This window comes from Manihot esculenta, chromosome 8 (genome assembly GCF_001659605.2).
Source record: "Manihot esculenta cultivar AM560-2 chromosome 8, M.esculenta_v8, whole genome shotgun sequence".
NCBI classification, from domain to species: domain Eukaryota; kingdom Viridiplantae; phylum Streptophyta; class Magnoliopsida; order Malpighiales; family Euphorbiaceae; genus Manihot; species Manihot esculenta.
Genome location: NC_035168.2, coordinates 27,668,026 through 27,740,114, shown reverse-complemented (window position 1 = coordinate 27,740,114; position 72,089 = coordinate 27,668,026). Strand labels below are relative to the sequence as shown.

Below are 72,089 nucleotides of genomic sequence, written 5' to 3'. Positions count from 1 at the left end.
AACTATGCAATGCAACATCTTCGTGGATACTAATGCAATCAACCTATGGCATAATCATGATGCATGAGATATGCTAAAACATTCCATTAGTCAATTAAAAGAGTTAAGTTTAGTTCCACTCACCTCTGGCTAACTGGACTGACTGACTGAGCAGGCTCTGAAAACGCTGGAGCAGTACTCACTGCTGTTCTCTCTGGTTCCTCTGATCTGTACCTATACAGATGAACGCAAATGAGGGACCAAACAAGCTTCTGAATACCTCTATGACACTCCCCAAGCATCCCCTGAAACTCACTCTAAACCTCATGCAACGCATGCAAAAGAAAGCTGGACAGAACACTTTCGGCGGCAGGTTCGGCGGCCAAAAGTCCTTTCCAGAGACGAAACTCAAGCACCTTCGGCGGCCGAATCTCAAGCTTCGGCGGCCGAACCCTTTCGGGGGCAAGTTTCGGGGACCAAAACACATTCCAGAGACGAAAGTCTCTAACCTTCGGCGGCACCTTCGGCGGCCGAAGTCCCCAAACAGAGCCGAACATGCAAAAACACTCAGGGGCAAGCTGTGGCAGCCAAAGCCACCATGCAAGAGGTTCGGCGGCCGAATGAACCTTCGGCTGCCGAACCTGAGTTCATCCAGAACTCAGCCCGACGGCAAACCAAGCTCCTCCTTCTTTTCAACATCTCCAAACATGCATACTTCACCTATTCCACACACATATACGCAAGTATATGTTCACAGGGCTCCAAAACTATCTAATAACCCCAAACAACAAATCAAACATAACACAGAAACATGTATACATGCATAAATTAGCAAAACCACTACTTCTCACTTACACATGCATCTCTCTCCCTTAACTTCCATAAAACCTTCAGAAAACACCTAAACAGGTTCAAGAGCATTACTTACCTCCTGTAACAAGAAGATGAACACTCTGAACTAAGGAAAACGGACCAACTCTCCTCAAACTCTCAAACTCTCATAAACTTAGCTTTTTGCTTCAACACTTTCAAACTCTTGTGAACACAAGCTAACTAGTGCATGAGCTGCTAATACAGATGAGTCATGAGAGACGTGCAGGCCAAGAATCTGAGGCCAACATCTGTCAAAATACATGACTCAGCTGGCTGGCCACCTCAGCTTCGGCTACCCAATCGCATGCAAACCCATGCAACATTCGGGGGCTGAACTTGCACTTTGAAAGCCGAACCTGGAGCACTTTCGGCGGCCGAACTTACCTTCGGCGGCCGAACTTGGCTCATCTGCCTTGGGTCATTTCAGCTCAAAACTTAAGTCCATTTGACGTTAACACACATCATAACACGTAGTAAAACATAAATCCTACCCTCCTTAAGCATTCCGACACCCCGGATTCCACCGGACGACAGGAATTCCAATGCCGGATTCTAGCCGGGTATTACAAAAGGAATCTGAGTACTCCCCTGGGGTGTGGTGTGCATGGCATGATCACTTAGGCAGAATGAGTGACGAACAGATGTTCGTCTGGGAACTCTTCTTTGACTGGACATGGTGCAGAGCTAGAGGGAAGTCGGCTGAAGTGGTCTGCCACAGGATTCTCTTTGCCCTTCTTGTCTCTTATCTCTAGGTCAAATTCTTGTAGAAGTAGGATCCACCTAATGAGCCTTGGTTTCGCTTCTTTTTTCTTGATCAAATATCGCAAGGCTGCATGGTCAGAATAGACAATGACTTTGGTTCCCAATAGATATGGTCTGAACTTCTCCAAAGCAAATACAACTGCCAAGATTTCTTTTTCAGTTGTTGTGTAGTTGCTTTGTGCAGCATCTAGTGTGCGAGAGGCATAGTAAATAACATGGGGTGAGTTTCCCACACGTTGCCCCAAGACTGCTCCTACTGCATAATTGCTTGCATCACACATGATTTCAAATGGCAAGTTCCAGTCAGGTCCCTGAATAATTGGGGCAGTCACAAGCAATTCTTTAATTAAATCAAATGCCTTTTTACAATCTGCATCAAAATCAAATGTTACATCCTGTTGGAGCAATCTGCATAATGGCAAAGTAATTTTTGAGAAATCTTTGATGAATCTTCTATAGAATCCTGCATGGCCAAGGAATGATCGGATGTCTCTAACGTTTGTGGGATAAGGCAGATTTTTGATGGTATCCACCTTAGCTTTGTCCACTTCAATGCCCTTAGCTGAAACAACATGACCTAAGACCATACCTTGATTAACCATAAAATGACATTTTTCATAATTAAGCACAAGGTTAGACTCAATGTATCTTTGTAAGATCTTTTCCAAGTTAGCAAGGCATTCATCAAAGGAGTTACCATGTACTGTGAAGTCATCCATGAATACTTCAATGGTCTTACCCACATAGTCAGAGAATATGCTAATCATGCATCGCTGAAAGGTGGCAGGTGCATTGCATAATCCAAATGGCATTCTTCTGAAGGCAAAAGTGCCAAAAGGACAAGTGAAGGTGGTCTTCTCTTGGTCTTCTGAAGCAACTGGAATTTTAAAAACCTGAATAACCATCAAGAGAACAATAATGAGACTTACCTGCAAGCCTTTCGAGCATCTGATCGATGAATGGAAGTGGGAAGTGGTCTTTCCTTATTGCAGAGTTTAGCTTTCTATAGTCCATGCACACTCTCCATCCATTCTGAACTCTTGTGGGGACAAGTTCTCCTTCAGCATTCGAAACAATGGTAATTCCAGTTTTCTTTGGAACTACATGTACAGGGCTCACCCATTTACTATCAGAGATTGGGTATATGATGCCTGCATCAAGGAGTTTGACTATCTCTTTTTTCACTACCTCCATCATAGGTGGATTTAGTCTTCTTTGAGCATCTCTGACTGGCTTGCATTCATCCTCCATGTGAATTCTATGCATGCAGGTGGAGGGAGAAATACCTTTGATGTCATCAATGGTCCATCCTATGGCTCCTTTGTGTTTCTGTAGTACCTTCAAGAGGCTTGTTTCTTCTTGTTGGCTTAATTCATTGGACACTATTACTGGTAGTGTCTTGTCAGCTCCCAAGTACATGTATTTCAGATGGTCTGGGAGAGGCTTTAGATCAGAAGGTTGTTGCAAAGATCGATTAGAGGAGCTTGCTTACGATGGAGACTGCTGTGAGAGGTTCGGCGGCCGAAAAGTGTCTGAGTTCGGCGGTCGAAGGTCTTCAGTTTGCGGAGTGAGCTGTGGCGATGGGTTCGGCTTCTGAAAATCGCTTGGTTTCGGCGGCCGAAAGATGTTCAGCAACCGAAGGATGTCTTCCTTTTGCGCAATGTGTTCCTAAAGTGGTGCAACAGAATGCGATAATTGATGGTCAATAGGGTTCGGCGGCCGAAAGTGGGCTATGTTCGGCGGCCGAATATCTTCTGTCTGTGCAACCTCTATTTGCTGAATGTTGTAGATGGTTTCTTTCAGTTTCAGGTTTTCAGTCCTGCAAAGATCATCATCCAAAATACAATCTTGATTCTCATTAAACACATCTTGGCTCAAACAATCAATAATATCAAGACCATAAACTGGGGACATATCATGTGGGTATTTCATGGCATCATAGACATTGTACTTAATGACTTCCCCTTTAAATTTCATGGTAAGAGTACCATCATGCACATCGATTTTAGTTCTAGCAGTACTCAAGAAAGGACGCCCAAGAAGAATGTCAGAACTGGTATTGCAACTATCCTCCTTAGTATCAATCACATAAAAATCAGCAGGGAAGACAAGTTCATCTACTTGGACTAAGACATCTTCTAGAACACCTATGGGGTATACCACAGATCTATCAGCTAATTGTATCACAACTCTTGTTTCTTTTAGTGCACATGCATTCAGGGATCTATAGATGGAGAGAGGCATGACATTGATGGATGCACCAAGATCACACATGACTTTCTTGATTCCCACATTTCCAATCTTGCAAGAGATAGCAAACATACCTTTGTCTTTGCATTTAGTAGGGAGTTCTCTTTTGATAACAGCAGTAACTACCTCACCTACACTTACTTTTTCTCTTTCAGCAAGCTTTCTTCTATTGGTACACAACTCTTTAAGAAATTTTGCGTACCTCGGAATTTGCTTGACAGCATCTAGCAGTGGTATGTTGATTTCCACTTTTCTGAAAGTCTCAAGAATCTCCTTTTCTTCTTTTTCTTTTTGTGTTCTTTCAAATCTTTTAGGAAAAGGAGGTGGAATCTGAAAAATTACTTTCGGATCATCCTTGTGCACGGGAGGTGTCTCAAATCGCGCAGGAGTGGCTTCCGGGATGGGTCTTTGCGCAATGTGCTCTTCTACAGTTGGTTCTTGCGCATAGATCTCCCTTTCAGATTGCGTAGGAGGTGTTATTTCATCATTCTTGGCCTCTTCAAGCTCTCTTCCACTTCTTAAAGTGATGGCACTAACATTTTGTTTGGGATTTGCTTCAGTTTGGGATGGCAACTTTCCTTGAGCTTCCAACCTGTTTATGGAGGTGGCCATTTGTCCCATCTGTTGTTGCATCATTTGCATAGTTTTCATTACCTCATTAAGAACATTTTGAGGTGCTGGTTGAGCTTGACTTCTTTGGTAGTTCTGATGGTTGTTAGCTCTCCCATAGCTGAAATTGGGATGGTCTCTCCAGCCTGGATTGTATGTGTTGGAATATGGATCATGTCTAGGCTGGTTGTTGTACCCTCCAATTGCATTGACTTGCTGGGAATCTTCTTGGAGTGTAGGACATTGATCAGTTGAGTGTCCTACATAAGAGCAGATCCCACATGGCCTAGGTGGCTGGACTACTTGCATCTGTTGAACAACATCTATGACAATATTTTTCATAACAGATGTTAGTTCAGAGATAGTAGGAAAACTTACCTCATTGGCCCTTTGTAGTTGCTTCTCTTCTCCATACTGCCTAGATGAGGCTGCAAGGGTAGATATCAACTCTTTCATCTCCCTTGGTGTCTTATCTGCAATGGATCCTCCACAAGCTATATTTATGAGTTTCCTTTCTGATGGGATCAATCCTCCATAGAAGAACTGTATGAGAGATCTGTCTAACATATCATGTTGTGGACAACCTGTACATAGTCTTTCAAACCTTTCCCAATAATCATATAAGTCCTCATTCTGTTTCTGTCTTATGCTAGTGATTTCTCTTATTATGCCAATTGATTTAGATGGTGGGAAGTATTTGTCCAAGAAGGTTTGGACTATATCATCCCAAGAAGTTATAGATCCAGGTGGCAAATAAAATAACCAATCCTTAGCATAGTCATCTAATGAAAAGGGAAAGCTCTTAATTTAACATGATCTTCAGAGATCCCTTGAGGTCTCATGGATTAACAAACAATAGTGAATTCTTTCAAGTGCTTATGTGGATTTTCATTTTCTCTACCTCTAAATTTAGGAAGAAGGTGTATCAAACCTGTCTTAAGTTCAAAGGGAACTGTAAGAGGCGGATATGTAATGCAAAGAGGTGCTTGATCACCTATAGGTGTTGCTAGCTCTCTCATGGTTCTTTCCCTTTGTGCTTGGGGCCTAATTGCTGGATTTTCTTGGACTATTTGGCCCTGGACAGCATGTCCATCATGGTCAGCAGCTGGTGCTTAGGGTTCTGCCATAGGTGCGAAATTAGGTTGCTGGAGTGAAGGACTTTCGGCGGCCGAATGTAGGGATGGTTCGGCGGCCGAATGTTGCGCAGAGTGCTCTACGGCTTGCTTTCCAAGTCTTTTGAGAGTGCGTTCAATTTCTGGATCAAAGGGCAGAGTGTCCCTATGCTCAGATCTGGTCATGAAAAGAAAAAAAAATAAACAAGTTAAGTCAACTCCCCGGCAACGGCGCTAATTTTTGACTGTGCGGTTGTCGAAGCCGGTCAAAAATAACCTTCTTGGTTATCAACAATTTACAACTGCAGATAGTGGTGAAGGATCGAATCCACAGAGAATTGATTACCTATTTATTTTTCTCAATCAAGACCAAAAGAACTAATTGAAAACACAATTGAAAGCAAGTAATTGAAAACTGAATGAAAGGAAAGTGCAATAAAGTAAAAAGGGGGGTTTTGAGATGATTTGATTAACAACTATTGAAAGCAATTAAAACAGCAAGTAATTAAAATAAAGGAAGAAATCAATATGAGAAAAGTCTAGTTGAAGATATGGATCCACTTTGGTTGTTTGGGTTGATCATTAAAACTTAGGTTTTCTTGATTCATTCAATAGATTAGTTATGGGAGTGGAAAACGCTTCTCACCACCATGTCTCTCCTTATGATTAAATCAATTAGGGAACGTCCTCTAATCAATTACTAATTAACAAATTGCCAAGGAACGTCCTTAGGCCATAGGCATCAAAACAATTGTCAATTGCATAAAGAATGAGAGAGATCCAATCCTAGCTACTCAAACGCATGAGATGTTGCTAGATCATGCAATTCCTTAGTTTTTATACCAAGTGTTCTTAGGTCAGAATATTTCCAACAATTACGGACTAACAAATATTCCAACCAACAATCAATTAACTTTGCAATCAAGAATCAAGTTGTAATACCCGGCTAGACTCCGGTATCGGAATTCCTACCGTCCGGTGGAATCTCGGGTGTCGGAAACCTCTAGAAGGGTAAAACCATGTTTTCATGAAATGTTTTAATATTTTTGATGATTTTAAGTAAAGAGGAAATGAGTTTTTAGAATAAAAACACCCTTGGAGGAAACTCAGGTTCGGCCGCCGAACATGCATGCTTTTCGGGTGAGCCTTAGGCCCCCGAAGGCATAAGTGAGGGAAGCCCAGAACATGGCATGCATGCGGAGGCACGTTCGGCTCCCAAATGTGGCCTGGCCAGCCACTATAAAAGAGCCCCTTAGTCGAAATGGGCGAGCTTTCTCCCCATTTTCGGCCAAGGTGAGCCCTTCCGCCATTCCTCACCATTCTTGAGTTCTTTCCTTCAAATCTTTCAAGATTCTCACAAGTTTTTACGTTGTTTTGAAGATTTTCGAGTTTAAAGCAAGTTTTGGAGCTTTGAGGTTCAAGAACTCAAAATCTCCCACCTCCAAGTTTAGGACGTCTCTCCCTCGATCTTCAAGAGGTAAGAGCCGATCTTAAGCCCATTTCATGTTTAAAGTAAGTTTTATGCAAGATCTATGGGGTAGAATGCATGTTTAGCTCATAGTTAGGTTTTTGAGTTAATGTTATGTTTTGAACAATGTATGTTGGATTTGTGTTGTTGTTGTGTGTTGTAGTTGGGGTTTAAGTTAGTTTGAAGCCCCTAGGAGCCAATGTATGTATATTTGCATGTTTTGGTTGAGCTAAATGCATGATTGGAGGTTTTGGAGGCAAATGTGCTTGAAGGAGCCAAGTTTCTGCCCTTTGGCAGAAACCAGGTTCGGCAGCCGAAGGAACTTTCAGCCGCCGAACATGGCTGGGGAGGCAGGCCTTTCGGCTGCCGAAGTTGCCCCCGAAAAGAGACTTTCGTCTCTGTCTGGGACTTTCGGCCGCCGAAGGTGCCGCCGAACCTGCACTGTTCTGCCTTCCTTTGCATGTTTTTACATGATTGTTTTGAGGTGTTTTTAGGGGTTTTTGGGGGATGTTTTTAGAGTTATGTTCTAGTTGTTTGGTCCCTCATTTGAGTCCACTTGTGTAGGTTCGGACCCGAGGAACCGAGGACCCCAGCAGTGAGTCAGCTGCTTCAGTCAGTGTCAGAGCTAGCCAGAGGTGAGTGGAATGACTCTTATGCTTTTAAATAAATAAATAAATCAGTTTTGAGCATGTTCATGCATCACGGATGCCATGTGATATTCTAGGATGCTTGCATTAGAAATCACGAATATGTTGCATTGCATAATATGTTGTTGATGTGGATGAATGTTGAATGATCCATTAGCCCTCATATGTTATGACATGATGATATGATATGGAAGTCCAGGTGTGGCCTGCACTACGCCCCTGGCACTATGTAAGAGAAAGACCGGATGTGGCCTGCACTATGCCCCCGGCATCATGGATTATGTATGTTATGTTATGTTATGTATAAGAGAAAGACCAGGTGTGGCCTGCACTACGCCCCTGGCGTGATTGGATTATGTAGAGGGCTAAATGGTGACAAGTTCATCCTTGATATGATTAGTTGTGATGTGATGCATTTCATGTTATCATATGTTTTAAATGCTTTACTATTCTGCTCACTGGGCTCTAGTAGCTCACCCCTCTCCCAAATTCCCCAGGATTGCAGGTACGGGTTAGACAGAGAAGTCAAGAAGAGTAATGAAGTCTTATGTATGTAATAGTTAGAAAGTGGACATGACAGATTGTATAATGATGTATAGATATGTAATGTAATGATATTGAGGTTAGAAGTGTGCTTGACCATAGTTTAATGTAATCCCTTTTGAAACATGATCTTAATGTTATTAATGTCCATGTTTAGCCAACTCAACTCTTGTTATGCCACCCATTGGGGGCTTTGATGAGATCCCACAGAGGGGTCAAGTTTATGATTATGTATATGTTCAGTGCATGCACAGGTTGAGTTTGGTGGATGATAGAATGTATGAAAGAAAAGTTTTAAATTTTTATGTATAATTGTTGATCATGTATGGGATTAAACAGGTTTACAGGTTGCATGTCAGGCTTGCTACGGGTCCCGGCGGCCTTAAGCCGATCTGGATCCTAGCGCCGGTAGCGGTCCGATTTTCGGGTCGTTACAGAATGGTATCAGAGCCCTAGGTTCATATGGTCGGACCTAGAGTGTCGGGCTCATAGATGTTATAGAAGGTCAAGCACAATAGGAAAGGTCATGTCCATTAGGATAGGATGTGGAGTCCTGTCTTACATGATGATGTGAAATGCCATGATTATATGCATGTGCATTAATGATATGCTATGATGTGTGATGCGGGTTCATGTGTGCCCACATGAACCATATGATGCTAATGTTTATGTGATGTGTACTGTTTTCAGAAAACAGGATGAGAGGAACTTGTCGATCAGCAAGATTGACTGGAGTACCCCCTGAGGATGAGGGCACGAGCGCCCGTCCTCCAGCATTGCCTAGGGCAATGTCTAGTAGGTCTAGCAGAGAAAGAGCAGTAAGAGACCCTAGAAGGTCTTTGGATCTGGGTAGTGTAACAGCCCGGACGTGAACCCCGGCACTGTTACCGTTCACACCCAGGGCTATCCCTCGCCTGGCCTCTTGCCACCTCGGGCTTTCCACTGGCGTATGAACAGCTCTTAACATCACTTCACCCTCACGGGTTCCGGGCAGGATTTGTCCCCTTGGGTTCTCGACGTCGCATCCTTCCCCAAGTGGATTTGGCCCAAATTTCCCTTAGGAAATTAGGTCGCCTCCCCCATTACTCGAACCCTTGACCTCCCACTTTAAGGGAATAGTCTGGTGAGAGTGAGTACCAATTGTGCTCACCAGACTATTCCCTTAAAGTGGGAGGTCAAGGGTTCGAGTAGTGGGGGAGGCGACCTAATTTCCTAAGGGAAATTTGGGCCAAATCCACTTGGGGAAGGATGCGACGTCGAGAACCCAAGGGGACAAATCCTGCCCGGAACCCGTGAGGGTGAAGGGATGTTAAGAGCTGTTCATACGCCAGTGGAAAGCCCGAGGTGGCAAGAGGCCAGGCGAGGGATAGCCCTGGGTGTGAACGGTAACAGTGCCGGGGTTCACGTCCGGGCTGTTATAGGTAGAAGCAGATCAGTCAGAGGAACAGTTCAGGGAGGAGCGTCAGAGGACATGGGGGATGATATGGATGTAGAGCAGAGGAGGGATGGCAGTCTGGGAGTCAGTATGTCAGAAGAAGGAATGGGAGAATCCCAAGGAGGCACTCAGGCCTCGGGATTTGTTCAGCCACCTTACTACCCACCCTTCTCACAAAACGCTGGGTATTCGATGGGAGGCACATCGGACTACCACAGCTTTAGCCCTTATCCCACACAGATGCCATACCCACCTTATTATCCACCATATTCACAATACCCAATGTATCCACCCCCACCTTACTATCCAAATCCAGCAAACCCTACCCCAGGGGATGCTGCACCTCCTCCTCCTCCAACAGAAACAGCAGCCCCAGCTACCCAACCTCCTAGACCTAGCTCAGCCAGTGGGAGCAACGTCAAGATGACTGACTACATGAAGTTGGGTGCTCCCCAGTATGAAAAAGGGGATGACCCGTTTGTGTATCTGGAGAGGGTCAAGGTGATCACAGATGAGATTGGGGCTGATGATAGTAGAGCCATTCAGATGGTTGGGTTCACACTTAAGTGCAAGAAGGCACGAGAATGGTTCAAGAATTATGTGAACCCGAAAGTGGATAGCATGTCTTGGGAGGAGTTTGCAAATGAGTTTGCAGGATAGGCTTTCCCAGATAGTTCAAGGGAGCTGAAGATGATAGAGTTTGAGCAGTTGAGGCAGACTGATGAGATGGGTGTAGAGGAGTTCACAGACAGATTTTTGGAGCTGTTGCCATTTGCAGGGCAAAGCCTTGACTCAGACCAGAAAAGGTCAAGGAGGTATATCATGAAACTCCACTCCAGATATTCCTCCTTGATCCAGTCAGCAGATAGGGAGAGCTTCCATGCCATAGTGGATATGGCCCGGAAAATGGAGGCCAGTGCCATCGTTTAGGGGACAGTTAAACAGTCAGTGGCACAGCCTTCTGGTTCTAAGACCCCAGGCTCTTCTTCAATGAGTGCAGCAACTTCAGGTAGCAAGAAGTGGGACAGAGGTCCCAGGAAGTCTAAGAAGAACAAGTTCTAGAACAAGGTTAAGTCCAGTCTGGGACTAGGGAGTGGCTCAAGCTCTGGTGCGGATAATGCAATTTGTGCAAGGTGTGGTAAGCCACACAGAGGAGTATGTCGGTTTGGGACGACGGCCTGTTACAGATGTGGTCAGGAGGGGCATATGTCTCGAGAATGTCCAAGAGCAGCCCCGATGGCACAGTCCCAGCAGACAGCTTCAGGTAGTGTAGCGCAGCCAGCAGCTCCAGCCGCGACTCAGGCCAGTGGCAGAGGTAGAGGGAGAGGGGCAGCCTCTTCTTCAGCGGGTTTCAGAGGTGAAGGTCCATCAGCTCCAACACGGATCTTCACAATGACACAACAGGAGGCAGATGCATCTAACACCGTGGTGGCAGGTAATTTAGTCATTGGTTGTTCAGATGTGTATGCCTTGATGGACCCGGGCGCATCTCATTCTTTTATTGCACCGAGAGCCATCCAGAGGGTAGGGTTGATGATCTCTGAGTTAGAGTGTCCTCTCTGGGTCAGTGGACCCAAGTGTGATCCATCAGTGGCAGAGTCAGTCTGCCAGTGTAGTCCTGTTTTTGTTGAGGGGAGATGCTTGTCCGTCGACCTTGTGGTTCTAGACTTGACAGATTTTGACGTCATTCTAGGGATGGACTGGTTATCTACCCATGGTGCTACCTTGGACTGCAGGGACAAGGTAGTCAGGTTCAGAGGTCAGGATGGGTCAGAGGTTGTCTTCAGAGGAGACAGGAGGGGTACACCTAGAGGTCTGATATCAGCTCTTCAGGCTCGTAGGTTGCTTAGGAGGGGATGTCAGGGGTATTTGGCTCATGTGAGAGAGCTTAGCAGTCAGGTTAGAGAGCCCGCCTCGGTGCTAGTGGTTAGAGAGTTTCTAGACGTCTTCCCATACGAGTTGCCAGGTTTACCACCTGCTAGGGAGATAGAGTTCGAGAAAGAATTGATGCCTGGAACCCGACCGATCTCTATCCCTCCCTACAGGATGGCTCCAGCCGAGTTGAAGGAATTGAAAGAACAGTTGCAAGAGCTGGTAGACAAGGGCTTCATCCGACCGAGTACCTCACCCTGGGGTGCTCCAGTTTTGTTTGTCAGAAAGAAGGATGGATCCCTTAGACTTTGTATCGACTACAGGCAGTTGAACAAAGTCACTACCAAGAACAAGTACCCTTTGCCAAGGATCGACGATCTATTCGACCAGCTAGCAGGAGCGGGTTGTTTCTCCAAAATAGATCTGAGATCTGGGTATCATCAGCTGAGGATCAGAGATGAGGATGTGCCAAAGACGGCTTTCAGGACCAGATATGGGCATTTTGAGTTCCTTGTAATGCCGTTCGGGTTAACTAACGCCCCTGCAGCATTCATGGACCTCATGAACAGAGTGTTTAGCCAGTACCTGGATCACTTTGTTATCGTCTTCATAGATGATATCTTAGTGTATTCCAGGAATGCAGAGGAGCATGCCCATCATCTGAGGTTGGTTCTGCAGACCTTGAGGGAACATGGCTTATACGCCAAGTTCTCCAAGTGTGAGTTCTGGCTGAGGAGCATTTCCTTCTTGGGGCATGTAGTGTCAGAAAATGGAATAGAGGTGGACCCCAAGAAGACAGAAACTGTGGCTAACTGGCCTAGACCCACTTCAGCGACAGAGATCAGGAGTTTCTTGGGTTTGGCAGGTTACTACAGGAGGTTCGTTCAGGACTTCTCGAAAATAGCAGCTCCTCTGACCAGACTAACCAGGAAGAATCAGAAGTTTCTGTGGACCGACCAGTGCGAAGAGAGTTTCGAAGAGCTTAAGAAGAGGTTGACTTCAGCACCAGTTTTAGCTCTGCCATCTAGTGATGAGGACTTTACAGTCTTTTGTGATGCGTCCCGTGTGGGACTGGGTTGTGTACTGATGCAGAATGAGAGGGTGATTGCTTATGCTTCTAGGCAGCTAAAGAAGCATGAGTTGAATTACCCCACACATGACCTTGAGATGGCAGCAGTAATCTTTGCACTCAAGATGTGGAGGCACTACCTCTATGGGGTAAAATGTGAGATCTTCACAGATCATAAAAGCCTGCAGTACATCCTGAGTCAAAGAGACTTGAACTTGAGACAGAGGAGATGCGTAGAGCTGCTGAGTGACTATGATTGCAAGATTCAGTATCATCTGGGTAAGGCGAATGTCGTGGCAGACGCCCTAAGCCGAAAGTCACTAGGCAGTCTATCCCACATCACGGCAGAGAGGAGACCAGTGCTGAAGGAGTTTTACAAGCTCATTGATGAAGGTCTACAGTTGGAGTTGTCTGGTACCGGTGCTTTAGTGGCCCAGATGAGAGTGACACCTGTGTTTCTGGAGCAAGTGGCTCAGAAACAGCATGAGGACCCAGAGTTAGTGAAGATTGCCAGGACTGTTCAGTCAGGCAAGGACAGTGAGTTCAGATTTGACAGTAAGGGGATCCTCCGCTATGGGAGTCGATTGTGTGTACCAGATGACATAGGGCTAAAAGGAGACATTATGAGAGAGGCTCATAATGCAAGATACAGCGTTCACCCCGGAGCCACCAAGATGTATCAAGATTTGAAGAAAGTTTATTGGTGGCCAGCGATGAAGAAAGAAGTGGCACAGTTCGTGTCAGCCTGCGAAGTGTGTCAGAGGGTGAAGCTGGAACATCAGAAGCCGACTGGAATGCTTAACCCGCTACCTATTCCAGAGTGGAAATGGGAGAATATAGCTATGGACTTCGTAGTGGGGTTACCGGCGGCGTCCAACAGATTGGACTCCATATGGGTGATTGTGGACAGACTCACCAAATCTGCTCACTTCATCCCTGTCAGGAGTGGCTACTCTATGGACAAATTGGCGCAGGTATATGTGGATGAGATCGTCAGGCTGCATGGGGTTTCGATTTCGATAGTGTCGAATAGAGGGCCCCAGTTCACCTCCAGGTTTTGGCGGAGTCTGCAGAATGCCATGGGTACTAGATTGGATTTCAGTACTGCCTTCCACCCCCAGACGGACGGACAGTCCGAAAGGACCATCCAGACTATCGAGGATATGCTTAGAATGTGTGTGCTGGACTTTGGCGGTTCTTGGAGGCAGCATCTACCTTTGGTGGAGTTTGCCTACAATAACAGCCATCATGCTAGCATCGGGATGGCTCCATATGAAGCTTTATATGGGAGGAAGTGCAGGTCACCTGTTTGCTGGGAGGAAGTTGGAGAAAAGGCCTTGGCAGGGCCTGAGCTAGTAGAGATCACCAGCAGGGTGGTACCCATAATCAGAGAGAGAATCAAGACTGCTGCAAGCAGACAGAAGAGTTATGCAGACATCCGTAGAAGACAGGTAGAGTTTCAGGAGGGGGATCTGGTATTGCTCAAGGTGTCTCCAATGAAAGGAGTGGTTCGCTTTGGGAAGAAAGGTAAACTAGCCCCACGATACATCGGACCCTTCGAAATCTTGCAGAAGATTGGGAATGTGTCGTACAAGCTAGATTTGCCTGCTTCAATGGCAAGAATCCATCCGGTTTTCCATGTTTCAATGTTGAGGAAATTTGTGTCAGATCCGGGCAAGGTTCTTAGTGAGCCTGATGTGGAGGTCCAAGAGGATCTCACCTATGTTGAGCAACCAGTGCGGATCATAGACACCCAGATCAGAAAGCTAAGAAACAAGGAAATCCCGATGGTGAAAGTCCTATGGAACCACCACAATTTGGAAGAATGCACTTGGGAGACACGGGAGTCCATGCTCCAGCAATACCCTTATCTTTTCTAAGGTTAGTTTCTTATTTGTTTCATGTGTTTTATGTGTATGATGTGTGTATGCCATGCTATGTGTTACTTGAGGAACATTCGGGGACGAATGTTCATAAGGGGGGGAGAATGTAATACCCGGCTAGACTCCGGTATCGGAATTCCTACCGTCCGGTGGAATCTCGGGTGTCGGAAACCTCTAGAAGGGTAAAACCATGTTTTCATGAAATGTTTTAATGTTTTTGATGATTTCAAGTAAAGAGGAAATGAGTTTTTAGAATAAAAACACCCTCGGAGGAAACTCAGGTTCGGCCGCCGAAACTCAAAGTTCGGCCGCCGAACATGCATGCTTTTCGGGTGAGCCTTAGGCCCCCGAAGGCATAAGTGAGGGAAACCCAGGTTCGGCCCCCGAACCTCAAGTTCGGCCGCCGAACATGGCATGCATGCGGGGGCACGTTCGGCTCCCGAATGTGGCCTGGCCAGCCACTATAAAAGAGCCCCTTAGCCGAAATGGGCGAGCTTTCTCCCCATTTTCGGCCAAGGTGAGCCCTTCCGCCATTTCTCACCATTCTTGAGTTCTTTCCTTCAAATCTTTCAAGATTCTCACAAGTTTTTACGTTGTTTTGAAGATTTTCGAGTTTAAAGCAAGTTTTGGAGCTTTGAGGTTCAAGAACTCAAAATCTCCCACCTCCGAGTTTAGGACGTCTCTCCCTCGATCTTCAAGAGGTAAGAGCCGATCTTAAACCCATTTCATGTTTAAAGTAAGTTTTATGCAAGATCTATGGGGTAGAATGCATGTTTAGCTCATAGTTAGGTTTTTGAGTTAATGTTATGTTTTGAACAATGTATGTTGGATTTGTGTTGTTGTTGTGTGTTGTAGTTGGGGTTTAAGTTAGTTTGAAGCCCCTAGGAGCCAATGTATGTATATTTGCATGTTTTGGTTGAGCTAAATGCATGATTGGAGGTTTTGGAGGCAAATGTGCTTGAAGGAGCCAAGTTTCTGCCCTTTGGCATAAACCAGGTTCGGCAGCCGAAGGAACTTTCGGCCGCCGAACATGGCTGGGGAGGCAGGCCTTTCGGCTGCCGAAGTTGCCCCCGAAAAGAGACTTTCGTCTCTGTCTGGGACTTTCGGCCGCCGAAGGTGCAGCCGAACCTGCTTGGGTTTCGGCTCTGGAGGGACTTTCGGCCGCCGAAGGTGCCGCCGAACCTGTCCTGTTCTGCCTTCCTTTGCATGTTTTTACATGATTATTTTGAGGTGTTTTAGGGGGTTTTTGGGGGATGTTTTTAGAGTTATGTTCTAGTTGTTTGGTCCCTCATTTGAGTCCACCTGTGTAGGTTCGGACCCGAGGAACCGAGGACCCCAGCAGTGAGGCAGCTGCTTCAGTCAGTGTCAGAGCTAGCCAGAGGTGAGTGGAATGACTCTTATGCTTTTAAATAAATAAATAAATCAGTTTTGAGCATGTTCATGCATCACGGATGCCATGTGATATTCTAGGATGCTTGCATTAGAAATCACGAATATGTTGCATTGCATAATATGTTGTTGATGTGGATGAATGTTGAATGATCCATTAGCCCTCATATGTTATGACATGATGATATGATATGGAAGTCCAGGTGTGGCCTGCACTACGCCCCTGGCACTATGTAAGAGAAAGACCGGATGTGGCCTGCACTACGCCCCCGGCATCATGGATTATGTATGTTATGTTATGTTATGTATAAGAGAAAGACCAGGTGTGGCCTGCACTACGCCCCTGGCGTGATTGGATTATGTAGAGGGCTAAATGGTGACAAGTTCATCCTTGATATGATTAGTTGTGATGTGATGCATTTCATGTTATCATATGTTTTAAATGCTTTACTATTCTGCTCACTGGGCTCTAGTAGCTCACCCCTCTCCCAAATTCCCCAGGTTTGCAGGTACGGGTTAGACAGAGAAGTCAAGAAGAGTAATGAAGTCTTATGTATGTAATAGTTAGAAAGTGGACATGACAGATTGTATAATGATGTATACATATGTAATGTAATGATATTGAGGTTAGAAGTGTGCTTGACCATAGTTTAATGTAATCCCTTTTGAAACATGATCTTAATGTTATTGATGTCCATGTTTAGCCAACTCAACTCTTGTTATGCCACCCATTGGGGGCTTTGATGAGATCCCACAGAGGGGTCAAGTTTATGATTATGTATATGTTCAGTGCATGCACAGGTTGAGTTTGGTGGATGATAGAATGTATGAAAGAAAAGTTTTAAATTTTTATGTATAATTGTTGATCATGTATGGGATTAAACAGGTTTACAGGTTGCATGTCAGGCTTGCTACGGGTCCCGGCGGCCTTAAGCCGATCTGGATCCTAGCGCCGGTAGCGGTCTGATTTTCGGGTCGTTACACAAGTGGCCAATTTGATCAAAACAACAAAGCAATCTTAGAATTAAGCACAATTGCATGAATATTGAATAAATCAAAAGCAAACACTTTATGTTCAGATCTCATAACCCTTTAAACAACCTTAGTTTCAACCAAACTTCAACTAGAATTGAGGTTTCAGCCACTCATGGCTGAACCAAAATAGAAAATAAAAGAAAGAAAGCAAAAAGATGAAGAACTAAAGAGAATAACTCTTGGAGAAGCCTTGGAGAAGTTGTATGTAACAAAATCTGCCTCTTCTTGCCTTCATATGATGTTTAAATATGTCTTGAGAGGCTGCCTAGGGTTTCATGCATCTTTAGAGAGATTGCCCAAAGTGCCCTTGGTCCAATATGTGCATGTGAAGGCAAGAGAAGGGGCTTTTGGTCTTTTAATTGCTCAAGGTGTGTTCAAGAAGCCTTTCCCACATTATTCATGCAGTAAAGAGGAAGGTGGAGCATTGATTTGAATATTGAATGTGCATGACACTAAGTGGAAAACATGTGATCTTCAAGATTTGGCTCATTGAATGAGAAGGAGGCTGTTCTGGGGCACTTTCGGCCGCCTAAGGTAAGTTTCGGAGGTAGGACTTTCGACTCTGGACGCAAGGTTCAGCCGCCGAAGGAGCTGCCGAAAATAGGTGACTTTCACCTCTGGAGTGAAGGTTCGGCCGCCGAAGGTGCCGCCGAAGGTGACTGGCAGTTTTGGCTTCCGAAAGTGCTTCTGAAGGGGGTTGAGTTTCGCCTCTGGATTGAAGGTTCGGCCGCCGAAGGTGCTGCCGAAGGTGGCTTTTCCAGATTTGGCACTTTTTAGCATTTTTAAGAGCATTTTCTCCAAATTGTCTCTTCACACCTAATATCTGCAAAACATTATTAAAACCCCAAAATTAGGTAGAATTGGTGTAAATAAACATCAATAAGATCATGAAAATATGGACTAAAATATGCTCTATCAGAACTACTTATAATAACTCCGTTCCAGTAAATATTAGCATATACAAGAACTGCCATTTCTGATAATAAATAAAATGAACATGTAAATTCATATATTTATATGATTGTTAATCAAAAGTTTTAACTTTTTAAAATTAAAGTAATTAAAATTAGCCGCAATAAATAAGATACATATATTTAAATAGAAATTTATAATTTTCTATGTAATTACCTTTTAGATGATGAATCACTATAAATTTTTCAACGGGTCGATTAATGAAATGAAATCTTTCAGTTTCTATAAATAAAAAAATTAATATTAAATATTTATTTTTATTAACTGAACTTAGTAAAAAAATATAAAATTAATTTAAATTATATTTAAAAATATATATATATATATATATGAAACTTACTAGCATTCTTTTTTAATTACAGTTGAGTCGAAGCAACTGGATTTAAGTAATTTTCTCTTAAAATCTTTTGCAAAATTTCTTCTCCTCTTATAAAAATCTCTCATACTCTATAAACACACAAAATTTCTAATGAACTGTTAGAAGAAAATTTTCCAAATCTGTTTTTTGTGTTGCAATTTATAGAGAAGCCGTGATTTTATAATGTTGGAATTGGACGGTTTGGAACTAGTTCGGCACTGTTAGTGTCAAATTAGCTATTGGACATGTTTGACACTTGTAGTAGCGGACAAATATTAGAAGGCATGTTCGACATCTTAGGTGCCGAACATACCATGTATACATCACATAAGCTCCCCCGTGCACTGATGTGGCACATGAGCTAGTTGTTCGACACTCAAAGTGTTGAACAACTGGTGTGTTCGACACCCATGGTGCCAAACTTGCTTGTTCGATAGTACGAATGTCAAACAACCAGGTTTGATATATTAAATCTGAAAATTAATTTGGAAATTGCATGATTTGAGATATATTTTTTTACAATTTGAATGATTTAAGAAAAAAAGCTTTTACATTTGTGTGATCATAATAGTAAAATATTTTAGGCAATTTAATACCACTTTTGTCACTACTCAAATAAATAAAACGTGTTCATTTAGGCTGCATATAAGTGGAACGTTCATTAAAGTGAAGGGTGAAAGTTTTTACAACTAACTATTCAAACGCATGAGATGTTGCTAGATCATACAATTTCTCAGTTGTTACACCAAGTGCTCTTATATTTGAACAATTCAAGCAATTACGGACTTAAAATTATCCAAACTAACAATTAATTACCTTGCAATCAAGAATCAAGTGGCCAATTTGATCAAAACAACAAAGTAATAATAGATTCAAGTATCAAATTGTATGAATATTGAACAAATCAAAGACAAACAGTTTATGTTCAGATCTCACAATCCATTAAACAACTTTAGTTTCAACCAATCTTCAACTAGATTAAAAGGTTTCAGCCACTCATGGCTGAACCAAAACCAAAAATAAAAGAAAATAAGAAAGGTAGAAGAAGAAGAATGGAGGTCGTCGGCCTTGTCTTGCAATCCGAGAAGAAGGAGATGTTCAAGAGTGGAAGAAGTGTTATTTGGCTGGTTAAGAGCTTCTTAAATAGGATTAGAGGCTGACCTTGCTGCCCTAGAGGTACTTACTGCCCAAGTTGTGTCTGAAAAGGAAAGAATTGCGTTGCAAATTATTCAAAAGGAAAGAGGCGCGCGGCATGCACTGCAGAAGGAAGGTGGCGCGCGCGGATGCTCTTCAGAGGGAAAGTGAGGTGCGCGGTCATGAATGTGCAGAAGTGGAAAGATATCTGTTCAGTCTTTCCTTTTTAGGTGGAGCCTTCGTTTGAATTTTGAATGCTGAATGCAGAAGAGGCAAGTGCGTCTTCTTGAAGTCTTGCTGCCTAAATAGGAAGATATGACTACTGCAGTATGTGCACATCTTTGGACAAGGGAAGAAAGATCTGCAATTTGAATTTCAAATAATCTTCTAACTGAGCTTTCCTTATTTGCTTTTGCTTCTGCACTTTCCTTATTTGAAAGCTTTCCTTTTTTGGCGCTTTCCATATTTGACACTTTTTGGCAGTTTTAAGAGCATTTTCTCCAGATTGTCTCTTTACACCTAATATCTACAAAACATGATTAAAACCATAAAATTAAGCAGAAAAGATGTGAATAAACATCAAGAACATAATGATAAAATGGACTAAAATATGCTCTATCACCCAACTTAATACATCTCTAGCCTCTAAGCCTAAGAAAAAAAAAATAGACAGCCAACTAAAGCCCATCCTAAGAAACCCTAAAGGCTTAACCTGAAAAACTCAAATTTGACTCGAAAAAGATCTAATGAAGCAAGTAGCAATGCCTTTTCTTCACTGAGTATGCTAACTGCCTGAAACTGAGCAACTTGAAGGCCGAAGAGCTCATGTAAATAGTTACTATTGTTGGCTTTTGTCAACACACTGAAGCCAGGAGTCAGAAGTACGAAGCTAAAGGCGAATTGATTGCAAATCCAAATGAATGATTAGGCTCTAAATCTGAGACATGCAAACACCAGGAGAATCCATTCTAACCATCTCCATCCATATCAAGAGCAACTTACACAAATTCAAGGCGCCAACCAAGATGGAAGGATTCACTCTTCGGCAACTCACTTGTGCCTTCTTAGACAATCTCCACCGCGACCACCAAGCCATCCTTCATTGGTCTGGAAAAACTCAAATCTAGGAAGTGGATCTGGAAGCCACTAGATTGCATGCAACAAACTCAACAAGAAGAAACACAAAACCCAACAAGCAGATCAATAGATACCCCCTCTATTTTCCTCATATCTACCAAGAATCAAGCAAAAAACAACAAAGGAAAAAAAAAAAAAAGCCTAAAAACTACCACCCAGAAGTGGGGAGGGAACCCACTCTCTGGGTGAAAAAGAGGAGGTATCTCCCCCTACCTAGAAGGAGCAAGGGAAAATCGACAAGTAACAATTAAAGAAAAATTGACTCCCATATGAAAAGAACTCTACAAAGAAAAGCTCTCTCTAGATAACACTAGAAAGAGAGAAGATCGAAGCAATTTTAGTGTCATTTCATTACAAGGACATGAGCAATAAAGTAATATAAGCTTAAAATGGAAAACTTTACAGCATAGAGAAGGTTGAGTTTGTAATTTTGTAATTTCGAAATCAATTGAAATTGCACAATGCTGTGTGAAACCATACTTTATATAATAGGATATTAATTTTGACATATTAATTTATTATAAAAGAATACTTTTTTGTTTCTGAAAGAGAAAATTAATATTTAATCTCTATGATATAGGAAAACTCATTAATTAATTGTTTAGTTTTAAAAATATATTCAAACGTCCTTAAGTTTTAAAAAGTGCATATAGTCCCTCCATTAATGTTAATCATTAAGTGTAATAATTTTTTTTTAAATATTTTCAATATGTAGAGACTAATTAATAGATAATTTAAAAGAACTTATGAACCAACTAATAAAATTTTTCATACTATAGAACTAAATAATAAAACATTTAACGGTTAGACTTAACAGAAAAAAACTAATTGATTTTTTTTTAAAATCTCAAAAAGGTTTTAATATATATTTGAAAATTAAAGAATTAATTAATTAGTTTTCTAATAGCACATATGATAAATGGTATATGTTTTTTTTAAAATGGTATATATTCCTTTTTTAAAAGAAGTAAAGTTTGTGTTTCAATTTAAAAAAAAATGATTTTGACTATTCAATCAAACAGTGATTTTTTTTTTACTTTTTTAAAAATAATAATAATAATAATTTTTATTAAACCATCAAAGAAAAATTTAATATTTTAGGTCCATATTAACGCATATAAGACTCTCCATACAATTCAATTGAAAATTCAAAATGCAATTAAATAAAAAACCTGAAGTGACAGCCTCCATTATAAGAACTCCACTGTAAGAATTTAATAAATTGTAATCGAAATTTATAAATGAATACAAATTTATTTGTATGGTAAGCGATTTACAAATGAATATTGAAAAAATATTTTTTTAAAAAGAAATTTTACATTAATTTTATCAATTTAATTTTATAAATCAATTATACATCTATTTATAAATATATTTATATCCATTTAATTTTATAAATAAATTTTATATTTATTTACAAATTTATTTATATTTATTTAATTTTATAAATAAATTATATATTTATATGTAATTTTTTTTGTTCATTTAATTTTATTAACGAATTATATATATATTTATGTTTATTTAATTTTTCAAATGAGTTATATATCGGTCTATGATATAATTTGTCTTCATTAATTTTATAAATAGATTATATATCTATTTGTAAATTAAATTATATCTATTTAATTTTATAAATAAATTATATATATGCTTATAAATTCATTCATATTTATTTAATTTTATAAATAAATTATATATCTATTTATAAATATATTTTCTGTCATTTAATTTTACCAACGATGAATAATTTTAAATTTTAAAATTTTCAATTATACAATTGACTGTTATTCTGTTAATTTTTTTTGGCCATTATAAAAGTGAAATATATGAATTTTACTTAACCTTTACATAAAAAAACACACAAAAAAAAAAAAACAAAAAACAAAAAACAAAAATTACATTACAAACGGTGTTAAATTTACACTGTTTATAAATTTATCCAAACGGTGTCGTCCGGCTCTCCCTCTCCATTGCCTTTCCATTCAACTTTTTCCCAAACATCCCGACAGCCCATTGCCTCACTCTCACTCCAACTCTCACTCTCCATTGCCTTCTTCCTCCTCGCAACACCCATTGCCTCCATTGCCTTCATGCCATCAACGATGCTGACCCACCATTGCGCGACATTGCCTTCACGCTGACCCACTCTTCCTCTCCATTGCCTCCATCGCTTTCACTTCACGAGCACAGACCCACCATCGCGCCAGACAGTAGCTTCGCGCTCGGACAGAGGTAGACGGATCCACCATCTGCTTGATTGTGAGGTATTTGATTTATTGGATTTATTTGGCTGTAGAAAATTTTTATGTATTTCAGAGGGATAAATGAGAAGACAAAAGGTTTTAAGGATCCAATTCAAATTTTAGGTAATGCTATTGATATTCTTGGGTGTGGTTGTGGTTTCAGATTTCAGTATTATGTTTGTCATTTCTTTCTTGTGATGATTGTTTAAAGTTTATATGATCAGAGTGCTTTGTGCAATTTAGGAACTAAATCTATTAAACTTCAACATGAATATATGTTTTTAATTCTTTTTTATAGTTAATTTTGTTATTATTGTAATATTTCATCTGCAGTTTGATTTTGCTCCTCTTCTTGGCAATGCTACTTATCTTTCTACTTACAAGGGAAGCAAGAAACTATCAGATGATGAGTATGACAGTAGCTTTTGCAGTATATGATGTATTATAATGGAAGAAGTTCTTATGGCTTTGTAGCATTTATTATATATGCTGTAGTCATGAAAATAATCCCTGAGAAGCTAGTTTTGCATCTGATTTCTAATTTCTTGTAATGGAATGTGTGACCGGTAAAGGAGGTAAGGATGGAGAATTAGAGGAAGGAGAGAGAAAGGGGAGAAGTAAGCATATTTTACAATAAATAGTTATAAGATATATTTAGTTTTTCAATTTTGATGCCAAAGAATGTTAAGGAAAAGAATGTTAAGGATTAGCAGATTTCCTTTTAAATGTTGAATGTTATTTACATAGTTTATGGATGTGTTGCCTATGTTGAAAATGAAACCGAATGAATTCTGCAGACACAGGTTGATAGGCGATTTGATTAAAGATCTTAATTCTGCTTGATTATATGAGTAGAAATTAACTCTATAAGAATAATACATGTTTCAACTCAGTACTATTCTTTTTGTTCATTTTATATTTTAGTACCTCCACTTAGTCAGCTGCCATTTTTTTCTATTTACTGAAGGCCTTTTTTTTTTTTTTAATTTTAGTACCTACTTAGTCAGCTGCCATTTTATATCTATATGATGCACTGTAGCTACAGAGATGATAAGTCAAACATGTGCAATTTTAGTAAATGGAATCATATTAGATATTCATTACTTTTTGCATCTAGCTGCTTTAGGTACTAACCTCTTGTTAATTGCTTTTTGATTCACTGTTTCCGGCTTGTACGCCAGTTCTTAAATGACTGAATTTTGTTGAACTGGTAAAATAATGAACGAAATGCTGCCTAGCATGACTCTTCGTTGGATGGTCCCTTTTGTTTGTCACAGAATACTACTAAAGCCATTATATTTGGGATTTGCTTAAACATCTGTTGTCTATTAAATCTGATTCTCTTCTGAACTTCTTGGTTTAGATATAGCAGAGTGGAAGAGAAATAAATGCATTTTCTAGTCTGTTAGTACTTTATCTTTGTCTTTGCCCTTTTTTGAATATCAAAGGTTGACATTGAAGCCTCAACAAAAGCTATTTCACCTATCTTCTACCTCTTCACCTAAAATCTTACACAACTTCTTCCATCTCTTTAATTTTTCTATGGTCTTTTATATACATTTCTAGAATAATTAATTATATTGCTTATATATCTTTTTCTGTCTTCACTTCTTTGTGAATTAACTTCAATCTCATAAATGTCAGCTTGCTCTTTCCTATAAACAATTTCTTCAATCCTTTTTCTATTAAAAATTGTTGCGCTATGCAAAAACTCTTCATTACAATTTCTTATGAATGGGTGTAATGTGTTTATTTACTCCTATTCCTTTTTTTTTCTTCACTCCCAATGATTATTAAGTGTCGGAGATATAAAACTATTCTTGAAATTCTCATCTACAAGTTTAAATTTTTTAAGTCGAATGTTTTTCTTAATTGATATTAGAGTCTCTTAAGCTAAAAGTGTGTAGAGTTAACCCTATGTATATATTAGTTAAATATTACATAATAAAAGTAAAGTAGGTAACCCTATGTATAAAAACTGCAGAATTTGCAGGTTTGCAGCTGCAAATGCAACTGCAGAATCTGCAGTTTTTGAAATTAAATTAAGTGTTTAGCTGGTTAAATTGAGCGTTTCACAGGTTTAAGATATTTTGGCTGTTTTCTTCTAGTTCTTTTTCTAGTGCTTTACTGCTGTTATCTAGTAGGTTTTGCTTGACAAGGAGAAACAATTAGCAACCATAGAAAGGGAAGCGGATGGTGATCTTGAGACTTTGTGTTTAGACTTACCTGCAGTAATCACTTAAGTATCTGATCCATGTGTTCTTCTCTACAGTCAATTATTGTTCAGCTGATATGATTGAGCACATCCAGAAAACATAGCCTTAATCGCCAACTGCTATAGTATGTAAAGATGTCCTGCTAATAAACAGTTCCTACTACTGTTTGCAAAATATTTACTAACGTGCTATGAATTACTTGTTATATTATAAATTAAATTTAAATTTCATTTATATTTAATTGTGTAGATAATACTTAACTCATAGTTAATACTTACTCTTTGAGTTTCTAAACTAGACTTAGTACTTACTAATTGAGTATTTGGGTTAATTTACTTTTTAAAGTTTTTTCTACTTGCTAATGCATTAATTATTAGCACCTACTTGATGTACTTCAATATGCGTATAGATCGTGGTTGGATGTATAGTAGGTTAAAGGATGGCCTATTCAATCCTGAATTTTTACATGGTCTAAATGAGTTTGTGAATGAAGCAAAAAGACACAGAAATACATGAATGGAGAACTCATTTGGTGTCCATGCAATAGATTTAGGTGTCAAAATCGCTCTTTTCAAGATGAAAGTATTGTTAGGTATCATCTAATCAAGTTTAGATTTGTACCGAACTATCAAGATTGGTACTTGCATGGTGAGGAACAGTCATACAATATGGATCCAATGGCAGATAACAACACTGATAGCTCACAACCTGAAGATGAGCATCAACCTGCTTTACATAGTTTTACAGGAATGGTTATGGATGCGGCTAGACCAAACTTTACTCAGTTTGATAGAAATGAACAGCCAAATGTTAGATGTTGTGAACCAGGATTTATGGTCGGGATGTCAAAATCACTCTTAGTTATCAGCAGTTGCTCGGATGCTTAACATCAAGTCCAAGGACTTGAGCATCATTAGCTAATGAAATACTTTCGACAAATAATGTGATGACTCCTAATTTCTACAGTACAAAGAAACTAGTATGAGGGTCAGGTCTCCCAGTTGAGAAGATTCATTATTGTGTTAATAGATGTATGCTTTATTGGAATGCAAATAGCAACTTAACTGCAAGCAAGGTCTGTTAGCATCCAAGATATAACAAACGAACATATACTCGGGGAAATCAGAAAACAAATGTCCCGTACAAGAAGATGTATTATTTTCCCCTAATTAAGAGGTTGTAAAGGTTGTATGCATCGAATGCCACAGCAAAGTACATGACATGGTGCAGTGATCATGTTTTTGAAGATAGGGTGATGCGTCATTGTGTTGATTGTCCTGCTTGGAAGCACTTAAATTCTACTTATCCCTCTTTCTCAGTTGAACTAAGAAATATCATACTTGGATTGTGCATTGATGGATGCCAACAGTTTAGTCAATCTGGTCAACAATACTCTTCAGAGCCTATTATTTTGACCTGTACAACTTACCACCTGACATGTGCATGAAGAATGAGTATATTTACTTGACAATCATAATTCTTAGCCCTAGAAATCCAAAGGACAGGTTAGACGTTTATTTGCAGCCTTTGATAGAAGAATTAAAATATTTGGGGTCGAGACTTATGATGCACATAGAAAAAATAATTTTATTTTGCATGCAACCATTATGTAGACTATAAGTGAGTTTCCGACATATGCCATGTTATTCGGTTTGAGTACAACAGGTTGTACAATTTTTCCATACTGTATGGAAAATTCTGATGCCTTTACTTTACCAAAGAGAGGTAAACAATGCTAGTTTGATAATCATTAGAAGTTCTTTCCACCTAATCATTCATTTCGTAGGAATAAGACATCTTTCTTTAGAAATCGCACAGTTGCTAAGTCTGCTCCCCTAATTAAGACAGGAGAAGATATTTTACTGCAAATTGAGTCTCTTGGTTTGAAGGAGGTTTTTGAATCTAATGCAGAGGAAACTAACAATCAAATTGGAAGAACAACTTGTTGACGCAAAAGAAGCATATTTTGAGATTTGTCTTATTAGAGGCATTTGCCGATTCGCCACAATCTAAATGTTATGCATATTGAAAAAAATGTGTTTGATAATATATTCAATATTGTAATGCAAGTTGAAGGTAAGTCAAAGGACAATAGGAAATCAAGGGAAGATTTGAAGGATATTTGTGGAAGGTCTGAGTTGAACATGGATGAAAGAACTGGCAAATATCCGAAGATAAGTTGCATACTATGACGTAGAATCTTATGGCACAAGTCTCAAATCCACACGCACAAGTAGATGTGGAATCCAAAGATTTGATAAACTCACCTCCTATGACACCCTACACTTAGAAAAGCTGAAACCAATGATCGAAAGATTTAGATGAGAATCAGACAAACGTTATAATGAATAGTTGATAAGTTAGCCAAGATTCTTGGTGCAATTGATGAAAGCAAATCCCCACTCTCACTCAAAGCAAGAATTCTGAAAATTTAGATTTAAAACTGTCTCTTACAAGTGTTTCTTATCCTTATATAGTAAGGAAAAAACAAATAAAACTCTAAGACACTCTTATTAGACCTGGTTGAACCACACATAAGGGTCAAGTCCAATCACACTCTAAAATAACACCTCAAACTCATAAATATTAAAACGTAAGCCCAAGATATGGCCCAATACTCTAAAACTTAAAAGATAAATTATGGTCAGAATATAAGTCCAAACAAGACCAAAATAAAACAAGTGTTTAAATAATAAAACATAGCAAGCTCATTATGACAAAACTGAATCTTCACAAAAGTCTTTCTTGATCTTCAGTTTAGGCTTCCTTTGTATAGTTTTGGCCCATAGGTTTGATTAGGCTCCCTAAACCTAAGCCTATGATTGTAAGTGTTGCACCAAATCTACCCTATATGAGTCGAAGCACGCCCCAAATGTATATGGATCATATGAATATGATTTTGAACTCCTTTTAGATCTATTTGAATGATATAAGTTTGTTCCACACTATTGTTAGAAATTTGCCCTATTGGATCCGTATCACACTAGATAAGCACTCTAAAAAGGTGTTATGTAATTGGGTGAAAGCTTAAATTTCTTAATGGATATATGTCAAATCTTAGTAGATGTGCTGACATGAGAGCACTCAGGCTATTTAGATTAAAGAGCTATGACTGTCATGTTTTCTTACAACGTCTACTACTGATAGCTTTTCGAGAGCTATTACCAACTAATGTCTGGGGACCATTGATAAAAGTTAGCAATTTTTTTTAGAGAAATAACATATAGTACCACAAGAGAAGTGAACATGTTGCAATTAAATGAGCAGATACCGTTGATACTATGCAAATTGGAGCGCATTTACCCTTCAAGTTTTTTGAATTCAATGGAACATTTGCCAATGCACTTGGCTTGCGAAGCATTAATTGCTAGACTAGTTCAATATCGTTGGATGTATCTATTCGAAAGGTTAGTTATATTCAATAGTTATATAATATGTCTTTGAGCAATGCATAATTATATGAAATTAATAACCTAATCATCCAATTGTAGATATCTAAGGAAGCTAAAGCAAAATGTCAAGAATAAGGCAAAAGTAGAAGGCTCAATATGCAATTCATATATTGTTGAAGAAGCTTCCACATTCTGTGCGTATTACTTTGAGCTGCATGTGATGACAAGGTATCGCAGAATTCCTTGCAATATAACTATTCAAGACGATGTTGAGCAAAATACTGGAAATTTGAGCATATTTAAAATGGCAAGGCATACACTTGGAAAGGGAAAACTGACCTTATACGGAAGACAATGAATATAAGGCATCACAAATGTACATCTTTCTTAATTGCTAGGAAGTGAAGCCCTACATTAAGTAAGTTGTTAATAAAGTTCATTATATATATAACTGAGACATTCTATTATATATAAAATTATTAATTAATTAATTTATTTTGTAGCATCTACATTGACTAATAGAGAGTGTTACATCCAAGTATAAATGAGACATTCATAGATGTAAACTGGAGAAGGAATTTCCAAATTGGTTTTATAAGTACACACGACGCAAAAAATAATGTCTAACCAATATCTTTTGGATTTGGCAAAAGGATCACTAAGAAGTGTTGTTGCTTTCATTGGGTATATTGTTAATGGTTACAAATTCTAATTGTAATAGAAAGCTCAACTAAAAAAACTTTGAACAGTGGTCTTTGCATAAAGACAACAATTACAGTAAAGATGAATGTAATTATTATGGCTGATTAAATGAAATTCTAGAGTTAGAATATCCAGGTCTATTTATTAAAAAAAACTGTATTGTTTAAATGTGAGTGGTTTAATCCAACTCTAAAAAGTGGAACTAGGGTACATAACGAATATAATATTGTTGATGTTAACCATAAGAAACACTTCAATAAGTATGAATCATTTGTTCTAGCAAGCCAAACTATTTAAATCATGTACACAACATATCCTAGCTTACGAAGTGACAAGGTGGGTTGGTGGGTTGTTGTAAAGGTAAGAGGTAGGTATATTTGAGATAGTTGAAAAAGACATGGTTACAACTATTCGGTAAGAGGTAGGTATATTATTGAGATAGTTGAAAAGGACATGGTTACAACTATTCTCACTTTAGAACTACCTTATTGCGGGAAGAAATGGAAGTAATTGAAGTTGAAAATAATATCGAATCAGATCAACAACTTCTTAATGATTCTAGTGGAGAATTAATTGAAATGAATGAAGACAATTCAGAGTCAGAAGATGAGCCAATAATAGAATTAGAATCAGATAAAGAACTTGATATGGATGACGACGATGAATAATTGTAATACTAGAACTTCTTGTATTTTTGTTTTAAAAATTTATCAGAACTTATGGATAACTTATATTATTTTTTAAATATCCAACGCGAACAAATTTTTATTTGCAGATGAAAGGACGAACATTTGATAGAGGAACAAGTCGATCAAGACCAAAGAGGCATAGTCAAGGCAAACTTAGCATTCCAAATAACACACATACTGCTTCTCATTTTTGCCAGACATCACCAGTTGGCCTAGATGTTGCCCCTCCTAGTCACAAGCTGTTCATCTAGATTCACAAACTTTGATTGATTCACAGACTGCTCCTCTACTAGTAGATACATAGATGGATATTTTACTACCTACTGCATTAACTTTACCCACAATAGTGTCATCAAGACCACATGTTGCGTCTATATCATCTCATATGTGTGGACATTTACCACCATCTACATAGACTCGTCCTTCACCTCCCAATGCCTTTGCTCCATTATCACATACGCGTGCAACATTTATTCCAGCTTCATCATCTGCCTGTGCCCCTTTGATTTCTTCTGCATCTTTTGCTAATGTCACTTCTGGGTTGCAAACTTTCAAACAACCAGTTTTAATTTATAATTCATTGTAAGTATTTATTATTTCCTCATTAGAAATAAATTATAATTTAATACTTAACAAAATTTTGTTTTGTAGTTTGCACCCATCAAAGATCTATTCACAATGGATAACATTGACATTTAAGGAGTGTCTAGTTGCAAAGCTATTGTTGGAAGACAGTGCTGGAGGAGACAAAGGAATTATACTGGTAAGAATTTAAGGTATAACATATTTCAATATAAAGTGATAATATACAAGACATTTGATGAAATCCATGTTAACTTTAAAGTTTTGTAGAAATATTTTTTGTAGGAAGAAGCCGTGGAAAGTCTTGAGAAATAAGCATGGAGGAAGAAGGCTTCTGATCGGTACAAGTGGCTAATATGTGAAGTAAAAAAGGGGAAAACAAAGAATATAGCAGTATCTAATCATGTATTGAAGAAATGGCAAGAGGCATGGAGCATAGATGAATACAAAGCAAAGCGTTCAAAATTTGCCTGGAACCGAATGAGTGAGATTGGTGGATCTGGCATTGGAATATTTAAATATAGCTGTGGATCCGTTTGATAGTTTACGAGGATGGTAAGTAATTATAATAATGACTTTGTGATCAAGTATAAATTAGACGCATTTTTTCTATTATTATTGATATTGAATTATGTATTTTTTAGCTAATTTTGTGATTTTAATTATATTTTGCAGAAAATGATGAAAAATAAAGATTTGGTTAAAAATAGCCTAAAAAGTATAAAGATTAATTTAACCAGAGCAATTTAGGCAAATCACCCACAGACTGACCAAGAGGATTGCACAAATTTACTGGAAGTATGAAGCTGATCTTCAGGTTTCGATTTGCCCAAATCAATGGCCAAATCGAAAGTGTTACACATAAACCTGGAATTGGTCTGCAGACACTGATTTGCCCAAATTAATTTGCGCAAATTGACAAACTTCACAAAAGTCAGAATACACAGAAATTCGGAAGTGATCGGCAGAAACAATTTGCCCAGAGTGATTTGCCCAAATCGATAGATTGACAGAAGATTGTACGAAAACTCAGAATTGTCTTATCTTGTAGAAACAGTTCGCAGACAATGATTTGACCAAAGATTTGCCCAAATTAATGGGCAAATCTACAGAAGCGGTAAAAAACGAGCAGAAAGCGGGAAAATAAAAAATTCAAAATACAAAAGTTCAATTCATCTCCAACGCACGGGTGACACATCATAAACTCATCAAACTCTTGGCAAAAAGAATTCCTGCACTCAAGAAAGTCTATTTATGGAGAAACACAATCAAGGAAGGAATAAAAAACCAAATCAAAGAAGAATTCCATCAAACAAGAGGCTGCTGCTAGGGTTTTTAAAATATCTATTTAAACACAGCAAGAACAGCCGTAGAAGAGGGAGAATCATGCAGACCTGATTCTGCACAACACCAAATCAATTTCTTTCATTTTTTCTCCTTTGTTTCTTGTTTGTAAAAGCTATGAGTGTGCTGAAAACTTAATTTCTAATTGAAGTTAAGAGAAATTTCAGTTTATATATGAATTGGGAGATTTGAAACTCTATTGTTTATCTTTTATTCTTCAATATTTATGCAATTTGAATCTTCATATTATTATTACATTGTTGTTTTGATCAATAGAGTCCATTATTCTTGATTATAAGGTAATATAATGTTAGTTTGAATATTTTAAGTCTGTAATTGTTTAAATTGTTCAAACATAAGTAACAATTAGTTTAACAATTAAGATATTGCATAATCTAATTCAAATTCACTATGCGGTTGGTTAGTTAGAATTAAGTCTCTCTATTTCTTAAAACAGTTAACAGTTGAAAAGTAAAAATCCCAAGGACGTTCCTTGGCGACTTGTTAGCTAGTGATTGGTTAGTGAACATTTCCCAATTAATCTAAACTTAAGAAGAGATTTGGTTGTGCGGAGCGTTTTCCACAACCAAAATTGATTTATTGAAACGAACAAAAGAATTAAAGTATTGATGATCAATTCCCAAACTGAAATAGAACCTACACTTCAACTAAAACTTTTTCTCATTGATTGATTCTTCTTTTAATTACCACTTTCTTTTATTGCTTTCATTTTTATTTTAGTTAATCATCAAATATCTCCCCTTATTTTATTTTATTGTTGATTTTCCCAAGTCATTGTTAGGAAAGTCATAGTGTTAATTCCTTGTGGATTCAATCTTATTACCACTATATACAATTCTTAATTATTGAAATTTTAATAGGTTATTTTTGGTGGCTTCGACACCCATCAAAAAATTAGTGCCGTTGTCGGGGAATTAATTTAAACTAACATTTTTCTTTCATGATCAGGACTGGACGCAAAGAGAATCTGCTGCACAACCTGCTGCAGAAGTGATAGATTCAGCTGCAACTGATACACAAGCTGCTGCACCAGAATCAATCCCTAAAATTGCACTAGAAGCAGGCCAAGAACCATAAATTTTTGCTTAAAAAAATTTCAGTACCAGCCCCTAGAACAATAGCTGAACCAACTGCTATAAAGGCAATTACAACAGCACTTGAAGAGGCAAAAAATGCAGCAGCTACTGATCTTGAACCAGCTGCTGTCCTTGCTAATTTAAAACTGAAAAATATTGAGGTAAGAGCTCCAATGGTACAAGAAAGAACTCTTCACGAACTAACAACACCCGTGGGTGGTCAACATCATGGTGCATCGTTTACTCACATTTGACAGCCCCCTTTTGAGCTTAAAACCGGATTAATTCATTTCCTTCCAAAATTTAGAGGTCTGAAAAATAAGGATCCTCACAAGCACCTCAAATAATTTCACATAGTGTGCTCAATAATGAGATCTCAAAGTATTTTCGAAGAACATGTTAAATTAAGAACTTTTCCCTTTCCCCTTGATGATTTTGCGAAAGACTGGTTATTTTATTTGCCACCCGGATCTATTAACTCATGAGCTGAGATGGTAAGAGCATCTTTGAGAAAATACTTTTCTACCTTAAAAGTCATTGGCATTCAAAGAGAAATAAGTGGTATTAAGCAAAGGAATTCTGAAGAATTATATGAATATTAGGAGAGATTCAAGCGATTATGCACAAGCTGCTCTCAACATGATATTTCGAACAAATAACTCATTGAATACTTCTACAGAGGTTTGTTATCTTCGGAAAGAAAATTTATTGATGCAGCGTGTGGAGGATCGATTGAAGACAAGACACCTCAAGCCATAAGAGAACTAATTTCTATAATGGCAGCAGCCTCAAAACAATATGGAGATCAAAGACAAATGCTAAGGAGAATAAATGAGGTAAGTACTTCTTCCTGAGCTGCACAAATTTCTGATCTATTCTCTGTTATCCGTAGCCTTGTTGTAGAACAGGTCCAGCAAGCTCAACAAAATCAACAAGACCATGTGGAATCTGTGCCACCGTAGGACATCCAACCGACATGTGTCCTTCTCTTCAAGAGAAAGAGTAACAAGTTAATATATTTGAGGGATTTAATCCATACTCTAACACCTAGAATCCAAATTGGAGGGAGCATTCAAATTTCAGTTATGCTAGGGCAAACTAATTCCAAAATTATCAGCAAAAGAATTATGCACAAACAGCCCAGCAAAAGCAAGGTATGCCTCTTGAAGTTAATTCTCTCGCTAATTCTATATAAAATTTAGAGCTATTAAGTACTACCAAATGACGGATTTACCTAGCAATTTTCCCAAACCTCTGGGCACACCAGCGGAAAAGTACTGCAGAATGATGGATTTGTGCAGCGATTTACCTAAATTCCTAGGCAAACCATTGAAAAAGAACTGCAGAATAATGACCATGAATTGCGATTTGCCCAAACCCCTAGGCAAATTACTGAAAAGCAAGCTACAAATTCTGCACCAAGACAACAAAAGATAGAAAAACCACCAGACCAGTTCAAGATTCCACCATCCTTTTTAGAAAGGTTCGCAAGATCTAAAAAATAAAAAGAAGAAAAGAAAATTGTTGAAACTTTTCTCAAGATTGAGGTAAACATTCCTTTACTTAATATTATTAAGCAAATGTCTAAATATGTAAAATTTTTAAAGAATTTTTGTATCAAAAAGAAAAAGCTACCCGAAAATGAAAGGGTAAGTGTGGGGGAAAATATTTCTGCAGTTATTCAAAGGCAATTGCCTCCTAAATGCAATGATAGAGGTATGTTCGCTATTTCTTGCACCATTGGTAATCTTGGATTTAAAAAGGTTATGTGTGATCTTGGAACCTCAATTAATATTACGCATTTATCTATTTATAATTCATTAATGCTGGTCCCTTAAAGAAAACAAATGTAATCATCCAACTTGCTGATAGATCTATTGTTTATCCTTAGGGTGTTTTGGAAGATGTTCTCTAGTCCAAGTTGATGGATTAATTTTTCCTGCAGATTTTTACATCATTGACATGAAAGAGGATAAAATTAATATATTATCTGATATTTTGTTGGGTAGACTTTTTCTTAGCACGGTTAAAACTAAAATAGATGTGCATGATGGTACTCTCACTATGGAATTTGATGGGCAAATGATTAAATTTAATGTCTATGATTCTTTGAAATTTCTTAGTGATGTAACTCATGATATTCTTGATATTTTGAGCCAAAATACATTTGAATTAAGTGTTGATAACAAATTGAATAGTGCTTAATACAGAGGTTTGGACATGGACGATTCAAAGCCATTAAATCAGCAAATTTTGGTTGATAAAAGGTTACAATAGGCTGTTTATGTTTTGGACAGCATTCTGCCACTGTTCAGAAGTGATTTGGCCAAATCGACAGTTCAAACTATTTGCCTAGAAATGATTTGCCCAAAACCAGTACCAGACTACAGTCACCTATGAAGAAACATGAATTGGAGTTCAAAGTACTACCCAATCACCTCAAAAATTCAAATATAAGGGCTAGAGGCACACTTCATTTAAAAGAGGAGCAACTAATCATGTTACTTCATGAGTACATAGAAAAAATAGGATGAGTCATAACCAAGACAAAAGGCGTGCTACACTTTTTACTTAATTGTGATTGGATCCTTTTCTCTCCATCAATTACTTGAGCCTTACCTTATGCCTTGCCCACATTAACTTGACAGGGGGAGTATTATTCTAACTTTCTTTGTATCCCTTTTTGCTTTTTTTCACACATTGAGGGCGATGTGTTGGTCAAGTGTGGGGGAGGAAATTATATATGTTGCATTTTCTTATTTCTTATTTCTTGTTTTATTATTCTGCATATTTTTTTTATTTTTCTTAATTTTCATGCATTTTCTTTTATTTCTTTTTATGTATTTTGGTAGAAATTTTGGCTAAATATTACAATTTGATTATTTATTTCACTTTTGAATTTTTTGAAATTTGGATTGAATCATAAACAGTATGTTAGTATTTATATTAGTAATTATCTCGGTTTTCACATTACTTGTAATAGTCTTTAATAATTGTCTTGAAGTATAAATAGTTGAACTTAAATAAGATGTGTATACTTACATGATTAAGGCATTAATGGAGTATAACTAGTATTTGCTAAAGTCATTAATTTTTTTTTTTTAACTTTTGTCAAAGCAATAAGGTGTTCAAGGTAAAAAAAAAGAGCACAAAATGAATCTACTCCGCTGGTTAAGTGACTATGAGTAGTGCTAGTAGTCACTTGAAATTGTGACCAATTGAGTAACCAGAGGTGGGTATCACAAATATGTACTTTCGCATTAAAAAAGTGGTGACGTTCCAAGCAAGAAGATGAACAAGTGCTCATAAAGAATAAATAATAATAAAAAAAATATTGGACACTTTGTTTTAGATTTAAGAACCAACTTTGAATATCAATTGAATTGGCTTAAGTAAGGTCTAGTAACTATTTTATGAATGCTACTTGACTATTTGTATGATTGAGTGTGAATAGCTTGACCTCTCCTATTTATATCAAAAATTTTATTAGGATTATTATTTGCAATATGATTTCTGGGATTGCTATTTATATGTGTGTTGATATACTGTTGTACTTCATTCTAAAGTCTAGATGAAAGAGTGAAATTGATTATCTAAATTATTTGAATGTTTAAGGATAAGTATGGTTTAAGTGTGGGGTATTTAATCAAGCATAAATTAGGCACATTTTTCCTATTATTTTTATACTAAATTGTATATTTTCTAGTTAATTTTGTGATTTTAACCATATTTTGCAGAAAATGATGCAAAATGAAGATTTGGTTAAAAATAGCTTAAAAAGTATGAAGATTGATTTGACCAGAGCAATTTTGGCAAATTACCCACAGACTGACCAAGAGGATTGCACAAATTAACTGGAAGCATGAAACTGATATGCAGGTTTCGATTTGCCCAGAATCGATTTGCCCAAATCAATGGCCAAATCTACAGTGTTACATAGAAACCTAGAACTAGTCTACAGACACTGATTTGCACAAATTAATTTACGCAAATCGACAAACTTTACAGAAGCTAGAATACACAAACCCGAAAGTGATCTGCAGAAACAATTTGCCTAGAGCGATTTGCCCAAATCGACAGATTGACAGAACATATAATGAGCAAACTGTCCAATTTTATAAAAATAGTTTTTAGAAAGTGATTTGGCCAAAATGATTTGCCCAAATCAATGAGCAAATCGATAGAAGTGGTAAAAAACGAGCAGAAAACGGGAAAATCAAAAATTCAAAATACAGAAGTTCAGTTCATCTCCAACACACGGATGACACATTAGAAACTCATCAAACTCTTAGTAAAAAGAATTCCTTCACTCAAAAAAGTCTATTTATGAAGAAACACAATCAAAGAAGGAATCAAAAACCAAGTCAAAGAAGGAATCAAAAACTAAATCAAAGAAAAATTTCATCAAACAATGAGCTGCTGCTAGGGTTTTTAAAATATGATGTGGAACCCAAAACCAACTTGTGATCAAAAATCCTGTCACACAACTTGACAAAAAAAAAAAACAAAGATATCTTCCAGAAGGTTGCTCTACTACACCCCTAACCAACGAATGTGATTAGAAACATAGATAATGGAGCGAAGGTTACTCTACCACACCCCTAACCAACCAATCTCATTAGAAACATATATAATCAAGCGATTCCAACTTCAAGAAAGCGAATGTTGCTCTACCACACCCCTAACCAACCAATGTGATTAGAAACATAGATAATTAAACGAAGATTGCTCTACTACACCCCTAACCAACCAGTGTAATTAGAAACATAGATAATCAAGTGATTCCAGCTTCGAGAATGCCACAAGAAATTCTTGAAAAGTTAACTAAGCATGGAGGAGATCCATATTAGAACCCACAAGGTTAAACCTTGATAAGTTGCTAAATAATGGAGAAGAACCAAATATTGTTCATAACATCATCTTTATTCATTGGTTTCTTGTGGCTGTCACCTTAAGAGTGTTTTTATAGCCTTCAAAACCCTAATTCTATTGTAGAAAGGTGTAATTACAACATAGGAAGGGTGTCTAGTCAAATAATCAAACTTGGATTGCATTAAAAATATTTTCCTAAATTATCTTGGAGAAATCTCCTTCCTAAATGGACTGCACGAATTTGACTTCTAATATAGATCAAATTAATTTAAAACAAATCCCACAAAATACTAAAATACCAAAATAATAAAATTGGCCTAAATGCAATTTGGCCATACATGCATTATGCGATCTGAAATTGTATTACATGTTCACATATATTGAAGCGAGTGTTGTTTGTTTCCTTATTCTCTCATACTTTCCAAATATAGTTCCCATCTCGTAACCCTTGAATTGAGCGATAGTAACTTGATTTGTCATGATTTGGAGTTTTCCATTTTAAATCTTTTGAAGAATCGTATTATTTCCTTGCTCGTATCATTTTCTCCTTCTTTGAAAAGATTCGTCATCGAATCTTCAACTATAATGACAAGAAAAGAATCGACATACATGGGATCCTCTTTAAATTCAGTATGACATTTTGTGAATAAAGAACTAAACTTTCACATCTCTCCGCTTTTATTCTTCTTTTTTTTTTTTTTTAAATCAAACAATTGAAATGATTTTTTTCTTTACTCTTCTCTTTTTTTATCTCACATTTTTTTAAAAAAAATCTCACACAATTGAAATAAAAAAAAATTTCTCTGTTTTTTTTTTCTTTTTTTGTAAGAGAAATTATAATATAGACCGAAATAAAAAATTAATAAGATAGAAAAAAAACTTATGAAATAAATAAATATAGATAAATAGGAATTTATCTATCATCATGCTCTGATACCAACTGATACAGAATCCAAGACCAACTTGTGATAAAAAATCCCGACACACAATTTGACAAAGAACAAAGCAAAGATATCTTCCAGAAGGTTGCTCTATTACACCTTTAACCAACGAATGTGATTAGAAATATAGATAATGGAGCGAAGGTTGCTCTAACACACCCTTAACCAACCAATGTGATTAAAAACATAGATAATCAAGCGATTCCAGCTTCTAGAAAGTAAGGTTGCTCTACCACACCCCTAACTAACCAATGTGATTAAAAACATAGATAATCAAGCGAAGGTTGCTCTGCTACACCCCTAACCAATCAATGTGATTAGAAACATAGATAATCAAGCAATTCTAGCTTCGAGAAAGCGAAGGTTGCTCTACCATATCTTTAACTAACCAATGTGATTAGAAACATAGATAATCAAGCGAAGGTTGCTCTACTACACCCCTAATCAACCAATGTAATTAGAAACATAGATATTCAAGTGATTCCAGCTTTGAGGAAGCGAAGGTTGCTCTACCACACCTCTAACCAACCAATGTGATTAGAAACATAAATAATCAAGCAAAGGTTACTCTATTACACCCCTAACCAACCTACTCTATTACACCCCTAATCAAGCAAAAATTTTTGATAAGTTAACTAAGTATGGAGGAGATCCATATTAGGACGCCACAATGTTAAACCTTAATAAGTTGCTAAATAATGGAGAAGAACTAAATATCGTTCATAACATCATCTTTATTCATTGGCTTCTTGTGGCCGTCACCTTTTTTTTTTTGTTCAAATAAATATAGATAAATAGGAATTTGTCTATCACATGCTTTGATACCAACTGATGCAGAACTGAGGACCAACTTGTGATAAAAAATCCCGTCACACAATTTGACAAAGAACAAAACAAATATATTTTTCAGAAGGTATCTCTACTATACCCCTAACCAACGAATGTAATTAGAAATATATATAATGGAACGAAGGTTGTTATACCACACCCCTAACCAACCAATGTGATTATAAATATAGATAATCAAGTGATTTCAGTTTCGAAAAAGCGAAGGTTGCTCTACCACACCCCTAACCAACCAATGTGATTAGAAACATAGATAATCAAGCGAAGGTTGCTCTACTACACCCTAACCAATCAATGTGATTAGAAACATAGATAATCAAGCGATTCCAGCTTTGAGAACACCACAAGAAATTCTTGATAAGTTAACTAAGCATGGAGGAGATCCATATTAGAACGCCACAAGGTTAAATCTTGATAAGTTGCTAAATAATGGAGAAAAATCAAATATTGTTCATAACATCATCTTTATTCGTTGGCTTCTTGTAACTGTCACCTTAAGGGTGTTTTTATAGCCTTTAAAACCCTAATTGTATTGTAGGAATGTGTTATTATAATATAGGAAGGGTATCTAATCAAATAGTCAAACCTGGATTACATTAAAGATCATTTTCCTAAATAATCTTTGAGAAATCCCCTTCCTAAAATGGCTACACGAGTTTGGCTTCTAATATAGGTTAAATTAATTTAAAATAAATTCCACAAAATACTAAAATACCAAAATAATAAAACCGTCCTAAATGCAATTTGGCCATACATGCATTACGCGATCTGAAATTGTATTGTGCGTCCACATGTGTTGAAAAGAGTGTGACTTGTTTCCTTATTCTCTCATGCTTCCCAAATATAGTTCTCATCTCGTAAACCTTAAATTAAGTGATGGTAACTTGATTTGTTATGATTTGGAGTTTTCCATTTTAAATTTTTGAAGTATCATATTATTTTCTTACTCGTATCAAAATATCTATTTAAACACAACAAGAGCAGCCGCAGAAGGGGGAGAATCATGCAGACCTGATTCTGCACAGCACCAAATCAATTTCTTTCATCTTTTCTCTTTTATTTGTTGTTTGTAAAAGCCATGAGTGGCTGAAAACTCAATTTCTAGTTGAAGTTAGGAGAACTTTCAGTTTATGTATAAATTGGGAAATCTGAAACTCTATTGTTTATCTTTTATTCTTCAATAGTTATGCAATTTGATTCTTCATATTATTATTACTTTTGGATCAATAGGACTCATCGTTCTTGATTGCAAAGTAATATAATGTTAGTTTAAATACTTCAAGTCCGTAATTGCTTAGATTGTTCAAATACTAGTAACAATTAGTGTAACAACTAAGAGGTTGTATAATCTAATTCAAATTCACCACGAGGTTGGTTAGTTAGAATTAGGTCTCTCTATTTCTTAAAGTAGTTAACAGTTGAAAAGTAAAAACTCCCAAAGACGTTCTTTAGCGATTTGTTAGCTAATGATTGCCTGGTGAACATTTCCTAATTAATCTAAATTTAAGGAAAGATTTGGTTGTGCGGAGCGTCTTCCACAACCAAAAGTATTGATGATCAATTCACAAACTGAAATAGAATCTACACTTCAATTATAATTTTCTCTCGTTGATTAATTCTTCTTTTGATTACTACTTTCTTTTATTGCTTTCATTTTTATTTTAGTTAATCATCAAAATCCCCCTTTATTTTATTTTATTGTTGATTTGCCCAAGTTATTGTTAGGAAAGTCATATTGTCAATTTCCTGTAAATTCGATTCTATTACCACTATATACAATTCTTAATTGTTGAAATTTTAATAAGTTATTTTTTGTGACTTAGACACCCATATTAGTTTAGTGATTTCTATAATCATATTATTTAATAATAATGGTAAACATTGTAGTAAGCGGGAAATGTTTGGAAGAGAGCAACATCAGCACGAACTATTTGAGGCCATTCACAAAAAGTAAGGAACAAATGAATTTATAGATAGATGTTCTAGGACTACTCATATAAGCAATATATTATGAATGCATTATAAATATTTTAGTCCATTTTTACCTATCATGTATGTAATTTATAAGTATGTTATTAAAAACTTAGGGCAAATTACATTTTGGTATCTGAGTCGTAGCATTACATCATTAATGAATTGGTCTCTATATTTTTAAAAACATACACTTAAATCCTTCCATGATCATTTCGTCCTCATCTATTATAATTTAAATATTTTAATTATTTATTTTTTATTTAAAAAAACACTTAAATCACTATTAATTTTTGTATATAATATCTCATTTAACTGATTTTTAACACTTTTTATTCTTTAATTTTCATTTATTAAAATAGTTCAATACTTGTAATCTAAAAATTTTCAGAAAATACTTATAATTTTAGCTATATTTAAGTAGTATCAGGTAACCTTTATGTAAGTTGTAGTTTTTATAAGAGTTAATGACAAAAAAGACTTATACTTTTGATTTTGTTACAATTACATCCTATACTTTTTTAACCAATTAAAACCTCTGACATTTTAAAGTTGATTCAATTGTTTTCTGTTGTTATGCCATTAAAAAAACTAACAGAGTTGACACGTCAACTCCTTGTCACCATGTCACGTCAGTAAAATTTAGAATTAATCATCAAAAAATCATGTACTTTACTTTTATTGTAATTCTACCCTATACATTTATTTTTTACAAATTAAACTCTGTTCTTTTAATGTTTAATCAAATGCACCCTACCGTTATTTGTGTAGTTGAAAACTTATAAAATTATCAAATTGCTCTTTTCACTATTAAATATATTTAAAATTTACTATTATTATTATTCAATTTATTTTAATTTTCATTAATAATTTTATAATAATAATAATTTATCTTGATCTTATTATGACTAAAATAATTATCAATCAATTTTTCTTGAATCTGTCTAATATATTTACCATTTAGCATTATTTTTAAAATTATCGTTAAGAAAATAATCTTATTAAATACATTAATTATGAAATATTAAAAAATAATTTAAAATATGTATTTGTGTTGTGGAACCACTTATTTGATTGTGTATCTAGTATGTGGTTTATTAAATTATAAATTGATTGATAATATAATATATGGAAATGGGAAATTACATGAGGATTTTGAAAAAGAAGTGTGTTTATAATGCAAAAAAATTACAAATGGACTCTCTACAAACAGATTATAAATATTTTACAAATGGAAAATCTGTTTGCAATACAAACAAATCACAAACAGAAAAATTTACAAACGGATTATAAAAAAATTACAAAAAGATATTTTATAAATGAAAATTTGATTTATAACACAAAATTCATTTGTAAATCACTATTTGTAATTATAAAAAATTACAAATGGATTCATAGATCTATTTATGATACAAATAAATAATTTATTTAAGAATTTATTTGAAACAAAACAAATGTTAGATCCGTTTGTAACAAAATTACAAATAAAGTTTACAGAAATAAATTTAATCCCTTTGTAAGATAATTATAAACATATTTTTATTATTTACAAACAGGTATTTTGGTTTATAAATCTTTTTTTTTTTCTCAAAATTATATTACTAATAAAGATTGGTGGCTCAGACAACCTAATGGGACTAATATGTAATAAAACCACTCTAATCAAGATATAAATTATAATATTAAGTGGTCTTGAAATCTAACTTAAAATCCAAGTGAACCTTTGCAAAAGAAGATATTGACATTTCTTAATAATTTATCTCAATTTAGACTAGTCATTTAAAGAAACATCTACCGCTACTTCAACATCTATTTCAATATCAATACATGACAAATTCTCTTGTCTAAGCCATAAAAGAATGCCTCGTAGGGCAAGAGTTTTAGTTCTGTGAACTCTTGCATTAATATCATAGTTAAGCCCACCTCCTTTTGGAAAATTATACATTACACATGAAGTATCATGCCACACTAGGTGGCATGATTTCATTGGTACTCTTAAATAATTATATCATGACATATGAATAAAAATATTTAATAGAATTAAGTAGTTATTCCTACTTAATTGATATATTTTAATTCTCGTCTTTGCATCTGGTGGTAAATGCTGTTGAGAGCTAGTCCAATCCTCCTGACGAGTAGATTGCTCCTCTTCAAGGAGTCGCAACCCAGACAGTCACCACCTCAGAAGTTGTCAAAGATTGCCTCTGCCCAATTCTGAAGTTTCATTGATTCCAAATGCTCATTAAGATAATAAAATTTGTAAGAATTTATTTTCTAACATTGGCTTCGGTTTATTTCACAAAAAATACTTTTTTAAAAAGGTATTAAAAAAATATCTTTTACATTTTTTATATTTAAATATTAAAATAATTTAATTAACAAGATATTATAAAAATATTTTTTACATTTACTAATATTTAAATAATAAAAAAATTTAGTCAACAGTCAATATTTTCTTGATAACAAAATTAAGCTATTTTAAAAAAATGATTTTCTCTCTAAAAAAATCATTTTCCATATTTTAAATTTTTATTAAGATTTTTGCATATAAGTTTATTAAAATTAAATAATAAAATATAAATTATTTTATTAGAAAATATAAACTATTTTTCACAAAATATTTTTTACTAAAAATATTTTTAAAATACAAATTATTTTTTATAAATAAATCAAGTCTTAGCCTTTATTTAATTTTGGAAAATAATTTATATTTAAAAAATATTTTTTATAAAAAATATTTTTCGTGAAAATATTTTATAATAAAATAATTTATTTTTAATTATTTAATTTTAATTTAAAAATAAAATATATCAATAAATTTTTATGGAGATAATTTAATAAGATTTTTAAAATGTGGAAAATAATTATTTTTTTAATATTTTTTAAATAATTTAATTTCTCTTTTAATAAAAAAATATTTTCTATTAATTAAATTTTTTAAATATCAGAAACATAAAAAATATTTTTTTTGAAAAATATTTTCTGTAAAACGCAATAAAACTCAGTAACTTAAGGTAACTAATGTGTAAATAAAAATAAAAGCCATTCAATATTCTTGTATAAATAAATTAATAATTATTAAATAATTTTATTGCATAACAATAATAAAATAAGTATAAAATGCACTCCAAGACTTAGTCTGGTGGAAAGTGCATCATGTAGCCTTGAAAGGTCTAAGGTTCGACTCCCCCAACCCCTATTTTAAAAAAAAAAAAAAATAAGTATAAAAGTAAATCTTATCAAAATTAAATAAACAATATTGGAATGATTATTTTAAGAAAATATTATTATTTATTTTTTATATTTAAAAATAAAAATATATTATTTAATCTTTTTATTTAAAAAAAATAAAATTCTATTTATTTCATATGAAAAAAATATTTTTTATTTCAAAAAAATTATTCAAAATATAAATTAAGTCATTTTAAGAAAAATTATTCTCTCTTTTCAAAAGAAAATTTCATTTTTTACACTTTGATGTAGGGGTGGACATTCAGTCGATTAGGTTTAAAATCGAATCAAATCGAATTAACCGAAAATCAAAATTTTAGTATTTATAAAAATTAAATCAAATCGATTTTGATCAGAAATCGAATCAAACTGAATCGAACTGGTCTGATTCAATTTAATTCGATTCGGTTTGATCGATTTGAATTTTTAATAAATTTTTTATTTTTTATACTTTATTTTTGTATTTTAAAATTTAATTAGAATATTTTAATTTTAATATGATTTAATCTCTTTATATTATTATAAATATCACTAAATCGGTTTAATTTCATTTTTTTGATTTTTTTAATTTTTTCTGATCAAAACCGAACCAAACCGAAATAACCGAAATTTTTAAAATTAAAAAATAAACTGAAATAAATAAAAAAAATTGAACTGAATTTTTAAATTAATTCGATTCGATCGATTTGAACCGAATACTGTTGAACTAGGTTCTTATTAACAACTTTATATATAAATTTGTTAATATATTTTATTTTTTAAATTAAAAATTGAACAATAAAAACTTAATTATTTTTTTAAAAAATATATTTTTTAAAAATATAAATTATTTTATGGAGATAAACAGAGGTTTTTAATATAGCCGAAAAGGAGCTGAATATAACCTATTATTCTGTAAAAAGAGAATGTGAGGTGGTAGGAGTCTAAAGGTAGTCATTCGGATACTCAAGTCAGTAAGCTTTTTGAGAATGGCGAGTGTAAATAGATAACTTGAATTTGAAAAAAAGTGTGTAAGAATCCGTACCTTGAATTCTATGTATACTTTGTTTTTATACTATAATAAGATAAGGTTAGTGACTTCTCTGAAAATCCGACTAGTACTGGCTAGTGGATAAGAGATCCCGTAATTGTAGGTATAATAGAGATCCTATGTATGCTTTGCTTTTATATTGTAATAAGATAAGATTAGTTAGTGACTTCTCTGAAAATGTTATTAGTACTGGCTAGTGAATAAGAGATCCCGTGATTTTAGGTGTAATGAGAATCTATTATATAACATCCTTTAACGATAACTAGATGTCATGAGAGGTTCGATCAAATACATGGGACGAGCTTTCTATTGTTTCGAACACCGATCATCCTATTGACTGAATCTTCTTGCTTATTGAGTGAGATTTGAAGCTTACAGCTGTTTTGCATAGTTTAGACACGTGACATACCCAAATTGGCTCTCCATACTCACGTCTCTTTATCTGTTCTAGTGATAAATGATGTTTGCTTTGCTTTTCAAGCCGCAATTAAACCACCTGTCAAGACAACAGTATAAAAACTCCCTTTCTCCTATGATTATCACTTTTGCTCTCAATTACTTCTTTTTTGAAAAAGCTTGAATACTTGGTTCTCTCTTTTGCATTTTCCAAAGGTAACTCCTATCATTTTCTATCTTAAAAATGAATAGGTCTTCTTCGTTTTCTTCTTCTAGTAGTAGCTCAACGTCCAGTTCTTCCTCCGGCGGCCCCATCCGTACTCTGCTTCTATAGTTCCATTGGGAGCGGTCTATAACAATGACACTCTGCTGGTGAATGACATCTCGTCCGTGCTAATTGAGAGGGACATAGATCGTCTTCATGACTATTACCAGATTTCCCAAGAGATCTTTCGGATTTATGCTCCTAATTTGAATGTTCGCGTTAATGACCAAATCCCTACTAAAGAAACTATCATGTTATACAAGGAGTAGTTGAAGGCGGATCTTTGGTCTCCAATTGACCCATTTTTCATTTAAGTCCTCAAGTTTCACAAACTGTCAATTACCCAGCTTCATCCAAACAGCTAGAGAATTTCTTGTGGCAGTTTGCTTTGTCTGCTTCAATAACAACATCTAGCTAAGCATTGCCCTCTTTTCAAAAATATATCAGTTGGGAACCTGAAAGAATAAGGAGTTTTGATTTTTCAGCGGGAAGAAGTGCTAGACCCTTTTTGACTATATCTCTTCTTCCTTGAAGCATTTGGAAAAATAAGTTTTTCATCCTCCATCACAGGGTGTCTGCAATTTTGGAAAGCTACAAACCGATTGGAACATTTATGTGGAGCTTCAAAAGGATGGGGTCCAACAGCTCAAAGATGAGGAAGAGTCTTTAGATTTCCTTCAAAAGATGGCCTCGACCCATAGAATGAATAAAAATGTGGTCGTGAGGAATTCCATTCTATCTTGGAAAAGTCAATATCAAGCAAAACATGCTCAGTTGCCTCAGTCATCCTGTCAACGGAACCGTCGGATGATCTTACACTCTTATGCAAAGTAGGGTATTTATTTTTTAAGCCATCTTTGCCTTTAAATTGACTTACTTACTCTATGTTTTGTGCAGATATGGCCGGCAAGCGAAAGAATAAGTTTGCTGAAGTAGCACGTGCTACTTGCAAAGGAAAGTCAACTGTTGGTACCTTAGGCCCTTCTCCAAAACAAGCATGACGGGGGTAAGAGATTATAGTGTTGCCTCCTGAATCACGGTTGTCGAAACCAGTCAAAAATAACCTTTCTGGTTATCAACAATATTACAACTGCAGATAGTGGTGAAAGGATCGAATCCACAGGGAATTGAAAACTTACCTATCTTCCATGTCAAGACCAAGAGATTTAACTGAAAGCAAAGAAACTGAAAGCAAAGAAACTGAAAGCAAAATAAAAATAAAGTGCAAGTAAAGTAAAAAGGGAGGTTTTGAGATTGATTGAATTGATCTAAACCTGAAAGCAATAAAAGAAAGCGAATAATAAGAATAAGAGATTTCAATAATGAGAAAGATCTAGTTGAAGAATTGAATACACTTCATTTGTTGGGATTGATCATTGACACTTAGTTTTCCTTGATAGATTCAATAGATTAGTTATGGAGATGGAAGACGCTTCTCACCACCATGTCTCTCCTTAATCATAAACCAATTAGGGAACGTCCTCTAATTAATCACTAATCAACAAGTTGCCAAGAAACGTCCTTGGACTTTAGGCATCAAAACAACTGTCAATTTCATTAAGAAATAGAGAGACCTAATCCTAGCTACCCAAACACATGGTGATATTGCTAGATTATGTAACTTCCTTAGTTTTTACACCAAGTGTTCTTATGTTTGAATAATCCAAGCAATTACGGACTCAAAATTATTCAAACTAACATTATATTACCTTGCAATCAAGAATCAAGTGGCCACATTGATCATAATAACAAAGCAATAATGGAATCAAGCATGAAATTACACAAATATTGAATAATCAAAAGATAAACAACTTATGTTCAGATCTCACAATCCATAAAACAACCAAAGTATCACCTAATCTTCAACTAGAATAAAAGGTTTCAGCCACTCATGGCTGAATCAAAACTAAAAACAAGAAAGGAAGAAGAGGAGAAGAAGCCGAATGGTGGAGAACTTGCAGAAGGAGCGCCGGCCGAATGTGTAGATGGGGAAGAGAGGTTCGGCTGGCCTTGAAGAGATCTTTTTATAGGATCAAAGGCTGCCCTAGGTCTTGCTTGCTGCCCATGCCGCCCATATCTTGCACATTAATGAGGTGGAGCCTCCTTTTGAATTTTGAATTTTGAATGTGCAAGACTTGAGGTGGCATGTGTGACTTCTTTGCCTTCTTTGACAAGCTGAATTTGAATTTCAAATTTGGATGTGCATCTTCTAAAGATTTGGCTTCTTCAATAAGGAAAATCATTTTTGAAGATCTTGAATTTCAAATTGCTCTGCACTTTCCTTGTTTGCAACTTTTCTTGTTTGCAACTTTTCTTGTTTGCAACTTTCCTTATTTAGCACTTTCCTTATTTAGCAGTTTCCTTATTTAGCACTTTCCTTAATGAGCTAAATCTTGATTTTGAATTTTGAATTCTCTTAAGGAGTTGAAATTTGAATTTCAAATTACTTTCCTTATTTAGTTCCTTTCAAGTTGCACTTGGCATGCTTGCTCTTCTTTGCTCCATTTTAGGCAGTTTTAGGGGTATTTTCACCAAATTGTCTCTTTACACCATTTTCTGTAGAATAAGATCAAAATCACAAAATTAGGCAGAAAAAGTGTAAACGAACATCAATAATATCATGATAAAGTGGTCTAAATTATGCTCTATCAAATACCCCCACACCTAGCCTTTTGCTTGTCCTCAAGCAAATAAACATAGTCAAACAAGCTTTCCTTACTACTTGATCCTTTATTTTCACTTAAGCTCTTACTCTAAATACTTACTTTGAATCATTGTAGTGAAGAATGTATACATCAAGGTTACTCACCTTCTTTCTTTGTCTCCCTTCACCTACCATGGCTAGTATTTGTTTTACTCAAGAGAGAGATTACACATGCACATATTATTTGTTCAATCTTTCAGAGTGATTTTCCCTTACCTTAAAGTACTATATTCAGCCTTTTGCACTTAAATCTTGCTTGAAAAAGTCACAAACCTTTTGATGTGAAAGTATATATTTTCAGTTGGTCACCTGTCCAAGTGGCTACTAGCTCTGTTCATAGTCTTTCAACCATTGGAACAGTTTTTAGTTCATGAAGTCTAAGCCTTTGCCGAATTTTTGATCTCAGTGATTTGGGCAAATCAACACCAATTGCTAAAACAAGTCATATTAAGTTCATTTACATCTTTCAATTCATTCTCTCTAATGAGCAATATATACTTTTCACCATGGCAAGCTCAAAGATTCAATTCACAAGGCAATTCCCAAACATGAATACAACTCACTGCAATTGATTCAACTTAAGTTTAAAGAGTCATCACATCAATGGGGTCATGGTAAGAAAGCTCATCCAACATAATCTATGAGTTTGAATAGAGCAAATCAAGGCAAAAAAGAAAAAAAAACTATGGCCAAATGTGTGTGTTATTGAAAGCAAAAATAACAAAAATGAAAAAAAATTTCAAACTGTGGCTATTCAAACTAAAACTAAAAGCAAAAAATGATTGAAAATAAAAGTACTGAAAATAAAAGTTCAGAGATATGCACCTCCACAACTAATTCATGCATTGTCCTCAATGTATAGGAAATATAAAATATCAAAGGAAACTGAGTACTCCCCTGGTGTGGTGTGCATGGTGCGATCCACTTAAGCAGAATGAGTGACAAATAGATGTTCATCTGAGAAGTCTTCTTTGACTGGACATGGCGCAGAGCTAGAGGGAAGTCGGCTTAGGTGGTCAGCCACTAGATTCTCTTTCCCTTTCTTGTCACGTATCTCCAGATCAAACTCTTGTAATAGCAGAATCCACCGAATGAGTCTCGGTTTTGCTTCCTTTTTCTTGATCAGATATCGCAAGGATGCATGGTCATAATAGATGATGTCTTTAGTCCCTAAGAGGTATGGTTTGGATTTCTCCAAAGCAAATACTACAGCCAAGAGCTCTTTTTCTGTTGTTGAGTAGTTACTTTGGGCAGCATCCAATGTGCGAAATGCATAGTGAATCACATGGGGTGAGTTCCTCACACATTGCCCCAAGACTGCTCCCACTGCATAGTTGCTTGCATCACACATGATTTCAAAGGGCAAGTTCCAATCAGGTGCTTGAATGATTGGGGCAGTCACAAGCAATTCCTTTATCAGATCAAATGCTGTCTTACAACTTGCATCAAAATCAAATATTACATCCTGTTGGAGCAACTTACATAATGGTTGTGTGATTTTGGAGAAATCTTTTATGAATCTCCTGTAGAATCCTGCATGACCAAGGAAAGAGCGAATTTCTTTAACATTTGTAGGGTAAGGCAGACTACCTTGGCTTTATCCACTTCAATTCCTTTAGCTGAAACAACATGCCCTAAGACCATACCTTGGTTAACCATAAAGTGACATTTTTCATAATTAAGTACAAGATTAGATTTAAGGCTTCTCTGTAAGATCTTTTCAAGATTGGCAAGGCATTCTTCGAAGGAGTCACCGTGCACTGTGAAGTCATCTATGAAGACTTCAATGGTTTTCCCCACATAATCTGAGAATATATTCATCATACAACATTGGAAGGTAGCAGGGGCATTACAGAGACCAAATGGCATCCTTCTAAATGCAAAAGTGCGAAAAGGACAAGTAAAGGTGGTCTTCTCTTGGTCTTCTGGAGCTACTGAAATTTGATAAAAACCTGAAAAACCATCAAGACAACAGTAGTGGGACTTACCTGTAAGCCTTTCCAGCATCTGATCAATGAAAGGCAGTGGAAAGTGGTCTTTTCTTGTGGCTGCATTCAGCTTCCTATAGTCCATGCATACTCTTCACCCATTCTGAACTCTAGTTGGAACAAGTTCTCCTTTAGCATTTGGGACAATGTTGATTCCAATTTTCTTTGGAACTACATGTACAGGGCTTACCCATTTGCTATCAGAGATTGGGTAGATGATACCTGCATCCAGAAGCTTGACTATCTCTTTTTTCACCACTTCCATCATAGGTGGATTCAGTCTTCTTTGAGCATCTCTAACTAGCTTGCATTCCTCCTCCATGTGTATTTTATGCATGCATATGGCAAGGGAGATGCCTTTTATGTCATCTATGGTCCACCCTATGGATCCCTTGTGCTTCTTCAGTACTCTCAGGAGGCTTTCTTCTTCAGTCTGGCTCAATTGATTGGACATTATCACTGGATGTGTCTTTTCAGCTCCCAAGTACACATATTTCAAGTGGTCTGGAAGAGGCTTCAGATCTGGTTCTGAAATTTTCTGACCTGTATTTTGCTGCTTGGGGGGACAAGTGTCTGTCTGAGTGGGGTGTCTAGCTGAACTGGTTTCAACTTTCTCCTTCTGCGCAAGGCCTGTTTGCGTTGGAGAGCTAGAAGAGCCGACTTGCAATCCTGACTGAAGTGGTGCCTCAGCTTCCTGCGATCCAAGCTAAAGAGTGCCTTTCAATTCCTGTTCTCCTTACGTTTGGATGCAACTCACCTGTTGAATGCTACAGATTGTTTCTTTCATTTCTGGCTCTTTCTGGTTTTCTTTCCTGCAAAGGTCATGATTTAGTGCATCATCTTGATTCATATCAAAAGTTTCCTGGCTCAAACAATCAATGATATCTAAACCATAAATAGGGGACATATCATGGAGATATTTCATAGCATCATAAACATTAAACTTTATTACATCCCCTTCAAATTCCATAGTCAATGTGCCATCATGCACATCTATTTCAGTCTTGGCTGTGCTTAAGAAAGGATGTCCAAGAAGGATGTCTGAAGAAGTGTTACAATTGCCTTCCTTTGTATCAATCACATAAAAGTTTGCTGGAAAGACAAGTTCATCTACTTGTACTAGAACATCTTCTATAACTCCTTTTGGATACACCACAGATCTGTCAGCCAACTGAATCACTACTTTGGTGTCTTTCAGTGCACCTGCATTCAAAGAATTATAAATAGCAAGAGGCAAACATTAATGGATGCACCTAGATCACACATAGCTTTCTTTATCCCAACATTGCCAATTTTGCAAGAAATAGCAAACATTCCTTTATCTTTGCATTTGATTGGGAGTTCTCTTTTAATCACAGTAGTAACAACCTCACCTACACTTACTTTTTCTCTCTTAGAAAGCTTCCTTCTGTTGGTACACAGTTTTTTTAGAAATTTTGCGTACCTGGAAATCTGTTTCACAGCATCTAGTAGAAGTATGTTGATTTCCACTTTCCTGAAGGTGTCAAGGATCTCCTTTTCTTCTTTTTCTTTTTGTGTCCTTTCAAATCTTTTTGGGAAAGGAGGTGGAATTTTGAAACTTACCTGTTGATTTGCATTTGGCTGTTGAACCAGTTTGGCTTGCTCATTCGGCTTGGAAAGGTGGTGCACTGGAATGGTTTCTGAAACACCCTGTTCTTGCGCCATTTGCTTTTCTTCATCAGATTTGGCATTTTGGAGCTTTTTCCCATTTCTTAGTTTGATAGCACACACATTCTTCTAGGATTAGTTTCAGTTTGGGAAGGTAGCATACCTTGGGATTCAGACTTTCTCATAGATGTGGCCATATATCCCACCTGTTGTTGGAGAGTTTGCATAGAGCTTGCCAAAGTCTCTATCATCTTCTCAAGGTGCTGGTTGAAACTTGGAGGTGCTGGTTAGGCTTGATTTTTTTGATAATTATGATAGCTCTGGTTGTTGTTAGCCCTTCCATAGCTGAAATTGGGGTGGTCTCTCCAACCTGGATTGTATGTGTTAGAATATGGATCATGTCTTACCTGGCTATTGTATCCTCCAATGGCATTCACTTGCTGGCTATCTTCTTGAAGTGTAGGACATTGATCAGTTGGGTGTCCTACATATGCACAAATCCCACACGGCCTAGGTGGCTGGAGAGTTTTAGCCTGCTGAGCTTGACCTATGACAAAATTTTTCATAACAGAGATCAGTTCAGAAATCTGAGAGGAAAGAGCAGATGTACTTACCTCATTTTCTTCTCTCTGCAGTTGCTTTTCTTCTCCATATTGCCTAGATGAGGCTGCAAGTGTTGAGATCAACTCTCTCATCTCCCTAGGTGTCTTATCTGCAATGGAACCTCCACATGCCACATCAATAAATCTCCTTTCAGATGGTAGCAAACCTCCATAGAAGAATTCTATGAGTGACTTGTCTGAGATATCATGTTGAGGACAACATGTACACAATCTTTTGAACCTTTCCCAATAGTCATATAAATCCTCAGATTGTTTTTGCCTAATGCTACTGATCTCTCTTCTTATGCCAATGGCTTTAGAAGTTGGGAAGTATTTGTTCAGAAAAGCTATTACCATATCATCTCAAGAAGTGATAGATCCATGTGGTAAATAAAATAACCAGTCCTTAGCATAATCATCAAGTGAAAAAGGAAAAGCTCTCAATTTAACATGTTCTTCAGTTATGCCTTGCGGCCTTATGGATGAATAGACAATGTTAAATTCTTTTAAGTGCTTGTGTGGATTTTCATTCTCTAAACCTCTAAATTTAGGGAGTAGATGAATCAAACATGTTTTGAGTTCAAAGGGAACTTTCAGAGGTGGGTAAGTGATGCAAAGAGGTGTTTGATCACCTATAGGGGCTGCCAACTCTCTCATGGTTCTTTCTCTTGGCATTGGTGCTCTCATGGCTGGATTTTGTTGTATTATTTCCTCACAGACAGCATGTTTAGCATCGGCAGCAGGTTGTGCCATGTGTTCAGCCATCTCTGTGTCTTGGTGGTGTGATTCAGATGATTCAGAAGGTGGATCCGCGATGGGGTGTGCTTTTTGCGCAGATTCGACTTCAGCTGTCTCCCAAAGTCGAGTTGCTTGCTTTCCTAATCTCCTGATTGTGCGCTCAATTTCTGGATCGTAAGGCAGAGTTTTCTTGTGTCCAGATCTAGTCATGAAAGAAAAATAAACAAGTTAAATCAATTCCTCGGCAACGGCGCCAATTTTTGACTCACGGTTGTCGAAGCCGGTAAAAAATAACATTTCTGGTTATCAACAATATTACAACTGCAGATAGTGGTGAAAGGATCGAATTCACAGGGAATTGAAAACTTACCTATCTTCCTTGTTAAGACCAAGAGAATTAACTGAAAGCAAAGAAACTGAAAGCAAAATAAAAATAAAGTGCAAGTAAAGTAAAAAGGGGGGTTTTGAGATTGATTGAATTGATCTAAATCTGAAAGTGATAGAGCATATTTTAGACCGTTTTATCATGATATTATTGATGTTTATTTACTCCATTTCTGCCTAATTTTGTGGTTTTAATCTTGTTTTGCAGATATTAGGTGTAAAGAGACAATCTGGTGAAAATGCTCTTAAAACTGCCAAAAAGTGCCAAATATGAAAAGTGGCAAATAAGGAAAGTTTTCATATAAGGAAAGTTTTCAAATATGAAAAGTCTTCAAATAAGGAAAGTGCAGAAGAAAAAATAAATAAGGAAAGCGCAGTCAGCAGATTATTTGAAATTCAAATTGCAGATCTTTCTTACCTCGTTTAAAGATGTGCAGACACCTCAGCAGTCAGATCTTCCTATTTAGGCAGCAAGATTTCAAGAAGACGCATTTGCCTCTTTTGCATTCAGCATTCAAGATTTGAAATTCAAATGAAGGCTCCACCTAAAAAGAAAAGATTGGACAACATATCTTTCCCTTTGCACAACCCATCCGTGCGCCACCTTCCTTCTGAAGAGCCATCCGCACGCCTCCTTCCTTCTGAAGACCTTGCAACACGATTCTTTCCTTTTCAGACACAACTTGGGCAGAAAGCAGCCTCTTGGGCAGCAAGTAAGGACCTAGGGCAACACTTTCAACTATAAAAAGACACATAAGGAGCCTTCCCATACCTTTTCAACCCCCCTGGACACACCTACGGGATTGCAAGTGGCACCATCTCTTCTTCTTCCTTTCTTTTATTTTCTGTTTTGTTTCAGCCATGAGTGGCTGAAACCTTTTATTCTAGTTGAAGATTAGGTGAAACTTTGGTTGTTTTATGGATTGGGAGACTTGATCATATATTGTTCATCTTTTGGTTATTCAATATTTGTGCAATTTCATGCTTGATTCCATTATTGCTTTGTTGTTTTTATCAAATTGGCCACTTGATTCTTAATTGCAAGGTAATATATTGTTAGTTTGGATAATTTTAAGTCCGTAATTGCTTGGATTGTTCAAACATAAGAACACTTGGTGTAAAAACTAAGGAAATTGTATGACCTAGCAACATCTCATGCGTTTGAGTAGCTAGGATTGGATCTCTCTATCTCTTCATGCAATTAACAATTGTTTTGATGCTTAAGGCCCAAGGACGTTCCTTGACAATTTGTTAATTAGTAATTAATTAGAGGACGTTCCCTAATTGGTTTAATCATAAGGAGAGACATGGTGGTGAGAAACGTCTTCCATCTCCATAACTAATCTATTGAATCAATCAAAAGAACATAAGTTTCAATGATCAGTCCAAACAACTGAAGTGGATCCAACTCTTCAACTAGACCTTTCTCATATTTGATTTCTCTTTAATTTATTATTTGCTTATTTAATTACTTTCAGTAGTTGCTTAATTAAATCAATCTCAAAACCCCCTCATTTTACTTTCAGTCTGTTTGCTTTCAGCTTTATCTCATTTCAGTTTATTTTGCTTTCAGTTGCGCTTTCAGTTAATTCTTTTGGTCTTGTTGAGAAAAATAGATAAGTTTTCAATTCTTTGTGGATTCGATCCTTTACCACTATCTACAATAGTAATATTATTGATAACCGAAAAGGTTATTTTTGACTGGCTTCGACAACCGCGAGTCAGAAAGTAATAAAAGAAAGCGAATAATAAGAATAAGAGATTTCAATAATGAGAAAGACCTAGTTGAAGAATTGGATCCACTTCAGTTATTGGGATTGATTATTGACACTTAGTTTCCCTTGATAGATTCAATAGATTAGTTATGGAGATGGAAGACGCTTCTCACCACCATGTCTCTTCTTAATCATAAACTAATTAGGGAATGTCCTCTAATTAATCACTAATCAACAAGTTGCCAAGAAACGTCCTTGGGCCTTAGGTATCAAAACAACTGTCAATTGCATTATGAAATAGAGAGATCTAATCCTAGCTACCCAAACGCATGGTGATATTGCTAGATTATGCAACTTCCTTAGTTTTTACACTAAGTGTTCTTAAGTTTGAACAATCCAAGCAATTACGGACTCAAAATTATTCAAACTAACATTATATTACCTTGCAATCAAGAATCAAGTGGCCACATTGATCATAATAACAAAACAATAATGGAATCAAGCATGAAATTGCACAAATATTGAATAACCAAAAGATAAACAACTTATGTTCAGATCTCACAATCCATAAAACAACCAAAGTATCACCTAATCTTCAACTAGAATAAAAGGTTTCAGCCACTCATGGCTTGACCAAAACTAAAAACAAGAAAGGAAGAAGAGGAGAAGAAGCCGAATGGTGGAGAACTTGGAGAAGGAGCGCCGGCCGAATGTGTAGATGGGGAAGAGAGGTTCGGCTGGCCTTGAAGAGATCTTTTTATAGGATCAAAGGCTGCCCTAGGTCTTGCTTGCTGCCCATGCCGCCCATATCTTGCACATTAATGATGTAATATCCGGCTAGACCCCGACATCGGAATTTCTACCTTCCGGCGGAATCTCCGTTGGAATCCGGAATTTCTCAGATGTTGGAGCGTTCTAGAAGGGTAAAATAAAGGTTTTCTAAAATGTTTTATATGTTTTATGGTTTTAACAAAGAAAGAAAATGTTTTGGAGGAGAAACCCAGGTTCGGCCGCCGAACCTCATGTTCGGCCGCCAAACATGGTGGAGTTACGGAGGCACTTTTGACCTCCGAAGGTGGTCTGGCCAGCCACCTATAAAAGGCCCCCTGTCCGAAAATGGGCAAGTTTTCTCTATCCATTTTCGGGTAAGGTGAGTCTCCGCCACCCCCTTGTTGATCTTGTGTTTTCTCCTCAAATCCTTCAAGATTTTTATGAGTTTTTACCATGTTTTGAAGATTTTATGCTAAGATCAAAGTTTTGAAGCTTGGAGACCCCTGGAGCTCGTTCCTCCATATCTCCAAGTTGGGATCGCATCTCCTCTTGATCTTCAAGAGGTAAGTGTAGATCCTCATCTTCTCTTATGTTTTTAAGTAAGTTTTATGAAAGGTTAAGGGGTTTTGATGCATGTATAGAGTAGATGTAAAATGTTAGGGTTTATGTTAGTTAGATGGTAAATGCATGTTTATGGGATGCTATGTTGATGTTTGTTGGGGTTTAGGCTAGTTTTATGCCCCTATATGCTTGAATAAGTGTTTATGCATGTTTTAGAATAGTTGAATGCATGTTGGGAAGTTGGGATGGCTGAATGTGGGATGGCAGAATTGGGTTCTGCCACCCAGGAGGATCCAGGTTCGACCGCCAAAGCATGGTTCGGCCGCTGAACCTGCCAGGGGAGGCAGTTTTGGCCGCCTAAACTCGCCCCCAAAAGTTTGGACTTTCGGCTCTAGAGGGGAGTTTCGGCTGCCGAACCTGCCCCCGAAGGTTGACTTTCGGCTCTGGAAGGACCTTCGGCCGCCGAACCCTGCCTCCGAAAGTGCTTGACTTTCAGCTCTGTGGGGACCTTCGGCCGCCGAACCTGCCGCCGAAAGTCCCTTGCCCAGCCTTCTTTTGCTTGTTTTTCCATGCATGTTTATGATGTTTTAGGGGGTTTTTGGGGAGATGTTTAGAGTCATTGTTAGAGTTTGTTTGGTCCCTCATTTGAGTCCACCTGTGTAGGATCGGACCTGAGGAACCAAGGTGATCAGCAGTGAGATAGCTGCTCCAGAGTCAGTTCAGAGTCAGCCAGAGGTGAGTAGAACTAAACTAATTTTTTATTTCAAGAAATCAATTGTTTTAAGCATGTTCATGCATCATGTATATGAAATAGGTTGGATGCATTAGATTTCACAAATATGCCGCATTGCATAATTGGTTGTTGATGTGGATGGAAAATAGGACGACCCATTAGCCCTCTAGATATTGTGTTATGTAATGAAAGACCAGGGCTGCCATTCTACGCTCCTGGCACAGAGTACAAGAAAGGCCAGGTGTGGCCTGCACTACGCCCCTGGCACAGAGCTTATGTTATGTAATAGAAGTCTTGAGGAGCTCCACCGAGGGCCGGGTACAGAGTAGAGGGATTTTTGGGTCAGTCCATCCGTGATGTGAATTGTTTGTGTTGTGATGCATTCCATAAAAGCATATGTTTATTAAATTGTTTTTATTGTTCTACTCACTGGGCTTTTGTAGCTCACCTGTAACGACCCGAAAATCGGACCGCTACCGGCGCTAGGATTCAGATCGGCATAAGGCCGCCGGGACCCGTAGCAAGCCTGACATACATCCTGTAAACCTGTTTAATCCCATACATGATCAACAGCATACATGAAAATTTGAACTTTTCTTTTCTTTTACCAATCTCAACCTGTGCATGCACATAAGCATATACATAAACATAAACATAAACCTCACACTGGAGCTCTAACCAAATGCTCCAATGGGGTATCTCATCATACACAAGCTTGGTGGAACATAAACATCATAAAACATAGATCATGTTTACAAAAGGGATTACTATACAAACTCGGTCAAGCACAATTTCTAAACCTCAAAAATCAACATTTACATCATTTTACAATTTATCATGTCCACATTCTAACTATTACATACACATGACTTCATTCATCTTGACTTCTCTGCCTAGCCCGTACCTGCAAACCTGGGGAATTAGGGAGAGGGGTGAGCTACTAGAGCCCAGTGAGCAGAATAATAAAACATTTAAAATCTCATTGTAATACCCGGCTAGAATCCGGCACCGGAATTCCTGTCGTCCGGTGGAATCCGGGGTGTCGGACTTCTATAAGAGGGTAGGATTTATGTTTTCCTCCAGTGTTATGCTATATGTGATGGGTTTTAGGTGATTTGGGTTGAGGTTGGAAGAGAAAAGTCTATGGAGACTTTTGCCAAGTTCGGCCGCCGAAGGTAAGTTCGGCCGCCGAAAGTGCCCAATGTTCGGCTTCCGCAGTTCAGGTTCGGCCCCCGAATGTTGCATGGTTTTGCATGCGATTCGGCAGCCGAAGCTGCGTTGCTCAGCCAGCTCTTGTGCAATCCTTAGTCAGCATGTTGGACAGGTGTTGGCTCCAAACCCTGGCCAGAAGAGTGGCCACGTCTCCCATGCTTTATTTGCTCAGTTTGAGCAGCTCATGCAAGAGTTAGCTAGTGTTCAAAAGAGTTTGAAGGTTTTGAAGCAAAAACCTAGGTTTTGAGAGTTGGGGAGTTTGAAGAAAGTTGGTTCGTTTCCCTTTGTTCAGGGTGTTTATCTTCTTATTACAGGAGGTAAGTGATGCTTTTGACCCTGTTTCTATGTTTTCTGAAGGTTTTAAGGGAGTTATGGAGTGAGATGCATGCTTAGGTGAAAAATGGTGGTTTTGATGATTTATGCATGTATACATGATTCTGTGTTATGTTTGATGTGTTTTGTTGGGGTTTTTTTAGATAGTTTTGGACCCCTGTGAACATATACTTATGTATATGAGTGTTGAGGAGTTGATTTATGCATGTTTGGAGATGTTGAAGGGAAGGAAGAGCTTGGTTTGCCGTCGGGCTGAGTTCTGGAAGAACTCAGGTTCGGCAGCCGAAGGTTCATTCGGCCGCCGAACCTCTTGCATGGTGGCTTTGGCTGCCACAGCTTGCCCCGAGAGTTTTGCATGTTCGGCTCTATTTGGGGAATTCGGCCGCCGAAGGTGCCGCCGAAGGTTAGAGACTTTCGTCTCTGGAGTGCCTTTTGGCCCCCGAAACTTGCCCCCGAAAGGGTTCGGCCGCCGAAGCTTGAGATTCGGCCGCCGAAGGTGCTTGAGTTTCGTCTCTGGAGAGGACTTTTGGCCGCCGAACCTGCCGCCGAAAGTGTTCTATCCAGTCTTCTTTTGCAGGCTTTGCATGGATAGTTGAGTGAGGTTAAGGGGATTCTTGAGGAGTTTAATAGAGTGAGTTTCATAAGCTAGTTTGGTCCCTCATTTGAGTTTATCTGTACCTATACAGACCAGAGGAACCAGAGAGAGCAGCAGTGAGTTCTGCTCCAGAGTTTTACCGGGCCTGCAGAGTCAGTCAGTCCAGATAGCCAGAGGTGAGTGGAACTAACCTTAACTCTTTTAATTGACTAATGGAATGTTTTAGCATATCTCATGCATCATGATTATGCCATAGGTTGATTGCATTAGTATCCACGAATATGTTGCATTGCATAGTTATTTGTTGATGTGGGTGAATGCTGAATGATCCAATAGTCTCAGACAGGAAGTCCAGGAGCCTTTGACTACGCCCTGGCAGGTATAGGAAAGACCAGGAGCCTTTGACTACGCCCTGGCAGGTATAGTAAAGACCAGGAGCCTTTGACTACGCCCTGGCAATGGTAAGTACAGAGGTGTTATATACACATATACATATATGACAGGAAGACCAGGTGCTCGATTCTACACCCTGGCACAGAGTTACTGGGACTATGTGGTGACAGGTTTACTCTTGATGTGGTTTATCTGTGTTATGACGCATTCCATGAGATCATGCTTTACTGAGATCTTTTACTGTTCTACTCACTGGGCTATAGAGCTCATCCCACTCCCTTAACCCCAGTTTTGCAGGTTCAGTGTACAGTGTACAGGGACAGTCCAGCAGAGGACGGAAAGAGTAAAGAGATTTGTAATAGCCTAGAGTGGACATGTAATATTAAAGATATGTAATAATTGTGTGTCTAAAGTTAGACATGTGCTTGACTTAGTAATATATGTTGTGTACATGATCTGGATATGTATATATGTTTTTTTTCTGTATGTGAAAAACCAGGCTTAACAGGTATGAGTTAACCCATCTAGAGCAAGCTCTAGTCAGGGGTACAGAGTACGGAGTACAGAGTACAGAGTACAGAGTACAGAGTATAAAGTACAGAGTACAGAGATAGTGCATGCACAGGTTAAGCCTTGGTTCAGCAAAGAGTTTTTATTTTCACAGAAAATGTATGATCATGTATGAATTTTACAGGTACACAGAGAGTATAGCAGGCTTGCTACGGGTTCTGGCGGCCTTAAGCCGACCTGAATCCTAGTGCCGGTGACGGTCCATTTTGGGGTCGTTACACTCATGCTCTCATGTAATGCAACACATCACAACAAATCACATCAAGGATGGTGTTGTCACCTATAGTCCTCTACATTCCAAAGTGCCGGGACGTAGAATGGGTCAACCAGTCTTTCTCTTTAAACATAACATAACATAACATTCCAAGATGCCGGGACGTAGAATGGGTCAATCGGTCTTTCTCTTACATAGTGCCGGGACGTAGAATGGGTCAACCGGACTTCCATACCATATCATACCGTATCATCATCATATCATATCATATGAGGACTAAAGGATCATCCAATAACCAATCCACATCAACATCATAAAATGCAATGCAACATATTCGTGAATTCTAATGTAAACAACCTAAATCATCACATGGCATTAATGATGCATGAACATGCTCAAAACTTTATAATTTATTCGCTTTAAAACGTAAAGGTTTATTCTACTCACCTCAGCTAGCTCTGACAATGACTGAAGCAGCTGACTCACTGCTGGGATTCTCGGTTCCTCGGGTTTGAACCTACACAGGTGGACTCAAATGAGGGACCAAACAACTAGAACATGACTCTAAAAACATCCCCCAAAAACCCCCTAAAACACCTCAAATCAATCATGCAAAAACATACAAAGGAAGGCTGAACAGGGCACTTTCGGCGGCAAGTTCGGCGGCCGAAAGTCCCTCAAGAGCCGAAAGTCAGGCAGGTTCGGCGGCACCTTCGGCGGCCGAAAGTGCCCTCCAGAGACGAAAGTCTCTTTTCGGGGGCAGGCTTCGGCAGCCGAAAGGCTTGCCTCCCAGGCAGGTTCGGCGGCCGAAAGTCCTTCGGCTGCCGAACCTGGTTTCTGCCAAAAGGGCAGAAACTCGGCTCCTCATGCACATTTGCCTCCCAAAACCTTCAATCAAGCATTTTCCTATTCTACAACATGCATACTCAAGCATAACAGCTCCTAAGGGCTTCAAACTATCCTAAACCCCATCTACAACACATCAAACATGCATACATTGTTCACACATGCACAGTAAACCATAAACTCCATAAAACCCTACACATGCATTTCTAGTTCAAGAATCTTCATAAAACTTGTTTAAAACATGCAAGAAAGGTTGAATCTACGCTTACCTCTTGAAGATCGAGAGGGAAGACGATCCTAGCTTGAAGGTAGGGAGAAATTCACTCTTTGCTCTCCAAGCTTTCAAACTTGCTCTTTGCTCAAAAATCTTCAAAACAAGTGAAAACTAGTGAAAATAAAGATCTGAAGGAAGGAACTCAAAATAGGTGAGGGATGGCAGAGAGCTCACCTTGGCCGACAATGGGGAGAAAAGCTCGCCTATTTCGGCTAAGGGACCCCTTTATAGGTGGCTGGCCAGGCCACATTCGGGGGCTGAACGTGCCTCCGCATGCATGCCATGTTCGGCGGCCGAACATAAGGTTCGGCGGCCGAACCTGGACTTCCCTCACTTATGCCTTCGGGGGCCTAAAGCACTCCCGAAGCGCATGCACGTTCGGCGGCCGAACTTGGGTCTTCCTCCAAGGTCATTTTCATACAAAAACTCATTTTCCTTCTAGCTTAAAAACATAAAATACATTAAAACATTTTATAAAAATATGATTTTACCCTTCTAGAGGTCTCTGAAACCCGAGATTCCACCGGACGGTAGGAATTTCGATACCGGAGTCTAGCCGGGTATTACATTCTCCCCCCCTTAAGAACATTCGTCCCCGAATGTTCACCAAACAACACATAGCATGGCATACACATAACATACATACAAAGCACATAAAACTTACTTTAGAAAAGATGGGGATATTGCTGGAGCATGGACTCCCGTGTCTCCCAGGTACACTCAATATTGTGGTGATTCCAAAGGACTTTCACCATCGGGATTTCCTTGTTCCTTAGCTTTCTGATCTGGGTGTCTAGGATCCGTACTGGCTGCTCAACATAGGTGAGATCTTCTTGGATCTCCACATCAGGCTCACTAAGAATCTTGCTCGGATCTGACACGAACTTCCTCAACATGGAAATATGGAAAACCGGATGGATTCTCTCCATTGAAGCAGGCAAGTCCAGCTTGTACGATACATTCCCAATCTTTTGCAAGACTTCAAAGGGTCCGATGTACCATGGAGCTAGCTTACCTTTCTTCCCGAAACGAACCACTCCTTTCATTGGAGACACCTTGAGCAATACCAAATCCCCCTCCTGAAACTCTACTTGCCTTCTGCAGATATCTGCATAACTCTTCTGTCTGCTTGCAGCAGTCTTGATCCTCTCTCTGATCATGGGCACCACCTTGCTGGTGATCTCAACTAACTCTGGCCCTGCTAAGGACCTTTCTCCAACTTCTTCCCAACAGACAGGTGACCTGCTCTTCCTTTCATACAAAGCTTCATAAGGAGCTATCCCTATGCTAGCATGATAGCTGTTATTGTAGGCAAACTCCACTAAGGGTAGATGATGCCTCCAAGAACCGCCAAAATCTAGCACACACATTCTGAGCATATCTTCGATAGTCTGGATGGTTCTTTCTGACTGTCCGTCAGTCTGGGGGTGGAAGGCAGTGCTAAAATCCAACCTGGTACCCATAGCGTTCTGCAGACTCCGCCAAAACCTGGAGGTGAACTGGGGTCCTCTATCAGACACTATCGAAACAGGAACCCCATGCAGCCTTACCACTTCATCAACATACACCTGCGCTAATTTATCCACAGAGTAGTTGCTCCTGACAGGGATGAAGTGAGCAGATTTGGTGAGTCTGTCCACAATCACCCATATGGAGTCTAATCTGTTGGATGTTGCCGGTAACCCCACCACGAAGTCCATAGCTATATTCTCCCATTTCCACTCTGGAATAGGTAGTGGGTTAAGCATTCCAGCCGGCTTCTGATGTTCTAGCTTCACCCTCTAACACACTTCGCAGGCTGACACAAACTGTGCCACTTCTCTCTTCATAGCTGGCCACCAATAAACCTTATTCAGATCTTGATACATCTTGGTGGCTCCGGGGTGAACGTTGTATCTTGCATTATGAGCCTCTCTCATAATGTCTCCTTTTAGCCCTATGTCGTCTGGTACACACAATCGGCTCCCATAGCGGAGGATCCCCTTGTTGTCGAATCTGAACTCACTGTCTTTGCCTGACTGAACAGCCCTAGCAATCTTCACTAATTCTAGGTCCTCATGCTGTTTCTGAGCCACCTGCTCTAGAAACACGGGTGCCACTCTCATTTGAGCAATCAATGCACCTGTACCAGACAACTCCAACTGTAGACCTTCATCAATGAGCTTGTAAAACTTCTTCACCACTGTTCTCCTCTCTGCCCTGACGTGGGATAGACTGCCTAGTGATTTCCGGCTTAGGGCGTCTGCCACAACATTCGCCTTACCCGGATGGTACTGAATCTTGCAATCATAATCACTCAGCAGCTCTACCCATCTTCTCTGTCTCAAGTTCAAATCTCTTTGACTCAGGATGTACTGCAGGCTCTTATGATCGGTGAAGATCTCACATTTAACCCCATAGAGGTAGTGCCTCCACATCTTGAGTGCAAAGATTACTCCTGCCATCTCCAGGTCATGTGTGGGGTAATTCAACTCATGCTTCTTCAGCTGTCTAGAAGCATAAGCAATCACCCTTTCATTCTGCATTAACACACAACCCAATCCCACTCGGGATGCATCATAGAAAACTGTGAAATCCTCATTGCTAGCTGGCAAAGCTAACATTGGTGCTGACGTTAACATCGGCGGCCGAAAGTGCCCTCCAGAGACGAAAGTCTCTTTTCGGGGGCAGGCTTCGGCAGCCGAAAGGCTTGCCTCCCAGGCAGGTTCGGCTGCCGAACCTGGTTTCTGCCAAAAGGGCAGAAACTTGGCTCCTCATGCACATTTGCCTCCCAAAACCTTCAATCAAGCATTTTCCTATTCTACAACATGCATACTCAAGCATAACAGCTCCTAGGGGCTTCAAACTATCCTAAACCCCATCTACAACACATCAAACATGCATACATTGTTCACACATGCACAGTAAACCATAAACTCCGTAAAACCCTACACATGCATTTCTACTTCAAGAATCTTCATAAAACTTGTTTAAAACATGCAAGAAAGGTTGGATCTACGCTTACCTCTTGAAGATCGAGAGGGAAGACGATCCTAGCTTGAAGGTAGGGAGAAATTCACTCTTTGCTCTCCAAGCTTCCAAACTTTCTCTTTGCTCAAAAATCTTCAAAACAAGTGAAAACTAGTGAAAATCGTGAAAGATCTGAAGGAAAGAACTCAAAATCGGCGAGGGATGGCAAAGAGCTCACCTTGGCTGACAATGGGGAGAAAAGCTCGCCCATTTCGGCTAAGGGACCCCTTTATAGGTGTAATACCCGACTTGAGTCCAGCATCGGAATTCCTATAGTTCGGTGGAGTTTCGGGTGTCGGAACCCTCGAGAAGGGTAAGACATATGTTTTCATGTGTTTTTAAGCGTTTTAAATAGTTTAAAGTGTTAAAGGAAATGAGTTTTGAAAGAAAAGCAACAAGGGAGAAATGCAAAGGTTCGGCCGCCGAAGGTCACTTTCGGCCGCCGAACATTGCATGGTTTCGGGTTCTCCTTCGGCTGCCGAAGGTGGTCTGGCCAGCCACCTATAAAAGGGCCAAGGGTCGGTGGAAGGAGGATATGTCGCCTCCACTTGCAGCCAGAGGTGAGTTCAAGCCTCTCCCACGTTGACTTTCATGTTTTCCATGTTTTCCACCAAATCTTTTACGGTTTTGAAGAGTTTTGATGTGGTTTTGAAGGTTTTGAGAGTTTTGAGCCAAAGAACCAAGTTGTGATGTTTGGAGAGTTGTGAGGAGATTTCTCCCTATCTCCACGTTAGACTCACTTATCTTTGAGATCTTCAAGAGGTAAGTGAAGATCCAGACCCTCTTTTAATGATTTTGAAGAGTTTATGGGAGTTGTATGGTTAGTATGCATGAATAGGTTTTTGGTTGAGGTTTTGCATGATTTGGTGTTCAAGCATGTATAAGTGTTGTTTGCTATGTTTGTTTGAGGTTTTAGGATAGTTTTGGACCTCTTTATGCATGTTATCTGGTATGTGCTAGTTGGGAGTAGTTGTTATGCATGTGGGTCAGTTTTGGGTGAGTTTTGCATGAAACAGAGCAGGGTTCTGTCCCCTGGACAAAGCCAGGTTCGGCCGCCGAAGGAAGGTTCGGCCGCCGAACCCCTTGTGGAGGCAGTTTCGGCTGCCAAAGCTTGCCCCCGAAAGCTAGGCTTTCGGTTTAGAAAGGGACTTTCGGCCGCCGAAAGAGGGAGTTCGGCCGCCGAAAAAGTGCGAGTTTCATCTCTGGACGAGACCTTCAGCCGCCGAAGGTGCCGCCGAACATGCATGAGTTTCGTCTCTGGAGGGGGGTTTGGCCCGCCGAACCTGCCGCCGAAAGTGCCCTGTCCAGCCTTCTTTTGCATGTTTGATGTGATTGTTTTAGGATCTTTGAGAGGGCTTTTAGGGAGTTTCTTAGAGATGTTCTTGAGTTAGTTTGGTCCCTCATTTGAGTCCACCTGTGTAGGTACGGACCAGAGGAATCAGGGAAGTCAGCAGTGAGGACTGCATCAGAACCTGCAGAGTTAGTTCAGAGTCTACCAGAGATGAGTGGAACTTCTCTTTTCAGCACTAAACTGCTTTGAGCATATGTCATGCATCATAAGATTATAGTAGGTTGCTTGCACTAGTTTCACGAATATGGCGCATTGCATTGCATAATACGATGTATATGATGAGATGGATGGACCAAGGCGACCCCAATAGCCCTAGCTCTGTGTAAGACCTGGCCGGGCCAGGCAGCCTTCTATAGGTAAGACCTGGCTAGGCCAGGCAGCAGATTATCGTAAGACCTGGCTGGGCCAGGCGAGCAGAGTTTGTAAGACCTGGCCGGGCCAGGCAAATTGAGGTTGTAAGACCTGGCTAGGCCAGGCATCCTCCTAGTGGGAATTTTGGTGGTCATGTCTATCCTTGAGATGAAATGTCTGTGATGTGATGCATTCCATGAGATCATGTTTTAATACCATGTTTTATAGTTCTACTCATTGGGCTTGTATAGCTCATCCTTCTCCCCTAACCCCAGTTGTGCAGGTTCAGAGTTCAGAGGGGAGTCCAGCAGAGTGTGGAAGAAGAAGAGTTTTGAACTAGCTAGTGTGGACATGTAATGGGAAAGAGATAGTGTAGTGTGTAATGTATAGACTTATGCTTGATTTAGGAGAGTTGTAATCCCTTTATGTATACACATGATCAGTATTTGATTTGCATTGTATGTTTATGAGAAAACCAGGCTTAACATTATGAATTATATCCGCCTAGAGTGGGGATAAAATAGCAGCGATATAGTGCATGCACAGGTTAAGCCTTGGAGTACAGAAAAGTTTTATGTTTTTACAAAAAAAATGTATGATCATGTGTGGGCTATCACAGGTACACAGACAGTATAGCAGGCTTACTACGGGTCCCGGCAACCATAAGTCGATCTGGATCCTAGTGCCGGTAGCAGTTCGATTTCCGGGCTGTTAGATGTCATTCTAGGGATGGATTGGTTATCTACCTATAGTGCTACCTTGCACTGCAGGGACAAGGTAGTGAGTCTCAGAGACCAGGATGGGTCAGAGTGTGTTTTCCGCGGAGACAGGAGAGGGACACCTAGGGGTTTGATATCAGCCCTCCAGGCTCGTAGGATGTTGAGAAAGGGGTGTCAGGGGTTTCTAGATTATGTGAGAGAGCTAGACAGTCGGGTTAGGGAACCATCCTCAGTACCAGTTGTTAGAGAATTCCCAGATGTGTTTCCTGAAGAGCTTCCAGGACTACCACCTGATAGGGAAATGGAGTTCGAGATAGAGTTGATGCCCGGTACCAGACCGATCTCTATTCCTCCCTACAGGATGGCGGCAACAGAGTTGAGAGAGTTGAAAGAACAGTTACAGGATTTGGTAGCAAAGGGTTTCATCCGCCCGAGTACCTCCCCTTGGGGTGTTCCAGTATTATTTGTTAGAAAGAAGGATGGACCACTTAGACTTTGTGTCGACTATAGACAGTTGAACAAAGTCACTATCAAGAACAAGTATCCGTTACCCAGGATCGATGATCTATTCGACCAGCTGGCAGGAGCAGGTTGTTTTTCTAAGATAGATCTGAGATCCGGATACCACCAGTTGAAGATCAGGGAAGGAGATGTATCCAAGACTGCTTTCAGGACCAGATATGGGCATTATGAGTTCCTAGTGATGCCGTTCGGGTTGACTAATGCCCCTGCAGTATTCATGGATCTCATGAACAGGGTGTTCAGGGAGTACTTGGATCGTTTTGTGATCGTCTTTATAGATGATATCTTGGTGTACTCCAGGAATGTCGAGGAGCATGCCCAGCATCTGAGACTAGTTTTGCAAACTTTGAGAGAGCATGGCTTGTATGCCAAGTTCTCCAAGTGCGAGTTCTGGCTAAGGAGCATTGCCTTTTTGGGACATGTAATATCAGAGGAAGGAATAACAGTAGATCCCAAGAAGGTAGAGGCAGTAGCCAATTGGCCTACACCCACGACAGTGACAGAGATCAAGAGTTTTCTGGGGTTGGCAAGCTACTATCGGAGGTTCGTTCAGGACTTTTCGAAGATAGCTGCTCCTATGACCAGACTGACCAGGAAGAATCAGAAGTTCGTATGGTCAGAGGATTGTGATGAGAGTTTTGAAGAGTTGAAGAGACGGTTGACTTCAGCACCGGTGTTAGCTCTGCCGATCAGTGATGATGCTTTCAAGTGTTCTGTGATGCATCCCGAGTGGGATTAGGTTGTGTGTTAATGCAGAATGACAGAGTGATAGCTTATGCTTCTAGACAGCTGAAGAGGCACGAGCTGAACTACCCGGCACACGATCTTGAGATGGCAGCTGTTATCTTTGCACTTAAGATGTGGAGGCATTACCTCTATGGGGTAAAGTGTGAGATCTATACGGATCATAAGAGCCTACAGCACATCTTGAGTCAGAGAGAGTTAAACTTGAGGCAGAGACGGTGGGTAGAATTGCTCAGTGATTACGATTGCAAGATCCATTATCATCCGGGTAAGGCTAATGTTGTAGCTGATGCCTTAAGCCAGAAGTCACTTGGCAGTTTATCCCACATTGCAGTAGAGAGAAGACCAGTGGTGAGGTACTTTTATCGACTTATGGATGAAGGGCTACAGTTGCAGTTATCTGGTACAGGTGCTTTGATTGCACAGATGAGAGTTACACCAGTGTTTCTAGAGCAAGTGGCTCTAAAACAGCACGAAGATCCTGAGTTAGTAAAGATTGCCAGGACTGTTCAGTCTGGCAACAGTGCAGAGTTCAGATTTGACAATGAGGGAATTCTTCGTCACGGTAAGAGATTATGTGTACCAGATGATAGCAGTTTGAAGGAAGACATTATGAGGGAAGCTCATAATGTGAGGTATAGCGTCCACCCTGGAGCCACCAAGATGTATCAAGATCTGAAAAGGGTGTATTGGTGGCCAGCAATGAAGAAAGAAGTGGCACAGTTCGTGTCAACCTGCGAGACATGTCAAAGGGTGAAGCTAGAGCACCAGAAGCCGGCTAGAATGCTTAACCCACTGCCTATTCCAGAATGGAAATGGGAGAACATAGCGATGGATTTTGTAGTGGGGTTACCGGCAACGTCCAATAGGTTAAACTCCATATGGATAGACTCACTAAATCTGCCCACTTCATTCCAGTCAGGAGTAACTATTCTGTGGACAAGCTAGCGCAGGTGTATGTGGATGAGATAGTAAAGTTGCATGGAGTTCCAGTGTCGATTGTATCAGATAGAGGATCTCAGTTCACCTCCAGGTTTTGGCAGAGTCTGCAAGCTGCTATGGGCACAAGATTGGATTTCAGTACTGCTTTCCATCCGGAAACAGACGGTCAGTCAGAGAGGACCATCCAAACGATTGAAGATATGTTGCGCATGTGTGTGTTAGACTTTGGCGGTTCTTGGAGATAGCATCTAACACTAGTGGAGTTTGCCTACAACAACAACCATCATGCTAGCATAGGGATAGCCCCTTATGAAGCTCTGTATGGACGGAAGTGCAGAACACCTGTTTGCTGGGAAGAGGTTGGAGAGAAGGCTCTTGCAGGGCCAGAGTTAGTTGAGATTACCAGCAAGTTGGTGCCTATCATCAGAGAGAGGATCAGAACAGCTGTTAGCAGACAGAAAAGCTATGCAGACATCCGCAGGAAGCAGATAGAATTCCAGGAGGGGGATATGGTGTTGCTAAAGGTGTCTCCGATGAAAGGAGTGGTTCGATTTGGAAAGAAAGGTAAACTAGCTCCACGGTACATTGGTGTAATACCCGGCTAGACTCCGGTATCGGAATTCCTACCGTCCGATGGAATCTCGGATGTCGGGAGCCTCTAGTAGGGTAGAAACCATGTTTTCATGAAATTTTTTAATGTTTTTGATGATTTTAAGTAAAGAGGAAATGAATTTTTGGAATAAAAACACCCTTGGAGAAAACTCAGGTTCGGCCGCCGAAACTCAAAGTTCGGCCGCCGAACATGCATGCACTTCGGGAGTGCTTTAGGCCCCCGAAGGCATAAGTGAGGAAAGTCCAGGTTCGGCCGCCGAACATGGCATGCATGCGGAGGCACTTTCGGCCCCCGAACGTGGCCTGGCCAGCCACTATAAAAGGGTCCCTTAGCCGAAAACGGGCGAGCTTTTTTCCCATTTTCGGCCAAGGTGAGTCTTTTCGCCATTCCTCACCATCCTTGAGTTCGTTCCTTCAAATCTTTCAAGATTTTCACAAGTTTTCATCTTGTTTTGAAGATTTCCAAGTTTTGAGCAAGTTTTGGAGCTTTGAGGTTCAAGAACTCAAAATCTCCCACCTCCGAGTTTAGGACGTCTCTCTCTCGATCTTCAAGAGGTAAGAGCCGATCTTAAGCTCATTTCATGTTTAAAGTAAGTTTTATGCAAGATCTATGGGGTAGAATGCATGTTTAGCTCATAGTTAGGTTTTTGAGTTAATGATATGTTTTGAGCAATGTATGTTGGATTTGTGTTGTTGTTGTGTATTGTAGTTGGGGTTTTAGGTAGTTTGAAGCCCCTAGGAGCCAATGTATATATATTTGCATGTTTTGGATGAGTTATATGCATGTTGGAAGTTTTGGGAGGCAAATGTGCATAGAGGAGCCAAGTTTCTGCCCTTTGGCAGAAACCAGGTTCGGCAGCCGAAGGAACTTTCGGCCGCCGAACATGGCTGGGAAGGCAGGTCTTTCGGCTGCCGAAGTTGCCCCCGAAAAGAGACTTTCGTCTCTGTCTGGGACTTTCGGCCGCCGAAGGTGCCGCCGAACCTGCCCTGTTCAGCCTTCCTTTGCATGTTTTTGCATGATTGTTTGAGATGTTTTAGGGGGTCTTTGGGGGATGTTTTTAGAGTCATGTTCTAGTTGTTTGGTCCCTCATTTGAGTCCACCTGTGTAGGTTCGGACCCGAGGAACCGAGGACCCCAGCAGTGAGTTCAGCTGCTTCTGAGTCAGTAGAGCTTCGGCCAGAGGTGAGTAGAATAAACCTTTATGTTTTTAAAGCAAATGATTTATACAGT

At 38.4% G+C, this 72,089-nt stretch overlaps 1 long non-coding RNA gene across 6 annotated transcripts; it reads left to right on the top strand.

The window, feature by feature from the left end:
• The first annotated feature begins 22,507 nt into the window (after positions 1-22,507).
• Positions 22,508-35,602, top strand: LOC110621348. Of its 6 annotated transcripts, none has more exons than XR_006351600.1 (7): positions 22,508-22,794; positions 25,046-28,396; positions 28,481-28,609; positions 29,859-30,354; positions 30,424-30,535; positions 30,625-30,909; positions 31,030-31,895. It is a non-coding gene; the product is annotated as an uncharacterized LOC110621348 (long non-coding RNA). The 6 variants fall into 6 exon arrangements; XR_006351597.1 differs by having other exon boundaries at positions 28,481-28,799; XR_006351598.1 differs by lacking the exon at positions 25,046-28,396 and having other exon boundaries at positions 28,481-28,799.
• The last annotated feature ends 36,487 nt before the right edge of the window (positions 35,603-72,089 follow it).